The sequence below is a fragment of the Dryobates pubescens genome, chromosome 25 (assembly GCF_014839835.1).
Source record: "Dryobates pubescens isolate bDryPub1 chromosome 25, bDryPub1.pri, whole genome shotgun sequence".
NCBI lineage: Eukaryota > Metazoa > Chordata > Aves > Piciformes > Picidae > Dryobates > Dryobates pubescens.
Window position 1 is genome coordinate 5569741 of NC_071636.1, and position 60948 is coordinate 5630688.

Below are 60948 nucleotides of genomic sequence, written 5' to 3' on the forward strand. Positions count from 1 at the left end.
TCAGTGCAGGCTGAAGAGCTCAGCTGGGCACTCTGCTCTTCTCTCAGCTCAGCTCTGGAGCACCCTGGGCTGGGGAACACGGGCTGGAGGGCAGCAGGATGCCAACCTGCCTGCAGCCAGGGGAAGGATCGAGCGCCGAGTCGCAAGGCACAGCAGCTCCAGTCCCTGGTCCCACAGAGCAAAGAGCAGCAGGACACAGGCAGTCCCCAGCGTGCAGAGCCAGGGCAGGGGTGGGTTTCAGCTGCAGGGAGCTGCTGGGATGGGACATTCCTCTCCCCAAGGAGCCAGAGAAGATGACTGTATATGGACAAGCATTCCCCTGCCACGCTCCCTCCGCGGCAGCCAGGAGCCCTCAGGCTGCCCAGCCAGCAGAGACCAGGACAATGCTTTCCTCTTGGGGCAGCCTAGCAGAGGGGCAGAGGCAGAAGGCCTGTGGACAGCTGGAGAACTAAAACCTTCCCTTCCTTTTGAGTAGCTTTTAACCACTGGATGGATGCCGAGCCCCTCGCTCCTGGTGCTGCCTCGCTGCGGATCTCCACAGCCTGTGGGACCCTGCGGGGGTCAGCAAGCAGCTACCCACTGCCACTGCTGATGAGATGCCCCACACCAGGGTGGGACCCCACGTGGAAGGGCAGAGCTCATGGGCTATCACACACAGCCTGCTTCTGGCCTCCCAAGGCCAGGATCTTGCCTGCTCCCAGGCCAGCAGCGCAGCGAGGGGCCGGCAGGGTGGGCAGCTGGGGAACGGCGGCGAGCGCCGGTGCAGAGCCTGGAAACCCTGCGTGTTCTCTGCCTCATGGCTGCATGGGAACACGAGGCTGGACCTCCACCTTCAGCATCTGCAAGCAGATGCCTTTGCCTGGCTGCTGTGGAACAGAGCTAGTCCAGATGGGTGCTAGTTAGGAGCTGATCAGCTCCACAATGCACCTTCCACAGGTGATGCAACTCTCCCTCCTAACCCCACAGCAGGAGCAGCTTGCAGAAGGGAAGGACTTGGGTCCTAAATTCCATCACCCACCATATGCCTTGGACTACCCAATTCCTCTGCAACCCTCACCAAACCTCAGCTCTGCCAGCTGTCCTTACCCAAGGGCAGGCACCAAACCCTGCACCCCGAAGAGGTCTGCTCCTGGGGGCTCAGCTCTGCACCACAGCTGATAGAGCAGAGCAGAGCAGAAGAGAGCAGAGCAGAGCAGAAGAGAGTAGACCAGGTTGGAAAAGACCTCAGAGATCATCCAGTCCAACCTCTCACCCAACACCATCTGATCAACTAAACCATGGCACCAAGTGCCTCAGCCAGGCTCTTCCTAAACACCTCCAGGGATGGGGACTCCACCACCTCCCTGGGCAGCACATTCCAGTGGCCAATAACTCTTTCTATGAAGAATTTCTTCCTAACATCCAGCCTGAACCTCCCCTGGCACAGCTTGAGACTGTGTCCTCTTGTTCTGCTGCTGCTTGCCTGGGAGAAGAGACCAACCCCCAGCTGGCTACAACCTCCCTTCAGGGAGTTGCAGAGAGCAATGAGGTCTCCCCTGAGCCTCCTCTTCTCCATGCTAAGCAACCCCAGCTCCCTCAGCCTCTCCTCCCAGGGCTGTGCTCCAGACCCCTCCCCAGCTTTGTTGCCCTTCTCTGGACACCTTCCAGCACCTCAGCATCTTTCCTAAGCTGAGGAGCCCAGAACTGGACACAGGACTCCAGGTGTGGCCTGAGCAGTGCTGAGCAGAGGGCAGGATGAGCTCCCTGCTGCTGCTGGCCACACTGTGGAACAAAGCTTTTCTTTTTTATTAATATTACTTCCCCCCCTCCCCCCTTTTCTCTCTTGCCTTAAACTCTTTTGCAGTGTAAAGTCAGAGCATCTCTAACCTTGAGGTCAGTTGACTCTGCTCTGAGCTTCCTCTTGCTGTCCCAGCACCATTCCCACAGCACAGGAGACAGATTGGCACATCGTGGACAAGGTGCTACAGAAACCACACAGCTCTCAGAAGCAAAAGCTTAGCTTTTGGTTTGCTGTTTTCTCCCTCCCCCCCACCCCTCCCCTCCCCTCCCCCCCCCCCCCAAGAAATAATAACCCCCCACTTCATCCCCACAGTGTGTTTTTTCCCCCTCTCTAGCCTGTATACATCTTTATATAGAGACACAATTCTCTGGTAAACATTTACAAGCTACCATCAAGAGCACTGCAAAGAGACATCTCCAGGGGCAGCACCAGGCAGCACACTCACACACTCCAGCACACAAAGGACACACAGGCAATGTACAACCAATCAATAAATACTTGGGAGTCTTTCCCCTCCCTTCCCTCCCCCTCCCTCCCCAAACAGTTGTTCCAACCCCCCCCCTGCTATTCTCAGTTACCACAGACAGTGAATGTTGTGCAGCATTTCTTGCCTGGCTTTGTCTCACACCCAAAGGGGAAAGGCCAAAAAGAAGAAGAAAGAAACCCAACAAAGAGAAGCTTGAAAGAGAGGAAAGTGTCAACCATGTTGCTTGAGAAGGTTGTGTGGAAGCTGACCTGCTGGCTGCTCTCCCTCACAAAGAGGAGGGCAGAGCTATTCCCTTTTCCCCCTGGAGGAGGGGGATGCAGGCAGCTTGCCCCCCGTGCTGGGATCCAGAGGGAAGAGCATCAGGCTGGTGGGGACAGGGTGAGCTCTTTGCCCTCTGCCCAGTGGCAGGTTTCAATCTTGAAGCTCCACTGCCTTTGATTCTTGTGCTGCTTCCAAACCAAGCACTCAGTGACAGAGACCTGATGCAGAGGATTGCTTCAGAGCACTCCCTGGCACGGTGGGAACACATCAGGAGAAACAAGAGGCTTCCCCCCACTGCTCTGCCCACCCTGCTCACTCCTCTTCCCCCAAAGGGTTCTGAGCTCACTGGTTTCTTTCAGCTCCATGGCCTGCAGCAGGATCACTCTGATTCACCCAGGAACTGCAAACCACCCCTCCCCTCTTCTGCAACAGCATCTTCCAACAGCATCTTTGCTTGTTGGAAGCATCTTCCCCTGCAGGTTTACATCTGCCTTTCCTCTTTGTCCTCCAAGCAACACCTGACACACACCACAAGCAGGTACAAACCACAGCTGGGCACACACAGATGTTCCACAGGGGAAGGGAAGGGCTGCCCTTCAGGTGAGCAGCCCTCCAGCAGCAGCAAGAGAAGAGCAGGGGCTTGTCTGGCAGGGGGTAGGAGGAGAGGGCACACACACATACACACACACACACACACATCACCCCCCTACACACACACACACTGCATGGAAGGGGCAACACACCTTTTTGCAGCAAAACTTGAGAGGAGAAGTACCCCCATGGAGAGCTCCCAGCCAGCATCCTCTCTGCTGCTGAAAGCACACCCTCCTGGCAGCCTTCTGTGGCCATGGAGAAGCCCTCTTCCAGCTGAAGTGGACCTTAAACCACCTCCATCTCTCCTTTGCCTGGAGACTTTTGTGATGTGGTGGTGGTGGTGGTGTGTTTTCTATTTTGTCTTTATTTTGTGGGTTGGTTTTGTGTTTGCTTTGCTTTGTTTGTTTACCTGAGTTGAAACATGAATCCAAACCCTCTGCAGCAGGACACAGCAGCTCAGCTCTCAGGCTGGGAGTGCTGGAGAGGCACTTCATGCAGTGTGCTCCAGGGTGGGGGGGGTCTGGGAGCCACTGCAGGAGAAGTGGCCACAGAAGTGCATCTTTCAAAAAGCCAAGCCCACTCAGGGGCCTTGGGCCTGCCACAGGCATGTGGAAGAAGCCCCAGCAAGACTTCACTGGAGCTTCTCCGGGGACTCAGGGGGCTCTGCAGCCCTAGAAGTGCACAGAAAACCTGCAGGCACCAAGGGGATTGTTCCACTGTCTAGCTTGGAGTGTCTGGTCTTTAGGAGAAGAGGAGACCAGGCACTTTTCAGAGGGGAAGCCAGGACAGCCACCAGAGTCAGAGCTCTCTGACTCGCCTGCTGAGAAGCCCTCCCCTGGCAGGGGCTGGAAAAAGAACAAGAGGGAGAGCAGACTCCTACCACAAGCAGCTAGAGTAAGGCAGGTAAGAGAACCTCAAGCCTGGAGTTCCCAGAGGAGGTCAGGACCAGACCTTGCAGCGTTCAGAGAGCATTACAGAGGCTGGATTCTGACAGGGAAAAAACCCAGTGCTGAATCTGGAGCTCTCCTCAACATCCACCCAGAGCTGAAACTCTTGTGTGCTCAGATACTGTAGTGACAAACAAGGTTAAAATCCCAGGCAGAGAACACAGCCTTAAAAACCCCAATCCCACAGGGGCTGCAGTGCATGAAGGGACAAGATCAAAAGAGGAGGAATGTCAGTGATCAAAGTCCCTCTCTGCTACTGGCAGAACCTCCAAGCTCTGGCAGCAGCCCTGTGCTGCCCAGGCTGGCAGGGCTGGCCAGCATCCCCATGCCATGGGGGCAAGAGCTCTCCAAGGAAGCAGCTTTCTTTCCTTGCCCAAGTTTGCCCTCAGACCCTCAGCTCTGCCCTGGGATGCCAGCCACAGCCTCAGCAGTGGTGGTGAGCACATCCACTGCCCTTCTGCTGCAGCAAGGTGAGGAAGCAACTGCCCAGGTCCTGCTTCCAAAGCAAGCCCTCAGCAATAAAATGCAACTGTAGGGATCTTTGGTTAAGTCACTGAAGAAGGCTGTGAAGATCTGAGCCCAGGGCCCCTGGACCTAACACTGACCACAGCACTTGGAGGGCTAAGGGGACTTCCAGCTTAGACAGCAGCATGTGTACAACTACCTCACCCCCACAGGTGTGGCACATGGGGAAGGAGGAGAAGGGGAGGAAGCATTGAAGGGGGGGGGTCCTGGCTCTCTGTCTGGGTGCCTCTTCTTCCCCAGGTCCTTCACTTGTTCTCAATCAGAGTCTGGACTTTGTAGACCAGGTCCCGAGCCAGCTTCAGGATCTGTTTGGTGTTGTGTCTCTCGGCCATCTCTGCAACACACACAGAGGCAACCCACTGAGAGCCCAGGCCCCAGCAGTCCCCCAGCCTCACCACTCTCAGCCCAGCTCCAGGCAGGAGCTGAAGCTCTCCAAGATCCCCAGCACCATCCTTCACAAAGACACAGAGTCCCAGAATCACTCAGGTTGGAAAAGATAGAATCAGAGAATCACCAAGGTTGGAAAAGACCTCAGAGATCATCCAGTCCAACCTGGCACCCAGCACCTCATGGCTAACTGAACCATGGCTCCAAGTGCCACATCCAATCCCCTCTTGAACACCTCCCTGGGCAGCACATCCCAATGGCCAATCTCTCTTGCTGGGAAAAACTTCTTCCTAGTATCCAGCCTCAACCTCCCCTGGCACAGCTTGAGACTGTGTCCTCTTGTTCTGGTGCTGCTTGCCTGGGAGAAGAGACCAACCCCCAGCTGGCTACAACCTCCCTGCAGGGAGTTGGAGAGAGCAAGAAGGTCTCCCCTGAGCCTCCTCTTCTCCAGGCTAAGCAACCCCAGCTCCCTCAGCCTCTCCTCCCAGGGCTGTGCTCCAGACCCCTCCCCAGCTTTGTTGCCCTTCTCTGGACACCTTCCAGCACCTCAACATCTTCTCTAAACTGAAGAGCCCAGAACTGGACACAGGACTCAAGGTGTGGCCTGAGCAGTGCTGAGCACAGGGCAGAATGAGCTCCCTGCTCCTGCTGGCCACACTGTTCCTGCTGCAGGCCAGGATGCCATTGGCCCTCTTGGCTGCCTGGGCACACTGCAGGCTCATGTTCAGCCTACTCTCAACCAGCACCCCCAGGTCCCTCTCTGCCTGGCTGCTCTCAGCCACTCTGCCCCCAGCCTGTAGCACTGCCAGGGGTTGCTGTGGCCAAAGTGCCTCTTGAAGATCACGAAGTCCAACCATTAAGACACCTGACCCTGCAGAGCCCCCACTACCCAACCCATCTGGGATGGCTTCAAGCAAGCAGCAAGCACAACCTGCACTCACAGCTCCCTTCAGGTGCAGCAAGGTGGGCTGCTGCCAGACTCTAGACCACCACCAGAGCCTGACTGTTGAAGGGCAAGGGGTCCCTCTGCCCTCACGTCCCCAGTGTCGGCCTCACACAACCCTCCACTGCTCACTGGGCTTTAAACCTTTCCCAGTACGGCCCAGACACAACCACCTAGAGCCAGATGAGAAACAGGCCACCTGCAGCTGAGCAGCTGCCACCCATCCAGGCCCCACGAGCTCAGGCTGTACCATTGAAAAACTTGATGATGTCTGTGAAGTCCATGTTGTTCTCCAAGATGATGTCCCGGTACATCTCCACCAGAGCCAGGGCTATGAAGAGCACATAGTGAGCAGAAGAAACGTGGGCAGCTGCCCAGATGGTCTCCCAGACAGCAAACACATCATCATACACCAGCTCTGGGAAGAGAGGAGAAGAGCCAGCAGTGAATACCCCAGCCATGGGTGCCCAGTCCTGACTCCCAGAGCTCCCAGCAGCGCTGGGTGGACACACTGGGAGCTGCCTTCCCCACAGCAACCTCTCCCAGTTGGAAGCAGTCAGTCATCTGCAAAGGCAAAGGATCTGGCCTGCAGCTGGTGGCACAGGCTGGAGGGCACAAACCAGTGTCCTGGTTTGAGGCCAGGCAGATCCTCTCCTGCCCCCTGAGAGGGGCAAAAGAATGAGACTTGCACAAATGGACTGCAGAGGTGAAATGGAAAATGGACATGGATAAGGGGGGGGGAGGGGGGGAGGAGGAGAGGAGGAGAGGAGGAGAGGAGGAGAGGAGGAGAGGAGGAGAGGAGGAGAGGAGGAGAGGAGGAGAGGAGGAGAGGAGGAGAGGAGGAGAGGAGGAGAGGAGGAGAGGAGGAGAGGAGGAGAGGAGGAGAGGAGGAGAGGAGGAGAGGAGGAGAGGAGGAGAGGAGGAGAGGAGGAGAGGAGGGAGAGAACACAACAGGGAGAGGGTGGGAAGAGAACAGAATAGAATCAACCAAGTTGGAAAAGACCTCAGAGATCATCCAGTCCAAGCTCTCACCCAGCACCATCTGATCAACTAAACCATAGCACCAAGAGCCTCATCCAGGCTCTTCCTAAACACCTCCAGGAATGGGGACTCCACCACCTCCCTGGGCAGCACATCCCAATGGCCAATCTCTCTTGCTGGGAAGAACTTCTTCCTACCAGAGAGCTACAAGCATAGTGATAAAGGAAACTCAAAGCATACAGAGGCCCTTACAGCATACCCCAAAACTTCCCAACATTTCCCTTCCCCCACCTGAGGGTATATCCAAAACCCCCAGGGCTCCTTCTTCCTCCCCCCTGAGGAGAGGCTGAGGGAGCTGGGGTTGCTTAGCCTGGAGAAGAGGAGGCTCAGGGGAGACCTTCTTGCTCTCTACAGCTACCTGAAGGGAGGTTGTAGCCAGGTGGGGGTTGGTCTCTTCTCCCAGGCAAGCAGCACCAGAACAAGAGCACACAGCCTCAAGCAGTGCCGGGGAGGTTCAGGCTGGATGTTAGGGAGTTGTTCTCCCCAGCAAGAGAGATTGGCCATTGGGATGTGCTGCCCAGGGAGGTGGTGGAGTCACTATCCCTGGAGGTGTTTAGGAAGAGCCTGGCTGAGGCACTTGGTGCCATGGTTTAGTTGATCAGATGGTGTTGGGGGAGAGGTTGGACTGGATGATCTCAGAGGTCTTTTCCAGCCTGCTTAATTCTGTTCTATTCCAAAGTGCCACAGCCAGGGGGAGGGTCACCAGCAGCTCCTGAACAGCAGGTTCTGCATGGAGGCAGAAACATCAGCCACAGAGCTGGCAGAGCAGAGCAGGGACACGAGGTGAGAAGTTCAGGCAACTGCCTGTGGGAAGCCTGGAAGCAGGGCAGGCCTTGCCCTTCCCAGCCCACCTGGCTGGGCTCAGCTGCCTCCTCCCAGCACACACCTCTCTTGAAGTCCAGGAGAAACCATCTGTAGCAGAAGTAGAAGTGAGTGTAGTCACCATTCTGGTGCATCAGCTCGAAGAGCTCAGAGTCCAGGATCTGCCAAGAGAAGCCAGAGGAAGCTCAGCAGAGCTCAGCAGAGGCACCAGCAGCTCCTCCCTCTGCCTGCCTGCCTCCATTCCCACTGCCCTCCCAACACAGCACCTTCCACCCAGCTCCTCCATCCTGCCACACCTTACTCCAGGCTCTTTACAGCTCACTTCCCTGTTTCCCACCACTGAAAGCTCCTCTCAGCCCCTCTGAGACCCCCATCCCCAGAAGAGCTTTGAGAGGCTGCCAGGATCCTCCTACCTGAATCAGAGACCTCATGTTGGCAAAGTGGGTGTCCATGGCCCCTCCATGGGGGAAGTTCTGATTCATCCTCTTCATAAGCTCAGTGAAACAGCTGAAAGCCAGAGCCTCTGTGAAGGGAAGAGAGACACTGCTTGGCTGCATGGACACTGCTGCACCACCACAGCCCACCGCCTGCAGCAGCAACATCCCTCCCTGCTCCACACACACACAGGCAGGACCTCAGAAAGGCACCTCATGCTGCAGAAGTCCCCCTGGTCCCCAAGCCAGGCTCTTGAGAGCCAAAAAGCACCAAGAACAGGCAGGATCCTGCCATCAGCTGCTCCACATCTTCGAGCCTGAGACCCTCCCACCACCAAACCCCAGCAGCTCCTCTCAAGCAAGCTGGGGGCAGAGCAGAGCAAAGCCACCCACTCACCATCATCCAGGATGACCAGAAGAGGGGCTAGAAGGTCACACATGCCCTGCACATAGCCAATCTCGATGTGCTGCCAGATGTAGCTGTGGGGGAGGGAGCAGGGAAGGTGGTCCATGAACCCTTCCCACGTCACAACTTCCCACCTTGCTTCCCCATGCCCTGCAATGGAGCTTCCTGGGCTGCTGCTGTCTCCTACATGCTGTCACCTCTGCTGCTGGCTTGTCAATGATTCCATGAGGTTCCTGGGCTGCTGCTGTCTCCTACATTGGCCAAGAAGGCCAATGGCATCCTGGCCTGCAGCAGGAACAGTGTGGCCAGCAGGAGCAGGGAGCTCATTCTGCCCTGTGCTCAGCACTGCTCAGGCCACACCTTGAGTCCTGTGTCCAGCTCTGGGCTCCTCAGTTTAGGAAAGATGTTGAGGTGCTGGAAGGTGTCCAGAGAAGGGCAACAAAGCTGGGGAGGGGTCTGGGGCACAGCCCTGTGAGGAGAGGCTGAGGGAGCTGGGGTTGCTTAGCCTGCAGAAGAGGAGGCTCAGGGGAGACCTTCTTGCTCTCTCCAACTCCCTGCAGGGAGGTTGTAGCCAGGTGGGGGTTGGTCTCTTCTCCCAGGCAAGCAGCTCCAGAACAAGAGGACACAGTCTCAAGCTGTGCCAGGGGAGGTTTAGGCTGGATGTTAGGAAGAAATTCTTCCCAGCAAGAGAGATTGGCCATGGGAATGTGCTGCCCAGGGAGGTGATGGAGTCCCCATCCCTGGAGGTGTTTAGGAAGAGCCTGGCTGAGGCACTTGGTGCCATGGTTTGGTTGATTAGGTGGGGTTGGGTGATAGGTTGGACTGGATGATCTCTGAGGTCTTTTCCAACCTGGTTAATTCTATTCCACTCCATTCCATCCTATCCTATTCCACTCCATCCCATCCTAACCTAGCCTATCCCATCCCATCCCCATTCCACATGCTGTCACCTCTACAGCTGGCTTGAAAATGATTACATTGTGGGGACTTTCAGGTCAAACCACTCATGGCACAGCCCTGGATCAACACCCTGCCATGGCCATGGTCTCATGGCTGTGCCATGGCTCATCCTTCCCTCCTTGATTCATCCTCCTGGCTCTCCCTGCACGATACCATCAGCTTCTCCTCCCTGCGCCCAAGCCAGCAACCAAGCCTCCAAGAGATAGCTTCCCATATTTGGTAGCAAGTCCAAGTGTGCTCTTGAAAGGGCTCAGATCCACTGCTAGGCACAAGGGAATGATCTTTTCCACCCTGCTTGCTTAGCCATCCATGATCTGCTGCCTTGTGGGTCTTATCTCAGCAGAGATCTGCAGCTCCAGCTGTCAGCTCGAGTGACAGCTCGAGGGAAGCAGCAGCTTCTCCTCATATCTGGAAGATGAGTAATCATGTTTTAACCTTTGCTGCCTCCCCCCCACCAGAGCAGACACAGCTGTTGAGCTGGAGCTGGGGACTGTCACACCACTGCCCCTGAAGTCACAGGGACTGAGCAAAGAGAAGCAGAAATGCAGGCAGCCGTCCGCCGCTCCTGGCCGGGCAGGAACCGACTCGCTTCAGGCCCTCCCTCAGGAGCACCCCAGCTTGCAGGCTCATTAAAACATTTCTCAGGCACGTTGCAGAGAGAGCAGGTGGGATGTGAGGGGTTCAGGCCATGAGGCAGCGTGCCTGGGCAGCCCCAGGGAGCCCTCTGCTTTGGCCAAGGAAGCCAGCACGGGGCGGTCAGGAGGCTGGACGCCCCGGAGCCTCCAGGCTCCTCGCTCGGGAAGCTATGAGGGCACAGAATCACAGGATCCCAGCATGCTGTGAGCTGGAAGGGACCTCTGGAGATCATCCAGTCCAAACCCCCCCTGCTCAAGCAGGGGCACCCACAGCAGCTTGCCCAGGAGCACAAAGTCCAGGTGGGTTGGAAAGCTTTCCAGAGGAGGCTCCACCACCTCTCTGGGCAGCCTGCTCCAGGCCTCCAGCACCCTCACAACAAAGAAGTTTCTCCTCCTGTTCAGATGGAATCTCCTGGGTTCATTTGTGCCCACTGCCCCTTGTCCTGCCTGCCCCAGTCTGGCCCCAGCCTCTAGCCCCCCACAGGTCCTTTAGCTCTGGCTGAGCATTGAGCAGATCCCCCCTGGGGCTGCTCTTCTCCAGGCTCAACAGCCCCAGGGCTCTCAGCCTTTCCTCCTCACAGAGATGCTCCAGGCCCCTCAGCAGCTTTGTAGCCTCCATTGGACTCTCTCTGGTAGTTCCCTATTCTCTCTTGAACTGGGGAGCCCAGAACTGGACCCAGTACTCCAGCTGTGGCCTCACCAGGGCAGGGAAGAGGGGCAGGAGAACCCCCCTGGACCTGCCTGCCAGCTTACCACACCCTTCTCCATGCACCCCAGGGCACCATTGCCCTTCTTGGCCACAAGGGCACATTCCTGACTCGCAGGCAACTTGCTGCCCACCAGCACTCCCAGGTCCTTCTCTGCAGAGCTGCTTTCCAGCAGGTCACCCCCATACCTGTACTGGTGCAGGGGGCTCTTCCTCCCCAGCTGCAGTGCCCTGGCTGAATTTCATGAGGTCCTTAGAGCTGTGCCCCCAGCTCAGGGACGGTAAGGGGGACTTGGGGGTCGCAGGAAATGAAACCCAGCAGCCAGAACGAAAAGGCTGGGGTTCCAGTGAATTCAGGGAGAGCAGCCCCCAGTGGCAGGAGCCTGCCCTTAAGGGCAGGGAGGGCTGGCAGCCCCACACCCTGACCCCCCCAGAGCCCCCACCTGCACATGATGTTGCGGAGCTTCTCCAGGTTGGCAGGGGTGAAGTACCAGTAGTTGCGGTCGCAGCGCTGCACGTCCTTCTCGATGCGGTGCAGGTTCACTGTGTACATGTCCAGCAGCTCTGGCTGCCCACAGCAAAAGACAGGCCCAGAAGAGAGCTGTGAGGCCAGCAGAGCTTGGGTGGGAGGGGGAGAGCCCAGACAGGCCCAACTGTGGGGTTTGGGTGGGAGGTGGAGAGCCCCTGGACAGCCAAGTGCAGGAGCAGCACAGGGTAGAGCTGGGGTGGGAGGTGGAGAGCCCCTGGATCAGCACAGGGTAGAGCTGGGGTGGGAGGTGGAGAGCCCCTGGACAGCCAAGTGCAGGAGCAGCACAGGGTAGAGCTGGGGTGGGAGGTGGAGAGCCCCTGGATCAGCACAGGGTAGAGCTGGGGTGGGAGGTGGAGAGCCCCTGGACAGCCAAGTGCAGGATCAGCACAGGGTAGAGCTGGGGTGGGAGGTGGAGAGCCCCTGGACAGCCAAGTGCAGGAGCAGCACAGGGTAGAGCTGGGGTGGGAGGTGGAGAGCCCCTGGACAGCCAAGTGCAGAAGCAGCACAGGGTAGAGCTGGGGTGGGAGGTGGAGAGCCCCTGGACACCCAGCTGCAGGATCAGCACAGGGTAGAGCTGGGGTGGGAGGTGGAGAGCCCCTGGACAGCCAAGTGCAGGAGCAGCACAGGGTAGAGCTGGGGTGGGAGGTGGAGAGCCCCTGGATCAGCACAGGGTAGAGCTGGGGAGGGAGGTGGAGAGCCCCTGGATCAGCACAGGGTAGAGCTGGGGTGGGAGGTGGAGAGCCCCTGGATCAGCACAGGGTAGAGCTGGGGTGGGAGGTGGAGAGCCCCTGGATCAGCACAGGGTAGAGCTGGGGAGGGAGGTGGAGAGCCCCTGGATCAGCACAGCAGACTCCCCATGACCAAGTCCATACTTACAGAGTAGGTGACCCCGGTTGAGGAGACAGCAGATGTGTCACTGCTGGCCAGATCAGTTACAGCCAGAGAATCCAGCTGTGGGTACAAACTCTCCATCTCTGGCTCCTCAGAGAGGTTATCTTCACTCTCCACCAAGCTTTGCTTTTCAGCCTCACTGTCTGCCCAGCTTTCCACCACCGTCAGGGCCACGGCGTCACGGTCACGCAGGCCCCGCGACGAGCTGCCGTCCAGGGGGACAAAATCCACACTCCCACTGGTGGAAAATTCACCTTCCAGGCTGTCTTGGCCCTGCAGCTTCTCCTCTTGCTGGGCACCATCTTGGTCCTGTGGAGCTGGCAGCTCAGAGCCACCAGCTTTACCCTGAGAGCTCGCTGAGGATTTGTTGGTCTCCATGGCGCTGTCCTCGTTGCTGAAGCTTCGCTCTGAGAACCCTGAGGTGATGGAGAAGTTCTGGGAAGATGGGTGGCCAGAATCAGGAGAGCACGTGCCATTGGCAACTGTCCCATTGGGGATCTTGCTTTGCTTGCCATCTTCCAGCTGAGCATCTCCTTCAGCCTGTTCTACCTCATCAACAGATTCAAAGACCTGCAAAGGCCAAGCAGAGACCTGTGTGAGGGAGAGCAAACAGCCTGGACCCAGCGAGCTGTTGGGAACTCGGGCAGCATGTCCTCTCATGCAGCTCCTGGGGACATCCTGCCCATGTTCCCAGCAGCTGGAAGGGAGGAAGATCTGCTCTGCATGTGAAGGCTCCACAAAAGCAACCAGTGAAAGAAAGCTCAGAGGACTTGAGGGCATTTTAACTTGGTTGGAAGAGACCTTTAAGATCACCGAGTCCAACCATTAAGCAGGGCACCACTAAACCACGGACCCCAGCACCACACCTCCTTGGCTCTGAAACCCCTCCAGGGATGGGGACTCCACCACTGCCCTGGGCAGCCTGAGCCAGGCCTTGACAACCCTTTTGGGGGAAGAAATTGTTCCTTGTGTACAACCTAAACCTCCCCTGGGGCAATTTAAGGCCATTTCCTCTTGTTCCATTGCATGTTCCCTGGGGGAGAAGAGACCAACCCCCACCTGGCTCCAACCTCCTTTCAGGGAGGTGTTCAGAGCCAGGTGGTCTCCCCTCAGCCTTCTTTTCTCCAGGCTTCACTACCTCAGTTCCCTCAGCTGCTCCTCACCAGCCCTGCTCTCCAGACTCACTGCTGCTGTGCCTTCCCTAGAGTGACAGAGACCTTCAGCCCAAACATCTGGTGCCATGTCCCATTTGAACCAGACTCTTGGAGGAATTTCTGGGCATGGGCCTCAGCCTTTAGGTCCTCCTGCCTGGACCTGGCAGGTCAGTGCTTGGTGATTTGCACAACTCAGAGCCCACAGTCCCTGCTCCAAAGGACTGCACTTTACTCAGCATGTTAGATTTGGCAGAACCTCACTCAAGCAGGTTGGTTAAGCACATGGTCACTAACAGAAGGAGCAGCCAAGGGCCTTCAAGTGTGAAGGCCACATGGGGGCTGGTCCTTCAAGCCTGGGCTGGTGATCATTAAACCCTGCCCAGCAAGCTCTGACCTTAGTGCCTCCAGAAGCAGATCTGGGAGTCATTTACCTCCTCCAACCAACCACCCCTTGTGTTTGCCAGGCATCATTATGGGGACCAGGGAGCGACAAGCTGTTGGGTGGCTGCTGTCTGGATGAGCAGGAGGGGACCAAGCTCAGCTGCTCACCTGTGTGCTGGAGCTGGAGTCGCTCTGCAGCCGGGCGTGATTCTGCCGGCCAGAGCTGCAGCTCTGGGAGGACTGCAAGAGAGAGGAGCAAAAGCCAGTGAGGAGGCAAAAGAGCAGAAGGAAGGTCTGGGAGCATGGGGAGGCTCACACCATGCTGTCAGAGGTGATGCACATAAAGGGCAAGCAGCAAATCCACCCATGAAATCTGACCTTTACCCCATGAGAGATGTCATAGAATCAGAGAACTGTGCCGGTTGGAAGAGACCTCTAAGGTCACTGAGTCCAAGCTGGCACCACCATGGCCATCAAACCATGCCCCCAAGTGCCATGGCCACACATTTCCTGAACCCCCCCCCAGGGATGGGGACAACCCCTGGGCAGCCTGTGCCAATCCCTGACCACTCTTGCAATGAGATTTCCCCCCCCTCTCCAACCTAACCTTCCCCTGGCTCAATTTCAGGCCATTTCCTCTTGCCCTATTGCTTGATCCTTGAGAGAACAACCCCCCACCTGGTTCCAGCCTCCTTTCAGGTTGCTGCAGAGAGCCAGGAGGTCTCCCCTCAGCCTCCTTTCCTCCAGGCTGAACAACCCCAGCTCCCCCAGCTGGGCTACACAGCTCTGTCACACAGCACAGCTCCCTGCCCCAGCCTGCCACTGACATTTACTGCTGGAGAAGATGACAAAAAGCCCAAAGTCCTTGGCCAAGGCAGTTGTTCAAACACTGTGTGTTTGGGGCTGCAGGGAACTGCTTTCTTCTGACCTTCAGAGAGGTCACATTGTCTCCCTGGAGTGCAAATTTCTACCAATCTGTCCTAATTTGGCAGCAGTGCAGCTCTCCCCATCTTGGTTTACATAAAGGATGAAGTCAGAGGCTATAAAACAATCCCTCCCTGCACACTGAAGCTTTCCCCCTGTTCTTAAAGGACAAATATTGATGTTTGAAGCCAGACTCAGTGGAGGCAGCCCCTCCAAAAGTCAACAGCACCCTTCTCTGGATCCCAGCTGAAGCACAGAAGGAAGCATTGGGCTCTGCAGCCAACAGCTGCTGCTCTGCCTGGTGGATTCCTTCGGCAGCTTCACTCCAGAGCGAGTTCTCCCTGTCCTGAGGCTTACTGTAGCACAGGAGCTGCTGCTGCTCAGGACCTGTGGAGCACTGAGATCATAGAACCATGGAATCACAGAATGGTTTGGCTTGGAAGGGACCTTAAAGATCAGCTAGTTCCAACCCCCCTGCCATGGGCAGGGACACCTCCTACTAGACCAGGTTGCTTAAGGCCTCAGCCAATCTGGCCGTGAACACCCCTAGGGAGGGGGCATCCACTGCCTCCCTGGGCAACCTGTTCCAGTGTCTCCCCACCCTCACTGCAAAGAATTTCTTCCTCATCTCCAGTCTCAATCTCCCCTCTTCCAGCTCAAAGCCATCACCCCTCGCCCTACCACGACAAGCCCTTGCAACCAGTCCCTCCCCAGCTCTGCTGCAGCCCCTTCAGCTGCTCGAGGTGAGATCAGCAGCAGCTGTCCCCACCCTGGCACAGTGGGTGATGAGTGGCCAGGGCTCTGCTGAAGGGAGGAAGGGCCCCAGTTTTAACTCCACTGCCATGGGGGCGTTTCAGAACAGGAAATTTCAGGCCAAGGTGGGAAAAGGCTGAAGCCTGCAGGACCTCTGCCCAGCTCCCCTCCCAGCACGCCGAGTCGCTGCCTGCTCCGGCTGGGGAGGGACCCTTTAAGGTCACCTGGTCCGACCCTCCCGCAGCCCTCAAGCGCCCCCCTCACCTCGTTGCTGATGGTGGAGTCCCTGTGCATCATCCTCTGGATGTGGGAGTCCAGGCTGGCCCCGGAGGAGCACTTGGCCAAGGCTGCTGCGTGCGACTCCTTCTCCCGCTGCCGGACGATGGCCTCGCAGCCCAGCCACTCGGCCATGGTGTGCTCGTAGCAGGCGCGCACCTGCTCGTCAGCCTGAGGGGGTCAGACAGAGGGGCTGGGCGAGGATGCCCCCAAGCTCGGCACAGACACAGCCCCGCTCCTCCCCAACACCTGCTCTGCGCTGCTGCCACCTCCAGCCACAGCCCCGGGGACAGCTCTCCCACAGGAGCAGCTGCCCTGAGGTTGTGCTTTGAAGTGCACTCAGGCAGCTGCAGCCACTCCAGGCTCCAGCAGAGCTCCCACCTCCATGCGGCCTCTTGCAAGCCTGCAGAGCAGCTCCTCGGCGCTGCTGCTGCCCCACGCGGGGCTGCCCCGCAGGAGAATGCAATCCCACCGTGGTGGGGGGTGGAAGGGACCCCTGGGGATCATCCAGTCCAACCCCCCTGCTCAAGCAGGGTCAAACAGCTTGCCCAGGATCACAACATCCAGGTGAGTTTGGAATCACTCCAGAGAAGGAGACTCCACAGCCTCTCTGGGCAGCCTGCTCCAGGGCTCCAGCACCTTCACACCCAAGAGGTTTCTCCTCGTGTTCAGAAGGAACCTCCTGTCATCCAGTCCAACCATGACCCCAGCACTGCAAGGGCACCACCAAACCATGGCCCTCAGCACCACATCTCCATGGCTTTGGAAGCCCTCCAGGGATGGGGACTGCACCTCTGCCCTGGGCAGCCTGGGCCAGGCCTTGACAACCCTCAAGGGGAAGAATTTGCTCCTCATGTCCAACCTAAACCTCCCTGGGGCAACTTGAGGCTGTCTCCTCTTGTCCTTTGGAAGAAGACATCAATCCCCACCTGGCTCCAACCACTTTCAGGGGTTTTAGAGAGCCAGAAGGTTTCCCCTCAGCCTCCTTTTCTCCAGGCTGCACAACCCCAGCTCCCTCAGCTGCTCCTCCCCAGCCCTGTTCTCCAGACCCTTCCCCAGCTTTGCTGCCCTTCTCTGGACCTGCTCCAGCCTCTCATTGTCCTTCTCGACCTAAAACTGAACCCAGGATTCAAGGTGCAGCCTCACCAGCTCCTAGTACAGGGGAACAATCCCTGCCCTGGTCCTGCTGGCCACACAATTCCTGATCCAAGCCAGGCTGCTGGTGGCCTTCTTTCTCCCACCCCCTGCCTGCAGCTTCAGTAGCAAGGGGCCCCAACACCCAGAGGGTTCCCAGGGTGGACTCTGACACCTGGACCCTTCAAGCTGTGAAGAACCCAGGACACACCAGCAGCTGCTGAGCTGGCAGCACAGCCACACCAACCTCTTTCCTTTCTGCCTCTGTCATCCCAAACTGGTAGTGGCCCAGCAGGAAGGGCCAGACAGCCTTCCTGATCTCGTGCTGGATCCCACCGTAGTAGATCAGCCGCAGCAGCTCCTGGTCCTCATAACTCTGCGGGAAGAGCTCTGAGTCAGGGCACAGACACAGCCAGGACCACAACCCAGCAGCAACCCCAGCGTGCCCACACCGCTCTTCAGCACCCAGAGTGCTGCCCAGATGCTGCCCAGCCCCAGAATTGCTGCCCATCCATCCCTCACGCTCCCTCAGATCCCTGCTGGGGCTTCAGCACAACCAGAGACCCCTGGGGATGGCCAGGTTGGGAAACACTGGCTCAGCACAGCCAGAAAAGGACCCACCACAGCCACCTGAGGTCACTGCTGTGCCCCTGAGGGCTAGCAGCACGGCAGGAGTGCAGCACTGGTCACAGAACACACAGAGACCTCCCTCAGGATCACAGTACTCAGGGTGACAGGGACATCTGCAACCAGAGCAGGTTGCTCACAGCCTTGAACCACCTGACCTGCAATGGTGCCAGGCATGGGATGTCTCCCACCTGTCTGGGCAACCTGGGCCAAGCTCTCACCACCCTCAGTGTCAAACATTTCTCTCCAGTCTGAATCTCCCTCTTAGTTTCAAACCATCCCCCCCTTGCCCTGTCACACCAGGCCCTGCTCAAAAGTCTGTCCCCAGCTTTCTGCTCAGCCCCTTTAAACCCTGACAGGCCACCAGAAGGTCTCCCTGGAGCCTTCTGTTCTGCAGGCTGAACAACCCCAGCTCTCTCAGCCTGGCCTCACAGCAGAGGGTTTCCAGCCTTCCCACCATTGTTGTGGCCTCCTCTGGCCCCATTCCAAGAGGTCTCTCTTGCGCTGAGGACTCCAGAGCTGGCCCCAGCCCTTCTTGTTGAGGACCAGAAGGCCCAGGCAGGCTCTCTGAGAAGTTCCCCAATGCGCTTTACCCTACCACGCCGCAACCGCTTAACTGCCCCTGCCCCGGAGATCCCCAGGCCACCACAAGTGGCAGACCCCAAGAGTGGTTGGCCCTACCGTGGTGTCCTGCAGGTATCTCTGCCATATGTCCACAGTCAGCCCTGAGCTGGCACTGCAGGGCACATCAGGGGACACGATGCTGTGGTTGACCAGCGCGGACAGGTGGGTTCGCACCGTGGACAGGTGGCGGCAATAGGCCAACCCTGCAGCAGGCAGAGGACAGGACAGGAGTGGAACAGAACACAACAGAACAGAATTAACCAGCTTGGAAGAGACCTTTGAGATCATCCAGTCCAACCTATCACCCAACACCATCTAATCAACTAAACCATAGCACCAAGCATCCCATCCAGGCTCTTCCTAAACACCTCCAGGGATGGGGACTCCACCACCTCCCTGGGCAGCACATTCCCATGACCAATCTCTCTTGCTGGGAAGAACTTCTTCCTAACAGCCAGCCTGAACCTCCCCTGGCACAGCTTGAGACTGTGTCCTCTTGTTCTGGTGCTGCTTGTCTGGGAGAAGAGACCAACCCCCACCTGGCTACAGCCTCCCTTCAGGGAGTTGGAGAGAGCAAGAAGGTCTCCCCTGAGCCTCCTCTTCTCCAGGCTAAGCAACCCCAGCTCCCTCAGCCTCTCCTCCCAGGGCTGTGCTCCAGACCCCTCCCCAGCTTTGTTGCCCTTCTCTGGACACCTTCCAGCACCTCAACATCTTTCCTAAGCTGAGGAGCCCAGAACTGAACACAGGACTCAAGGTGTGGCCTGAGCAGTGCTGAGCACAGGGCAGAATGAGCTCCCTGCTCCTGCTGGCCACACTGTTCCTGCTGCAGGCCAGGATGCCATTGGCTTTCTTGGCCACTGGGGCAAGTTCAGCCAGGGAACTGAGAGAAGAGCAGGAGAAAGCTCTGATGAACCTGGTCCCTGAAGGAGACCCTCTGAAGCTACACCCAGGCTAAGCCAGCAAAGCAGGGAGCTACTACTGGGACAGGCAAGCATCTCATGCTCTTGGGCCACCAGCACGGCTGCTCGCTGGGCTGAAGTCTGAGGAGGAGAGTTCAGATGTTTGCTGCAGTCCTGAGAACAGCCCTGAATGCACCAGACAGGTCCCAGTACCCTTGGCTACTGCCCTGCTGCCTCAGCACCACTATGAGCCCAGAGTCCAGGACTCCATCCCTTGCCCATCACACATCTCAAGGCACCATGGATGGGAGCAGTACTCACAGCCGTAGAAGGCCCGGGAGAGGATCTGGTACTTCATGTTGTCACACAGCAGCTTCAGTGGAGCTCTGCCAAGAAACACATGGGATGTGAGAAGAAGTGTTCCATGGATGTCCTCAGCCCCTGCTTTGGTTCTGACTGCTCCAGCTTCGCCTTCAGAGGTGCACTGTGGCACCTCTTGCTGCCAGGACATGGCCACAGAGCAGCTGAGAAGTTTCAGATGAAGGGCCAAACCTCACTGCAGCCTGGAGAGGAGGTTGTAGTGAGGAGGCTGTTGGTCTCTTCTCTCAAGTAACCAGCAATAGGACAAGAGGAAATGGCCTCCAATTGTACCAGGGTAGGTTTAGGTTGGGCATGAGGAAGAATTTCTTTGCTGCAAGAGTGGTCTGGGATTGGTCCAGGCTGCCCAGGGAGGTGGTGGAGTCCCCACCCCTGGAGGTGTTCAAAAAACATAGAGGTATGGCATGTTGGGACATGGTTCAGTGGCCATGGTAGTGTTGGGCTGATGGTTGAACCTGATCTTAGAGGGCTTTTCCAGCTGTAATCATTCTATGACATGTCCCACTGGGCCCTGCAGACGGTTCTTGGACAACCAAGCTGAGGCTGGAGACACCACTTGCACCACAACTGCTCTAGTTCAGCCAGCCAGCTGGGCTTTCCCCTCCAACCATCTTTTACCTCTCCAAGAAAGCAGCAGAGCCACCATACCTCTCATGGCTGCAGCCATTGGATGGTCCACCATCAGAGGAGCCACTCTGAGAGCAGGAGGAGCAGGAGGACTTGCGGGTGCTGGGTTGCCACATGGGAGGCAGGCCAGCACCTGGTGTGTCCATCAGGTCCTGGGGCACTGTAAGAGGGCAGAGAGAGCACCATCAGCTGCTGGCACTGCCCCAGAGGCAGGGGAGCCACAGGAGGTCAACAGAGAGAAGAGGTTTGATTTGATGCAGCATCCCAAATTCTTCCCCAGGAGACCTCAGCAACCAGGGAGGACCCACACCAGGTAATCACAGCACCAGCACTGGTGAGCTCAGGAGAAAGGAAAGGAAGCAAAGAGCATGGATGAGGGAGTGAGAGAAAAACACCTGCTGATTAACTGCAGTGCCTTCAACAAGCTGATCTTCAGCTGCTGAAAACAAACACCCAACCCAGAGAGAGAGGGGGAGAAGAGGGGGAGAAGAGGGGGAGAAGAGGGGGGAGAAGAGCGGGAGAAGAGGGGGAGAAGAGGGGGAGAAGAGGGGGAGAAGAGGGGGAGAAGAGAAGAGGGGGAGAAGAGGGGGAGAAGAGGGGGAGAAGAGGGGGAGAAGAGGGGGAGAAGAGGGGGAGAAGAGGGGGAGAAGAGAAGAGGGGGAGAAGAGAAGAGGGGGAGAAGAGAAGAGGGGGAGAAGAGAAGAGGGGGAGAAGAGGGGGAGAAGAGGGGGAGAAGAGGGGGGAGAAGAGGGGGGAGAAGAGGGGGAGAAGAGGGGGAGAAGAGGGGGAGAAGAGGGGGAGAAGAGGGGGAGAAGAGGGGGAGAAGAGGGGGAAGAAACCAGGATGGGAATCAACCACTGCTGCAGGAAGGGTGGATCACTGGAAGGAAAAAGCCCCCATCTCTCCAACATCAGAATCCCACCCAAGATCCAGGGAAAGAAAGAAGCATCCAAATCACAAGGCAGGAGATCATCTCTTTGATGGAGAGGTCGTGAAGGGACAGCAGAAGGAAGTAGCTCTTCATGTTGTCACTTGTTAAATCCCTGTTTAAGCTCCAAAGTGCTACTGGAGTGGCCTTGGATCCTGCATGGATGGGGCCATGCAGGAGGGCTGGTGGCCTGGCCTGGACCTGCCTCTGCCCCTGGAAAAGGTCATTGTGGTAAGGGGGAACTTCTGGGATGCAGAAAGAAGATCTACTGAGGAATAATCCTCTTTGCTCCACCTTGGAAACCAAATCATGGTAGAAATTCCAGCTTCCAGCTGCAAACAGACTCACAGAGTCATAGAATTGTCAGGGTTGGAAGGGACCTCAAGGATCAGCCAGTTCCAGGGACCTCTCACACCAGATCAGGTTGCTCAGAGCCACATCCAGCCTGGCCTTAAAAGCCTCCAGGGATGAGGCTTCCATCATCTCATTCATCTTGGTCTCACTGACTCTGTGATGCTGGCCTATATCAGGAACAGTGTGGCCAGCAGGAGCAGGGAGCTCATTCTGCCCTGTGCTCAGCACTGCTCAGGCCACACCTGGAGTCCTGTGTCCAGTTCTGGGCCCCTTGGTTTAGGAAAGATGTTGAGGTGCTGGAAGGTGTCCAGAGAAGGGCAACAAAGCTGGGGAGGGGTCTGGAGCACAGCCCTGGGAGGAGAGGCTGAGGGAGCTGGGGTTGCTCAGCCTGGAGAAGAGGAGGCTCAGGGGAGACCTTCTTGCTCTCTCCAACTCCCTGCAGGGAGGTTGTAGCCAGGTGGGGGTTGGTCTCTTCTCCCAGGTAACCAGCACCAGAACAAGAGGACACAGTCTCAAGTTGTGCCAGGGGAGGTTCAGGCTGGCTGTTAGGAAGAAGTTCTTCCCAGCAAGAGAGATTGGCCATTGGAATGTGCTGCCCAGGGAGGTGGTGGAGTCCCCATCCCTGGAGGTGTTTAGGAAGAGCCTGGATGGGGTGCTTGGTGCCATGGTTTAGTTGATCAGATGGTGCTGGGTGAGAGGTTGGACTGGATGATCTCAAAGGTCTCTTCCAAGCTGGTTAATTCCATTCTGTTCTAACTGACAGCAAGCAGAATGCTGAAACCTGCTTACTGCCCTCTCAGTGAGCAGGTGCTGAGAGGTCAGGGCCAGGGGACACCTCTGCAGGAAGGGCCAAGTGACAACATGGGCAGGCAGTGGAACCAGACACATTACACAGATGCTCAGTGGCCCTCAGAGCAGCAAGGAGGGGTCGAGCCGTGATGGGAAGACTCAGAAACCATTTAGGGGTCACCACGGTCTTGCTTGCAGCTGGAGTCCTCTCCATTGTCCCCCTCGCAGCGGCGGCGATCACAGAGGCAAGGAATGGGTGAGAACTGCCATTAATGGTGACTGAGGGAAACACGGAGAGAGGAGAAGGGCACAACTGAAAGGGGAGACAGGATGGAGCTGCAGGGAGGAGCGAGCTGATGCGGTTCCAGCCCCCTCTGGGGAGGCCCACGGGCACTGCACAGGCTCTGCTGACACCGGCTGAGGAGATGGCAGCGATTCATCGCACGGCAAATGTGGCCCCCAGCAGGGTACCTTAAGGGGTAGATGATCAAAAGGAAGCTCCAGAGCCGAACATCTCCCTCTGCTATTTTAGCCTCACTCAGGTTTTTGTCTGACTCACTGAATTGCATTAGTCAGCTAAAGGCAGGGAGAAGGAAGTGTAATCTGAGCTGGTCTGATGGAGGAGTCACAGCAGAGGTGATTGCACCCTTCCAGCCTCAGAGATCAAGGAACAAGGTTCTGATCCAATTTCACTTCTCAAAAGCACTCCATGACTTTTCTGTGCCACTTTTGGCTCTCCCCCCTTTATAAAAGTCAGCTCTGGTGTTCCTGGTAGCCCACAGGAGAGTGAGGACTAAGCTGTGGTCCCTTCAGCCAAGCACAGTGTTCAGATCATTCACCACTGAAGAGAGAGAGGATCACAGAAATGTCAGGGTTGGAAGGGACCACAAGCATCAGCCAGTTCCAACCCCCCCTGCCATGGGCAGGGACCCCTCACACTACAGCAGGTTGCCCAGAGCTACATCCAGCCTGCTCTTAAAAACCTCCAGGGATGAGGCTTCCACCACCTCCCTGGGCAGCCTGTGCCAGTCTCTCACCACCCTCCTGGGGAAGAACTTCTTCCTCACATCCAATCTGAATCTCCCCATTTCTAGTTCTGCTCCATTCCCCCCAGTCCTATCCCTCCCTGACACCCTCTAAAGTCCCTCCCCAGCTTTCTTGTAGCCCCCTTCAGATACTGGAAGGCCACAATAAGGTTTCCTCAGAGCCTTCTCCTCTCCAGACTGAACAGCCCCAACTCCCTCAGCCTGTCCTCATAGGAGAGGAGCTCCAGCCCTCTGCTCATCCTCATGGCCCTTCTCTGGACACACTCCAGCACCTCCAGATCCTTCCTGTAATGGGGGCTCCAGAACTGGACTCGGAACTTCAGGTGGGGTCTCACCAGATTTCTGGTTTGGTGGATCCAGCAGCATCCTCTACCTAGCAGCACCATCCTATCTAGCAGCACCACTACCCTGTGAGCCAGGGAGGGAAGATACATGGGTCCAGCATGGCAGCAGCCAGAGAAGGGTGCTGTAGCCTCTCCTTTGTGCTGCAGAAGCAACAGAGCTGGACTTCATGCAGCACTTGCCAAGCTGGCCTGAGGACAGCAAGAGAAGAATCAGCCCTGGAGGCTTGTGATGCTGAAAACTGACCAGAGTGAACCCCACTGCTGAAACCACGTGCAAGGTGCTTTTCCCAAGCACTAGGGCAGTGGTGGCCCTGTTGTGCAGCTGCAGAAGGATTTGGTAGCAAGGGAAAGGTTAAACCAACCAAACCTAACCCCCCCCCAGCCCATCCGTGGTGCCAAACGAAGCTGTAACACGCAGAGCCCACTGCCCTGGGACCATCCCCCAGGGCAGGGGTGTGCCCCCCAGCTCACCCCCCCCATAATAACCCCCTCTGAGAGGCTCTCTGCCAGCCCACTCACCAAACTCAGACTGTGTCCCTGGGTAGATGATCCTGAACACATAATCCGTGGCTTCGTCGTCTTCCTTGTCGGACGCGGACTCGGAGGAGCCCTGGGGACTTCGCTTCCTCAGCTTGGGGAAGACCTTTCCCTGGGTGAACAAAAGCTGCTCTTCACAAGCCACCCCCTGCAGGCCAGAGGGGGCACTGCCTGATGGGCCAAAACTGCCCAACAAAGGCATGGCCTTCACCAGACCAGAGGATGTTTGTACCTGCCCTGGGCTGGAGCCTTTGGATTAAGCTTTCAGCTCCATGGTGAATGCAATCCTGGATGGGTTGGAAGGGACCTTAAGGATCATCTAGTTCCACCCACCCTGCCATGGGCAGGGACTCCTTCCACTACACCAGGTTGTTTGAGGCCTCATCCAACCTGGACTTGAACATCCACAGCCTCCCTGGACAACCTGTTCCAGTGTCTGCCCACCCTCACTCTTCCTCATCTCCAGTCTAAACCTGCCCTCAAGGGCTCAAAACCATTGTCCCTCATTCTATCACTATCAAGCCCTTGAGAAAAGTTCCTCCCCAGCTTTTTTGTAGGCCCCTTCAGTTGCTGGAAGGCCTCCCTAATGTCAGGCAGAGGGTGCTGCCCATCAGCTCTGCTCTCAGGCACTCCACAAGGGAGCATTAGCAAGAGCCTGCAGTGCCCTGGGCTCCAAAGAATCATCATAAAATCAACAAGGTTGGGAAAGACCTCAAAGATCATCAAGTCCAACCTGGCACCCAACACCTCATGACTAACTAAACCATGGCACCAAGTGCCACGTCCAATTCCTTCTTGAACACCTCCAGGGATGGGAACTCCACCACCTCCCTGGGCAGCACATTCCAATGGCTAACAACTCTCCCTGGGAAGAACTTTCTCTTCACCTCCAGCCTCAACTTCCCCTGGTGCAGCTTGAGACTGTGTCCTCTTGTTCTGCCACTGCTTGCCTGGGAGAAGAGACCACCCCCACCTGGCTACAACCTCCCTTCAGGTAGCTGCAGACAGCATGTAAGGTCTCCCCTGAGCCTCCTCTTCTCCAGGCTAAGCAACCCCAGCTCACTCAGGCTCTCCTCACAGGGCTTGTGCTCAAGGCCTCTGCCCAGCCTCATTGCCCTTCTCTGGACACTACAGGCTGGGGTCAGAGTGGATGGAGAGCAGACAGACAGAAAGGGACCTGGGGTTACTGATTGACAGCCAGCTGAACATGAGCCAGCAGTGTGCCCAGGGGGCCAAGAAGGCCAATGGCATCCTGACCAGCATCAGGAAGTGTGGCCAGCAGGAGCAGGGAGCTCATTCTGCCCTGTGCTCAGCACTGCTCAGGCCACACCTTGAGTCCTGTGTCCAGCTCTGGGCTCCTCAGTTTAAGAAGGACATTGAGACTCCTGAAGTCCACTTTGGGGTGCCTACCTTGCCTCGTTGTGACCAGAGGGGTGGATCCAGCTGCCCATGGGGCAGGAGGCCATTCTCCAGGCAGGACAGGAACTGCAGCAAGTGTCCTCCTCTGGGGAACCTCAGTGGGGGCCTCTGAATGCCATCCTGGCTCACCAAGACGACCGTCCCACCGCTGTCTACTGTTGGCGACAGCGGAGAGGAGACAGAGTCACGAACGGGGCAAACACTGGCAGTTAAAAATGCAGAGGGCAAGAAGGCTTTGTCTTGCTGGTATGGAAAAGAAAGAATTTCTTCTTCATTTGGATTCTTCTGGGGCTCTGGAGAAGGCTTGCCTAGGAGCTCACAGCCTGGAGAACCACAGAGCATTGCTCTGCAGGGAGCACTCCCCAGCCCAGCACCGCAGCCAGGAGCATGTCTGAAGCACTTACACAGCAGTGACCAACCACCCCAAGCTCTGGACACCCTGGGGCTGAATCTCCATATGGGCACTCCACAAAGACCTAATGGAGCAGATGTCAGGGTGAGAAGAGCCTCCAGGAGCCCCCCACTGTGGCATTACCTTGCTGGTGGCAGTGCAAGTAGACGATCTCCTCCAGGCGGATAGTCATGGCGTAGTCCCAGTACACGCTGGAGCAGAGAAAGAGAGCAAGCTCTGAGCTTCAGGGACAGCTAGGACAGGAAGGATGAGGTCCTAGCAGCAGTGTGACTGCCACAAGGCCAGCCTGAGTAAGTGACAACATCCCTCCAGAATCAGTAACTCTCCCTGTCACTACAGCTCAGTTAGAATAGAATCAACCAGGTTGGAAGAGACCTCGGAGATCATCAAGTCCAACCTATCACCCAGCACCATCTGATCAGCTCAACCATGGCACCAAGCACCTCATCCAGGCTCTTCCTAAACACCTCCAGGGATGGAGACTCCACCACCTCCCTGGGCAGCACATTCCAATGGCCAATCTCTCTTGCTGGGAAGAACTTCTTCCTAATATCCAGCCTGAACCTGCCCTGGCACAGCCTGAGACTGTGTCCTCTTGTTCTGGGAGAAGAGACCAACCCCCACCTGGCTGCAACTTCCCTTCAGGGAGTTGTAGACAGCTAGGACAAGCCCAGTCCCACCTGCCCCAGGCTGCTTCTCCTTGTCTCTAGACACAAAGAAGGGGCCCATGGACCCTGCTAACTGCAGGGAGGGCTGTGGAACCCTGCAGAGCTGAGGACCTCCTCTAAGCACCCCAGAAAAGATTCCCTCTCCACTTTGCTGTGGTGCTGTGAGAACCCCACAAACCTGGGAGGAGCAGCTCCTAGGGAAGATGCAGGCTGGGCCTGGGCTGCTGCTCTGCTGAGCTCCTGTCCCCAGGGGAGGGGGAAATAAAACCTCACAATCTGTGGGGTTTATTTAGAGCTGAATATAGATTTGGTGCCAGTTGCTCCTGTTTAAGAGCTGCACTCACTCAACAGAGGCACCTCAGGGGGATTGAGCAAATCTAGAGAACACTGGAGAGCTGCTGATCACCAGGCAGAGGGACAGAGGCACCAGGAGGAAGCTGGAGATGACTCCAGGAGACACATGGCCTCACACAGGGTTTGTTTTGCTCCTCAGGCAAAATGAGTCCTGGCATGATTCTGCAGCTAAAGGGCAGAGGGACAGAGACAGCAGGAGGAAGCTGGAGGTGTCTCCAGAAGACACATGGCCTCAGGCAGGGTTTGATTGCTGAGGAGAGCCCTGCATGAGCCCTGCTCTGTGAGGGTGGCAGCCTTTAACAGCATCCCACCAGGCTGCCAGGTTTTGAGCAGCATTATCTGCCAAGTCACCACAACAGTGCTGCAAATGAAGGGGGTTTCAAATGGCTTCAGCAAGTCAGTGAAGGAGAGGAAGGGTGCAGAAGAGTCACTCCTCCTAGGGCCATACTCACTTTGCCAGCTGGCTCCTCTCTTCCTTGGTCACAGCATGACACTGGGAAATTTCAGAGCTCAGGCTGATGCCCAAGTCAAGAACTCAGGAAAACAGGGTGGAGATGAAAATAGGGGTTTAGGGGGAAGGTGCCAGGCAGAACAGAATGGCCCAGGGGCCAAGAAGACAGAGGAGATGAAAAGAACACAGGTAAACAAAACCCCCAAAACACTCCAGCTGAGAACAAACAAAACTGAGAACAAGTTTTGCTGAAGAAGATCTTTACCCTGGGTCAAGGAACCAGTGGTCCTACACACTCCAGCTTTCCTGGAGTGCTTGCTGGTGGGAAGGGATTGTGTTTGCTTTGCTCCTCAGGTCAAATAGGACCTGGCATGGCTCTGTAGCTAAAAGGATGGCAGCTATCAGGGGAAATGCCAGCAGCCCATGAGGTGAGCTCAGGGCATGGCAACACACCCTGCTGAGCAAACTAAGCAGACTTCAGCCCCCCTGGAGGAATGAGCTTCATGGACTCCAACAGACCCAAGGGATTTTGAGGACCTGCATGCAGGATCAGCTGCAGGCTGCAGCAGAACAGAGCTACAGGATGGCACAGCCTCTGTCACCAAGGTGGGATCATCTGGGAAGTGCTGAAGTTCCCTCTCACTCTGCAGAAGCTCTGCCCTTGTTGATGAGTTCCCCACACTAAACTAAGCACCATAAACCTAAAGGCACTGGGCAGTGTGCAGAGAAGATCCAGAACAAGCACCTCACAGCTCACTGAGAGCCTTGCCCAGCAACAGCACAGCACCTCCCACCACCTCCCACCACCTCAGGCCTCCTTGCCCTGACTCCAGGATGACTTTTGTGCCTTTTTGCTCAACGACTTGGACATCAGATCCCAGCTCTGAACCCGAGGACCTGTGCACTGGGAGCCAGTCACCTCTTCTCATAGTCCAGATCCCCCACAGAGCCATTCATCAGCTGGTTGGGAGTCCACTTCAGGGCCATGATGTCAGCAGTCTGGTGAAGGGACAGATACCCTGGGATGGCCTCCATGTCATCTCGCTTGAGAAGAGAAACACAGGGAGAAAAGGAGCTGCTGAGAGCAGGCTGGAAGATGCCACAAGCATGAAGTACCAGCAGTGAGGCTGAGCCATGCCCTGGAGAACAGCCCTGGGCCCTACACAGCCCTGGGCCAGACACAGCCCTGTCTGCTGCCCCTGAGCACAGCCACTGGGGGAACCCACAGTGGCCCTGCAAAACCTCCCAGCAGAGACAAGAGGACACTTCCCCAGCTTGGGAAAGGGCTGGGAGCTGCTGTTCAGTTGAGGCAAACTTAAACTAAGTAGTTTAAACTTAAACTAAGTAATTTAAGTTAAACTGAGTTGTTTGCCCTTTGTTTATTTGACTACAGGAAGGGACAGGAGCAGGATTCTGTGGCTTCTGGTCAAGGGCAGGCAGGGAGAGCAGCCAGTTTCTCCTTGGTAACAAGCAGAGCTCTTCTGTTCCACTGAGAGGATCCACATGACAAGGACTTCAGCAAGCACAGTCCTGTCACTGTCTGCCCAGATCAAAAATCACAGAGGCCTAGACTGGCTTAGGTTGGAAGGGACCTTAGAGATCATCTACTCCAACCTTCCTGTCATGGGCAGGGACATCTCTCAACTAGACCAGGCTCCTCAAGGCCTTATCCAACCTGGCCTTCAACACCTCCAGGGGAAAGGCACCCACATCCCCCCTGGGCAGCCTATTCCAGAGTCTCACCACCCTCATACTGAAGAACTTCCTCCTAAGCTCCAGCCTAACCCTGCTCTCCCTCAGCTTCAAACCATTCCCCCTTGTCCTGTCTCTAGACACCCTTGTGAAAAGCCCCTCTGCTGCCTTCCTGCAGGATCCCTTCAGGTATTGGCAGGCAGCTCTAAGGGTCCCCCCAGAAGTCTTCTTCAGGCTGAACAACCCCAGCTCCCTCAGCCTCCCCTCACAGCAGAGCTGCTCCAGCCCATGGAACGTCTCTGTGGCCTGGGCTTCCCTCCACTGAGGAGCAAGGTGGGACAGAACTGCCCAGCAGCACTTTGTGCCCCAGCAGGTACTTACTGGCTGCACCAGGACATTGTTCTTGCCATAGAGGAGGGTGGCTCTGGAGTTCTGGTGCAGGGACTCCACGTAGTCCCTGGCAGAGAGCGAGGGCCTGTCGTCCATACTGCCACTCGAGTGCCTCTTCTGGATCTGGAAGAGATCCACCCACAGAGGTGAGGTGAGGTGAGCACAGACACCTCCTGCTCTCAGAAAGCTTCTCCTGGAGCTCCTTCCCTCCTCACTTGCACCCTTCAGAAAGCTCACTGCTAGAAAGAGAGCCACAGAATCGTTGTGGTTGGAAAAGCCCCTTCCAGCTCATCGAGTCTGACCATTATCTAACACTAGCAAGGCTGCTGCTAACCCATCCACACATCCTCTAAACCCCTCCAGGGAGGATGAGTCAACCACTTCCCCAGGCAGCCCGTTTCAGTGCCTGACAACATGAAACCTGTCCCTTTGTGTCCTCTAAGAGGATGCCTGGCTCTGGCCAAGTGTACTCAGAGAAGCCCCAGGAGTGTGCTTTGTGTGCAACAAGCAGAGCAGAGAAGCACTGCTTCAGCTGCTTTTGCTTTCCATTCACAGCTGATGCTCCCCAAGGGCAGAGGCCCCACCACGCAGCACCACGGTGGGCCAGCACCCCTGCCGTCTCCATGGCCCCCGTGCCCAGCACTTTGGGCTGGAAGACTTCAAATAGCTGCACTTTTCTACCTTCTCCCATCAGAGGGCTGGTGTCACAGAACTGCAAACAGACAGAGGCTCAAGCCCTGGCTGCCTGTGCAGCCCAGGAGGGGCAGAGTGAGGGCCTGTCCCTGCCACACTCACGCAGAGCGCCGGGCGCTTGGTGGGAGAGTCCTGGCGGCAGTGGGAGCTGTGGATCCGGTGCCTCTGAACCAGCTCATCAGCTGAGGGGTCTGTCCAGAAGTGGTCAGCAGTCTTCATCTTGGTGTACTCCAGGGCACAGGGGCCCACTGCACAGAGAGGGGGAGGTGGAAATCACAGGCATGAGGAGGGTGGTGGAGGTGTTCCTCTGGCGGAGGTCAGCTCACAGATCGCATCGGGTTGGAAGGGACCCTCAAAGGGCATCTTGTCCAAGCCCCCTGCACTCAGCTGGGACATCTCCAGCCCACATTAAGTTTGACCTTGAATGTCTCCAGGGTTTGGACCTCCACTACACCTCTGGGAAGCCTGTTCCAGTATTTCACCATTCCCACTGTGAGGAATTTCCTCCTAATGTCCAACCTGAATCTCCCCTGCTCCCGTTTCAAACCCCTGCCACTCATCCTATCCCCACAGGTCCTTCTGAACAGGCCCTCCCCAGCCTTCCAGATACTGAAATGCAGTTGTAAGGTCTCCCTGGAGCCTTCTCTTCTCCAGGCTGAACAGCCCCAATTCTTTCAGCCAGTCTTCATAGGAGAGGTGCTTCAGCTCTCTGATCATCTTTGTGTCCTCCTCTGGACCCACATCCCTCTTGTGTTGGGGGTCCCAGAGCTGGACACAGCACTGCAGGTGAGGTCTCACCAGAGCAGCAGGGCAGAATCCCCTCTCTGGATCTGCTGGCCATGCTTCTTCTGATGCAGCCCAGGATGTCATTGGCTTCCTGGGCTGCAAGTGCACATTGCTGACTCATGTCCATTCTGAGCCCTGTCTGTGCTGCAGCCCCACACTCCCAGACCCCAGCCTCAGCCCTGGTTTGTGCCCCTCACTACTTCTGAAGCCTCTGCAAGGCAAGGAAGCTCCCAAGCTCAGCCTAACCCTAACCCTCTGCACATCATGTTGTCTTCACAGGGGCTCCACCTGCCCAGGGCTACTAAGTTTTCTGAAGTTCTTACTAGAAAACAACTGTGCTGCCCACCCCAGATTACAGAACTGGGAACATGGGTTTGGAAAGCAAGCTGTCAGAGTGGGGTAAGAGGGGAGAGTTACCTAACAAAGATGCAAGGATTGGCCCATCCACAGGATCCATCAGGAGAGCTTCTTTCTCATAGTACTTACTAGAAGAGAAAGCAGAGAGCAGCATGTTGTAGCATCCCCCACTCCAACAGAGGCACTGGTTTGAAATCCCTGCAGTGCCCTTCTCTTCCTGTACCAACCCTCCATGCTGAGAAGCCCCTCACAGGCTGTTCCTGCCAGCCATGGCACCCTCCTGCAGCACATTGCAAGCACCACCACCTCAGGGGAATAGAATAGAATAGAATAGACCAGACCAGGTTGGAAAAGACCTTTGAGATCATCCAGCCCAACCTCTCACCCAACACCATCTCATCAACTAAACCATGGCACCAAGCACCCCATCCAGGCCCTTCCTAAACACCTCCAGGGATGGGGACTCCACCACCTCCCTGGGCAGCACATTCCAATGGCCAATCTCTCTTGATGGGAAGAACTTCTTCCTAACATCCAGCCTGAACCTCCCCTGGTGCAGCTTGAAAACTGTGTCCTCGTGTTGCTGGTGCTGGTTGCCTGTTAGAAGAGACCAACCCCCACCTGGCTACAACCTCCCTTCAGGGAGTTGTAGACAGCAGTAAGGTCTCCAGGACACCTCAGCATGCAGTTGCCAGAATCCCAGAATGCATCAGCTTGGAGGGGATCTTCAAAGGTTATCCTGTCCTGACAAGGACAGTGTGGTCCCCAACAACTCAGCTATCAGCAGGGCAGGCATGGCCTGTCTTCATTTTAGGTGGCCACCAGCCAGCAGGGAGTCAGTCAGAACCCCCACGATGGGCACAGAGAGTGGATGGGGTGCTTGGTGCCGTGGCTTAGTTGATGAGATGGTGTTGGGTGAGAGGTTGGACTGGATGATCTCTGAGGTCTCTTCCAACCTGGTTAATTCTATTCTATTCTATTCAGAGGGACTCAAACAGCCTGGCCCAGCCACGGGGACCTCCTGGCCCAGCCACGGGGACCTCCTGGCCCACTTGGCAACACCACCTTCAGCACCAGTGGAAGAGGCAGATGTTGGGAGGCAGTTGGGATGGCTTGTGGCAGCACTCACCTGCTGTTCTCGACCAGGTAGTGCACGATTTTGTCCAAGACCTTCTCAAAGAGGGCTGTGCGGATCCAGAGGTGTTTGATGGCTTGGGGAGAGAGGTTGGGCAGCTTTGGCACCTTCCGCGCGTTCTCTGGGATGCCCTGGGCTTGGTTTCGTCTGGAGAGGCACAAGGGAGAAGGCAACAACATCACTGCCTCACCACTGGGCACTGCAGGAGCCCAGGGCACCCGTGGCACCTGGTGGTGGGGCACAAGGCTGGGCTCTCGCTGGCGCCGACTGCGGTGGCCGCCCAGGGAGCCACCCGGGGATGAAGCTCTGGAGGCTGCTCCTTCACCCATTCCACCCTGTGCTCCAGGAGGCCCACATCTGCATTGGAGAAGTGGCATCACTGGATCAGCTCCCCACTGTAAGGGCACCCCAGGACGAGCCTCTGCCTCAGCAGAGTCCTCCAAGCCACACCTTTCCCCTCTCAAGCGAAGCAGCTTATCTCAGGACAGCATCCAAATGCCTGCCCCAGGGAGCTGCTCCATCCATCTCCCTGGTTCCTGTCCAAGGATGAGTAAGCCACTCTTCCCCCACAGAGGCTGAATTACTACAGGTTCAAGCCCTGCACACTGAGGCAGACCAAAAGTGGTTCCAGCTGGCTGAGTGCACTGGTCCATAAAGTGTGACAGCTCAGGAGCAGACGACACTTTGGCTGCCCCTGAGGCAGGAGACAAGGGGCAGAGGAAGTAGAATCATAGAATCACAGAATTGTTTCAGTTGGAAAGTCCTCTAAGATCATCAAGTCTCAACCCCCAGCCTAAGACTGCCATGGCCATTAAACCATGTCCCAAGGTGCCATGCCCAGAGATTTCTGGAACACCTCCAGGGATGGGGACTCCCCCACTTCCCTTGGCAGCCTGTTCCAAGGCCTAACTTGTTCATCCCAGCTTAAACCACAACATGACCCAAATTCATAGAACACTTCAGGTTGGAAGGGACCTCAAGGATCAGCCAGTTCCAACCCTCTGCCATGGGCAGGGACACCTCCTATCAGACCAGGTTGCTTAAGGCCTCAGCCAACCTGGCCATGAACACCCCTAGGGAGGGGGCATCCACAAGCTCCCTGGGCAACCTGTTCCAGTGTCTCACCACTCCCACTGCAAAGAATTTCTTCCTGATCTCCAGTCCCAAATCTGCCCTCTTCCTGCTCAAAGCCACTGTCCCTTGTCCTATCACTACAAGCCCTTGCAAAAAGTCCTTTCCCAGCTCTCTTGGAGGCCCCTTAAGGAACTGGACTCACGCTCTGAGAAGAGCAAGCAGTTTGGTCAAGACATCAACAGCTCAGGACAAGCCTCTGCTGCACTGGCAGAGCAATTCCTCCTGGAGAGGCTGAAGCTGATCAGAGGGCTGCAGCACCTCTCCTATGAGGACAGACTGAGGGAGTTGGGGCTGCTCAGTCTGGAGAAGAGAAGGCTCTGAGGGGACCTAATTGTGGCCTTCCAGTGTCTGAAGGGGGCTCCAAGAAAGCTGGGGAGGGACTTTTGAGGGTGTCAGGGAGGGATAGGACTGGGGGGGATGGAGCAAAATAAAAATGGGTAGATTCAGATTGGATGTTAGGAAGAAGTTGTTCCCCAGGAGGGTGGTGAGAGCCTGGCACAGGCTGCCCAGGGAGGTGGTGGAAGCCTCATGCCTGGAGGTGTTTGCAGCCAGGCTGGATGTGGCTGTGAGCAACCTGCTGTAGTGTGAGGTGTCCCTGCCCATGGCAGGGGGGTTGGGACTGGCTGAGCCTTGAGGTCCCTTCCAACCCTGACAATTCTGTGATCCTCTCTCTCTTTTAATGGTGAATGATCTGAACACTGTGCTTGGCTGAAGGGACCACAGCTTAGTCCTCCCTCTCCTGTGGGCTGGAGGCTGCGATCCACAGCCAGGCCCCAAGGGGAGGCCCCCGCGGGACGGATGCCAGCAGCGCTGGCGCCTTACGCGTTCTCGATGAGCTGCTCCAGGTCTTGCACCTTCTTGCAGAGCTCCTCTGCCTGAGGGAAGCTCTTCCCCACCTTCATGAAGAGAGCTGCTATCTTGTTGCTGCGCAGGAACCCGGCCGCCCTCCTCTTCAAGCCGTGCAGGACGCAGGCTTCCACGGCAGCTGCAACACAGCGAAGCCCTGGCTGCAGCAGCAGGAGAGCCTGCAGCTCCCCTCACAACAGCCCCTCTCCTGCTGCAGCCATAGAATCAATGAGGTTGGAGAAGACCTCAAGGATCATCAAGCCCAACCTGTCACCCAACACCTCAGGACTACTAAACCATAGCACCAAGTGCCACATCCAATCCCCTCTTGAACACCTCCAGGGATGGGGACTCCACCACCTCCCTGGGCAGCACATCCCAATGGCTAACAACTCTCTCTGGGAAGAACTTTCTCCTCACCTCCAGCCTAAACTTCCCCTGGCACAGCTTGAGACTGTATCCTCTTGTTCTGGTGCTGCTTGCCTGGGAGAAGAGACCAACCCCCACCTGGCTACAACCTCCCTTCAGGGAGCTGCAGAGAGCAAGAAGGTCTCCCCTGAGCCTCCTCTTCTGCAGGCTAAGCAACCCCAGCTCCCTCAGCCTCTCCTCCCAGGGCTGTGCTCCAGACCGCTCCCCAGCCTTGCTGCCCTTCTCTGGACACCTTCAAGTTTCTCAATGTCCTTCTTAAATGGTAGAATCCCTTATGTGAGAGTTTTAGGCTATGCCTTTAAAAATTCTCCACAGCTCTTGACCAGCAAGTAGTAAAATGTAAATAAATCACTGCTGGGTGTAAAAGAAGGAAAAGAAGGATAATTCTAAACAATCCCATGGGATGAGATAAGGGACTAAAACTAGCTGTCCCAAAACCCCTCCTCTCCCCTCTCCTCCCTCCCCACTCTCCCCTCTCCTCCCTCCCCTCTCTCCCCTCTCCTCCCTCCCCTCTCCTCCCTCCCCTCTCTCCCCTCTCCTCCCTCCCCTCTCTCCCCTCTCCTCCCTCCCCTCTCTCCCCTCTCCTCCCTCCCCTCTCTCCCCTCTCCTCCCTCCCCTCTCTCCCCTCTCCTCCCTCCCCTCTCCTCCCTCCCCTCTCTCCCCTCTCCTCCCTCCCCCCTCTCCCCCCTCTCCTCCCTCCCCCCTCTCCCCTCTCCTCCCTCCCCCCTCTCCCCTCTCTCCCCTCCCCTCTCTCCCCTCTCTCCCCTCCCCTCTCTCCCCTCTCCTCCCCAAGAGAGACATCAACTTGCTTCTCTTTGCCCTTGGCTGCATTGTTTTGCTATTAACTTCTCTACTTCTGTCTCTTCTCCCTTTTGTGCAGGAGGGTAAGGGGGAGGCAGAGAGGGAGAAGCCAGTAGCTTCCCCTGGTCTTTGGCCAGGGGGAGTTCTTGTGCTGCTCATCAACTGCAAATACCTGTAGATATTGTAGCTCCTGTGTATTTGGTACACACTCATTGCACCCCACTGGAGATTGGAGTTTTGCTTGTAAATGCAGCTTGCATTTGCTTCCAACTGAGCTGGGCTGGCAAATTTAATGTTGGGGGAGGGGGGAAGAAATTTCAACCCACCACACCCTAGCATTAGAGTCTCAGATTCCCACTTGCAGAAGTAGTCCTGGAAGCCCTCAACAGACTTTGAAAGCCTCCAGAGCCAGAGGCTCCACCACCTCTCCGGGCTGACTCCAGAGCAAGGCACGTACACACAGGGCTCCACCAGCAAGCTGTCTGCTGGAGTCCCCTGGGAGGGCTCAGGATGGATGCCTGGTGTCAAACACAGGCTCATTAACCAGGCTGGTCAAAGCTCTGGGAAATTACACAGCTCTGCAGGCTGTGGATCTGGGCCTGACAAGGAGCTTTCTGCCTCACCAGCACCCATCCCTTCGCCAGGAACCCACCAAGCCCTCCCTGCAGCCACCCAGCAGATGCTTTCCTACAGCTGAACAACTCCATGGAGACACTGAGAGAGACATTTCATGGAGGGCCACCAGCATCAGCTGCCAGGGCTGCCAAGATGCTCTCCTTATCTCTGCCCTGCCCAGTGCCATGCCTGAGCTCAGCAGCAGGCAGGCAGCATCTGAGCTCCTGTGGCTCCTGCAGAAAAGCCACATCTGGGCCAGCCAAGTCCTGCTCACCCAGTGCCAGCCACTAAGGACCCACTGGATGGACACCTCATTTTGAAGCATGGCAGGGCCCGTGCATGGATGGGTCTGCCTACCTCTCCCAGGGGATCATATAGAATCATGGAGTTGTTTTAGTTGGGAGAGACCTTTAAGGCTACCCAAGAGTCCAAAACTGTTAACCCAGCACAGCCAGGTCACCACTAGATCATGACCCTTAGTATCACAGCTCCATGGCTCTGAAGCCCCTCCAGGGATGGGGACTCCACCACTGTCCTGGGCAGCCTGAGCCAGGCCTTGCCAAACCTTTTAGGGGAAGAAGTTGTTTCTCAGGTCCAACCTAAACCTCCCCTGGGGCAACATGAAACCATTTCCTCTTGTCTTGTTGCTTGCTCCTTGGGAGAAGTGACCAACCCCTACCTGGCTCCAACCTTCTCTCAGAGAGATGCAGAGAGCCAGAAGCCCTCACCCCCCCTCTTTCCCAGGCTGAACAACCCCAGTTCCCTCAGCTGCTCCTCACAAGACCTGTGCTCTGTGCTGACTGCTGCTGTGCCTGGCTGTGGCTCCACATCCTCACCAGAGTGCCAGACAACTTCAGCCTGAGCACCCAGTGCTCTGTCCCACTTCATGTCAGGGCCATCACACCTCCCTGTGAGGTAAGGAGCAGCACATGGGAGAAAACCCAGACTGCTGAAGAGCCTCCCAGCATGCCCAGAAGGCATCAAGTATCTGTCCCTAATGCCATAGCATAGCCTTAAGCTTTCCAAAGTACTACTCCTGCAGGCCAAACCGCATGCAGATGTGCTGCGTCCACAGAGGAAAAACCCTCTTCCTGTGCTCTCCCAAGGGCTCAGAGGCTGGAGCACACACACACTGAGAGCACCTTGGCCACACTAAATCCAAGGGCAGGGATGGTTTCTTCTTCAACCTGGTGAATTTTGGAGCCCAGCTCATAACTTCAGGTCCCCGCCGTGAAGAGAAAGCCTCTCCCCACCCCTGCAGCAGGGACACAGGGTGCAGAGGGAGCTCCAGTGGGAGTTTCCATGGCTGGCAAAAGACTGAAGTTGTCTCTGAGACCAAGAGTGCTCTGGCCTGGCAGGGCTTGAGCATCCAGCCAGTCTCAGCACTGATGTGGAGAGCAAAGCCCTCGTCTCACACAGCCCCCAGCCCTGCCAGCGGCTCTCCATCAGCCTCCCAGGCCGGCGTGAACGTGACAGATGCCAGCTCGTGTTTGCTTCAGACCTTCCCCTGGTGGGCACCACAGGGCAGCTGCCTTTCCCTGCCAGCCCACTGCTTCCAGCAGGAAGGCTTTGCAGTCCACTGGCTGCACAGAGGATGAGGAGGGCTCGGTGAGGAAGGCAGCTCGGCTCTCCCCCGGGGGGAAGAGGGCAGCTCTGCAGAGCCAGGCTGGCAGCACGCTCTGCTTGGCAGGGAAAAGAGCTCATGGAGGAGCTCAGCCAGCTCCTGGAGAGCCACAACAGCGAGGAGGGGGCAGCTCCCAATCAAAAGAGCCAGCACCAGCGGACAGGGCAGGTGGAGACAAGCAGAAGCCACTCCAAGAGCAGCAGCAGCAAGAAGGCAGAAGGAAGCAAGGAGCCCTTCGTGCCTGGATGCCTCTGCTCCTTGCTGCAGCAGGCTATAAATAATGCCAGGCTGCCAAGCCTCGTGCTGCAGAGCAGAGAATGAGTCACACCTCCAGCTCTGCTCTTTCGATGCCATTCAGGCACCAGCACACCCAGCATGGGGGCCTGAAGCAAGCACCTGCAGGGCTTTCCTGGGAGGGCCCAGGAGCAAAGGAAGAAGGTGGTGGCCTCCTCAAGTCTCCAAAGCAGAGAGGAGGATCACAGAATCACCAAGGTTGGAAGAGACCTCAGAGATCATCCAGTCCAACCTGTCACCACAGACCCCATGACTAAACCATGGCACCAAGTGCCACATCCAATCCCTTCTTGAACACCTCCAGGGATGGGGACTCCACCACCTCCCTGGGCAGCACATTCCAATGGCCAATCTCTCTTGCTGGGAAGAACTTTCTCCTCACCTCCAGCCTAAACCTCCCCTGGCACAGCTTGAGACTGTGTCCTCTTGTTCTGGTGCTGGTTGCCTGGGAGAAGAGACCAACCCCCACCTGGCTACAACCTCCCTTCAGGGAGTTGGAGAGAGCAAGAAGGTCTCCCTTGAGCCTCCTCCTCTCCAGGCTAAGCAACCCCAGCTCCCTCAGCCTCTCCTCCCAGGGCTGTGCTCCAGACCCCTCCCCAGCCTTGTTGCCCTTCTCTGGACACCTTCCAGCACCTCAACCTCTTTCCTAAACTGAGGAGCCCAGAACTGGACACAGGACTCAAGGTGTGGCCTGAGCAGTGCTGAGCACAGGGCAGAATGAGCTCCCTGCTGCTGCTGGCCACACTGTTCCTGCTGCAGGCCAGGATGCCATTGGCCTCCTTGGCCACCTGGGCACTCTGCTGGCTCATGTTTAGGCTCTCTTCCCCTTCTCTTCTCATAGAATGGTTTGGATTGGAAGGGACCTTAAAGATCTCTTCTCCCAGGCAAGCAGCACCAGAACAAGAGGACACAGTCTCAAGCTGTGCCAGGGGAGGTTTAGGCTCAAGGTGAGGAGAAAGCTCTTCACAAAGACAGTTGTTAGCCATTGGAATGTGCTGCCCAGGGAGGTGGTGGAGTCCCCATCCCTGGAGGTGTTCAAGAAATGTATGGACAAAGCACTTTGGGACAGGGTTTAATGGCCATGGTGGTGGCTGGGCTGCTGGTTGGACTGGGTGATCTTAGAGGCCTTTTCCAGTCCACAAATTCCCTGGGCACCCATTCCAGTGCCTCCCCACCCTCACAGTAAAGAGCTTCTTCCTAATGTCCAACCTAAATCTACCCTGCTTTAGTTTCAAAGCATTGCCCCTTGTCCTGTCACCACAGGCCCTTCTAAACAGACCCTCTCCAGCTCTCCTGTAGCCCCCTTCAGGTCCTGGAAGGCTGCTGTAAGCCTGTTGTGCTTACTGCTGTGGATGCTCCTGCCTTACTCAGTGCTGCATGAGCCTTCTCAGAGCAACATCAAGTGCTAGTTGTCATCACTTCAGTCATGTTTTTCCCCAGCCTCCAGCTGCCCTTCAGCTATTCATAAACTGAGGAGCACCACTCACCCTCCCCACGCAGCAGCTGCATGGTTCCAGCCTGGCTGTGCAGCTGACTTGGAGCTCAGCAAAACATCTCTGCCCAGAGCTACAGGCTCAAAAGGATGTGTCTGCTACCAGCATCCTGGCTTGGGTCAGCAAGAGTGTGGCCAGCAGGACCAGAGCAGTGATCACATCTATGCACTGGGCACTGGTGAGGTCACCCCTCCAATGCTGAGTTCAGTTTTGGGCCACTCACTCCACGAAGGGCATTGAGGTGCTGGAGCAGGTCCAGTGAAGGGCAACAAAGCTGGTGAGGGGTCTGGAGAACAGGGCTGGGGAGGAGCAGCAGAGTGCAGGCTGTTTCTGCCTGCTTTGCACAGACAACTGGTGGCCTGGGAAGGGCCCTGGTCTCTGAGGTTCACCACTGCATGGCAGCAAGGATAAGGAGGTGCCTGAGACCTGCTCCAGGAGCAGCCAAGCTTGTTGCAGAGGCCAGGCTCTGCCCAGCAATGCCCCCAACGATTCACCACAGATCTCCAGGACCACAAGCAGCAGGAAAGCTGTGACTGCCCAGAAGGCTCAGGCCAAGGGAGCCCACACCATCTCCCCCAAGACATGGCAGAGCCCTGGTGCTGCATGCTGCCTGCTGAGCCACCAGCCCGCGTGTTGCCATAGACACAACCACGGCAGAGCACGGGCACCAGGGCTGCAGAACTGGTTGGTGAGTGGGCAGGGATGGAGCACAGCTTCCTCCTGCAGAGCTACACTGGTGCCTCCCTCTGTGGGTGAAAAAAAAGAGAGGGCAGGAAGCAAGCACAAGCTCCTCAGGAGATCATCACAGCCTGCTCAACAGCAGAGGAGGTCTCCTCAGCACAGCGTGGCCACCTTGCAGGTAGAACCTCTACCCATGCCAGGACACAGGAACAGGCACCACACTCACCAGAAACCCATTCCAAGCAAGGACAGGTGCTGTGCTCCAGGGCAATGCCCTCCCAGTGGGCAGAGGGAACTCTAACCACTTCCACCAAGAGCCCCAGGCAGGAATTGTGGCTTGCAACACTGGAGGGAGCATCCCAAAGAGGGCAGCTCCAGCAATTAAGAGTGATGGAGCTTCAGCTCATACTTGCAAGAGGGGAAAGCACAACAGGGTAAGACACTCAGTGGAATTGCTAGCCCTCAGCAAGCCACCTTCACCTCCACAACCTGCCCTGTGGACAGCCTGAGCAGCACTGGAGGGAGAACCTCTCTGTGTGGCACAAAACTGCTTAACGCTGCCAAGGGGAAAAGGGCTCCAGAGAGGCCCAAGCCAAAAGCATCTGGGCAAAACACCATTGTGCAAGTCTGCTACCAAGCCAGGAGACAGCAAAGGACTTGCTCTTCCTCCACACTGGTCACTGGTGCCTCCCAAAGCAGTACCCACCTCTCCAAGAGCTGCTAGGCAGGTGACAGAGGCAGATGGAGGGCAGCAGGCACCTTGCCAAAGCACGCTCTTGAGCCCTGGGTGAGTGGGTAAACACTTGACACTGACAGGGCACAGAAATCACAGCCCATGTGGCTGGCTGCTGCTGTCCCTGTGCCTCCTTGGAGCTCTCCATCTGGCTGCAGCTCCATCCCACCTGCATCCCCAAGGAGCTGAGGGGTACTTTTTATCCATGGAACACCCAGCACGAAGGGCCCAGGGCTACAACCACCTCACTCATCCCACAGCCTGAAGCACTTGCCCTGCTGTCAACAGACTAACTGGTCTCTGCCCAGGTTTGACAGTCATCAAACAGCTCCCAGCCCACCAGCCAGGTCTCTTTGGGCACCCCACCAGCCAGGTCTCTTTGGGCACCCCCCCAGCCCACCAGCCAGGTCTCTTTGGGCACCACCCCAGCCCACCAGCCAGGTCTCTTTGGGCACTTCTGCAAACACTTGGCACAGGACAGCTGAAGCTGCTGGAAAAGCAGCTGGGCACCAGCTGTGCCCCAGGCAGATCTTCATTCTCCACTTTGCACAGCCAAAGTTGCACAGAAAGACCAAAAGGAGAGAAGCAACCTCATTTGCACCACCCTGGCTGCAAAGCCTCCCCTGATCATCAGCACTGATCTTACTGAAGGGCACAATTCTGTTCCCACCTGTCAGAGGAGACACAGGGAGCTGACTCATAGGGCCATTAGCATCAGCCTGGGCTGGTCCAGCCCCCAGAAAGCTTCTCCAGTGCAGAGCAGCTGCTGAGAGGAGCCTGGACACCACTGCCCAGGTGGTGCCAGCCATGCCACACCAGAGTTTTGGCTACCAAAACCCAGGAGCTGGTAGGTTGCTTCTCCTGGGCCTACTGAGCCTCACACTCATGCCATGTGCCATCAGGACCAAGGCTGAGCCTCTCCTGCTCCACTCTGCTTGCAAGTTACAGACACTTCTCCTCTCCCTGGGACCTCCACAGTCCTCACCCACAGCGCCCCCAGCACATCTCACAGCCAGCATCCAGCAGCTCCTCCTCCCCACTCAACTTGCCAAGGTTTTGATGGCTCCACTCTGAAACACTTCCACAGTTACAAAACTGTCACAGCACAGGTGGGGAAAAAAAACCCCAACAAACCCCCCCAAGAGGGGAAGTGAAGAGCACAGCTGCCAGAAAGCAGAGCCCAGAGCAGCACACCAGCAGAGCAGCTCTTCCTTCCTCCCAAATGCCACTGCAAAGCCTCATCACAGCCTCCAGACTCTGCTCTGCCCTCAGCCACATCTGAAGCCTCCTCTCCATAAACTCCCAGCACAGCAAAGAAATATTTGGACTTGACAGACTTTGTTGAATCTGTTCTCAAGGGAACTGAAACTCAGAGATCCTTCCCAGCCTCTCTGAAGTGCCTGTGCAGGCTGCCAGCATCCTTCCCTCTCCTGAACACCTCTCCTTGTATTTTAAGCGTGGAGCAAAGACCTCAGGGACTCAGACTGCTGCCAGCAGGACTCATCCTCTGGCACCAACCACCCCTCCAGCCCCAGCACAACGCCCCAGAGCTGGAGAGTGTCCCCACAAACATGTGAGCTCCAAGCCTGAGTGCTGGGCAGGGAAAGCCCAGGGTGAAGAGGGTGCTGCAGCCCCTCATGGGCTCATGGAATGGTTTAGGTTGGAAGGGACCTTGAAGACCACCTAGTTCCAGCCCCCTTCCATGGGCAGGGACAGCTCCCACTAGCCCAGGTTGCTCAAGGCCTCATCCAGCCTGGCCTTGAGCACCTCCAGGGAGGGGACTCACCACAGAAGGAGATGATGTGGCTGCTGTCCTCGTGCACAAACTTCCTCGTCACTGCCTCCTCCATGATCTGCTTCACCTGTTGAAGAGAGGCTCAGTTAGAACAAGCTTGAATTTCAGCACTGGGCCAGAAGGAGGAGAGCTGGGGGGGAGTGTTGGGATAGCCCCAGCCAGGCTGCTCCCCCACCCCCATGCCCACCACAGCCTCACCAGCTAAGCTCTGCCAGCTCAGATCAGCAGACCACAGGATCTGCCTTCCCTCTGCTTTCCCCTCGTCACCCCACAGCCCTGGCATGAGCACCAGGTAGAGTCCAGCTGTGCTGCCCCTGGGCCAGGCCTCTGCCAGCCAGTCCCTCCCACCCTGCTAGGAGCTGTGGTGGCTTCCATGTCCAGCTGTCACCCTCCCTGACTTCAGCTAAAGCCCAGCTGAATGTTTCATCCTTAAACTTTCAGCTCTTAACCCTTTTGCCTTTTAAGCACAGAGCTGCCAGCAAGCCTGGATCTCATCTTCTAGTGCCTCTAGAACATCCTGCTTTCAACCTTTGGTGTCAGAAAATGCAGGGGAAAGGGCTCAGAGAGCAGGGGTGTGGGCATGAGAGGGGCTCTGCAGCATAGACTCATGGAATGGGTTGGGTTGGAAGGGACCTTCAAGATCATCTTGTTCCAACTCCCCTGCCATGGGCAGAGACACCTTCCACTGGAGCAGGTTGCTCAAGGCCTTAAGATATATCATAGAATCAATAAGGTTGGAAAAGACCTCAGAGATCATCAAGTCCAACCTGGCACCCAACACCTCATGGCTACTAAACCATGGCACCAAGTGCCACATCCAGTCCCCTCTTGAACACCTCCAGGGATGGGGACTCCACCACCTCCCAATGGCTAACAACTCTCTCTGGGAAGAACTTTCTCCTCCCCTCCAGCCCAAACCTCCCCTGGCACAGCTTGAGACTGTGTCCTCTTGTTCTGGTGCTGCTTGCCTGGGAGAAGAGACCAACCCCCACCTGGCTACAACCTCCCTTCAGGGAGTTGCAGAGAGCAAGAAGGTCTCCCCTGAGCCTCCTCTTCTGCAGGCTAAGCAACCCCAGCTCCCTCAGCCTCTCCTCACAGGGCTGTGCTCCAGACCTCACCTCAGCCTCATTGCCCTTCTCTGGACACCTTCAAGAGTCTCAATGCCCTTCTTACATGGAGGGGCCAGAACTGGACCCAGGACTCCAGGTGTGGCCTAACCAGTGCTGAGTCCAGGGGCACAATGACTTCCCTGCTCCTGCTGGCCACACTATATCAAGATGTTCTCTCTGAAGTCACAAGGAAGAGGGAAAAAGATCAAGTCAAGGCATGGCCAAGCAATCCTTGAATGTAGGAGAGACCTTTAATGGCATCATTTGGAGAATGAAGCTGCTTTGCAAGACAGACTCAAGGTCAGCTATGCACAGAGCCAGCCTGAGAAAGGAAATCCCTTTACCAGTATGCATTAAGGGGAGGGGGAAATCACATCTAAAGCCAACAGCTTCTCTCAGCAAGTCAAAGCAATCAGGTCAGCCCCCACTGCCACTCAGCTGGGTGACTAACAAGCCTGCTCCTGACCCCAGGTGGGGGCAGGACTCTCACAGTGACTTCACCTGCATCCCACAGCTCAGATGAGCTGACAGTGAGTCAGGGAACATCCCTGGCAGGAGCGCCGGGGGACTGGAGGTGGCTCAGAGCACTGGGACATTCCCCTTGGCACAGCAGGGAATAGGCTGCCCAGGGAGGTGGTGGAGGAGTCACCATCCCTGGAGGTGTTCGAGTGCACATGGCACTTCAGGGCACAGTTTAATGGCCATGGGGGCCTGAGGTGGAGGGTTGGACTTGAGGATCTCAGAGGGCTTGGTCAAGCCAAACGATTCTCAGAGCAGAATACAGAACACATAGAATGAAGCAGGCTGGAAGAGACCTGCAAGAAAACCTTCCTCTATCCCCGTGCTCTGGTGTGGCAAGTGGCCACAAGCTGTGTAGCTCTCCCTTCTCAGGGGACCAGGGGGCATTAGCAAGCCCTTAATTTCATCAAACTCAAGAGGCAGTTGCCACGTGCTGAGCACCATGGAAGGAGGGAAGCTGTGCTCCAGACCCCTCCCCAGCTTGGTTGCCCTTCTCTGGACACCTTCCAGCACCTCAACATCTTCCCTAAACTGAGGAGCCCAGAACTGGACACAGGACTCAAGGTGTGGCCTGAGCAGTGCTGAGCACAGGGCAGAATGAGCTCCCTGCTCCTGCTGGCCACACTCTTCCTGATGCAGACCAGGATGCCCTTGGCCTTCTTGGCTGCCTGGGCACACTGCTGGCTCATGTTCAGCCTACCATCGACCAGCAGTTGGAAGTGACCCTCAGAGGTCATCTTGTCCAACCCCCTCCCCCCTCTGCAGTCAGCAGGGACAGCTCCAGCTGGCTCAGGGTGCTCAGGGCCCCATCACAGATCCAAGCAATCGCCCACGAAAACAAGGAGCACAGAGCCAGGGGGGAAAAAAGCCCCCTTGTGGCAACCCCGGGCCTGCTGGCATCTCAACCCCCCCCAAAACACCCTGCAGAATCAGTGCCCACAGCTCCCAGCTCCTGCTGAATGAGGCACACAGCCTGACTGAAGCAGGAGCTCCGCACTTCGGCGGCCACGCTCCCGACCCTTTGGCAGCCCCCCTCCTGCACCAGCCCTGCTGCACCACCTGTGATCACACCCACCACAGGACTGCCTCTCTGTGGGGGCATGGACCATCTGGTCACTCAGTGCCAGTGGAGCCACCAGCACAGCGGGATCCCAGCTCTGAAGTGGGTATCCTGGCACCAAAGCAGCACCAGCAACCTGCCCTCTCAAGGCACACACACACACACAGAAAGCCCTTCCAAGAGACACAGTTCAGTGGAAAATTACTCACTACAAAGGGGGGAAAAAACCCCAACCAACCCACTGTGTTGTCTGAGGTTATCCCAGCAAACAACAGAAATCAAAGCTGTGGGAGGAAATGGGAGTGGAAAAGAGCCTGGCACAAGGGCAGTCGCCTGGTGGGGAGGGATGAAGTAGACCAGGAGCAGCTCTGCAGACAAAGTCTCAGCAGGTCAGACAGCTTGAGATGGCCTCTGCCAAACCCAAATGGTCCACCCAGAGTGTCTTCAAACAAAGCAAGCTGGGGTTGAAATGGGCATGGCTGGCATCTGCAGGGCAGCTGCTGGCCAGAGAAGGGAATCCCAGCGTGGGGGAGGTCAGAAGGGAGCTCTGGACATCATCCAGTCCAATCCCCCCTGCTCAGAGAAGGGAATCCCAGCATGGGGGAGGTCAGAAGGGAGCTCTGGACATCATCCAGTCCAATCCCCCCTGCTCAGAGAAGGGAATCCCAGCGTGGGGGAGGTCAGAAGGGAGCTCTGGACATCATCCAGTCCAATCCCCCCTGCTCAGAGAAGGGAATCCCAGCGTGGGGGAGGTCAGAAGGGAGCTCTGGAGATCATCCAGTCCAATCCCCCCTGCTTAGAGAAGGGAATCCCAGCGTGGGGGAGGTCAGAAGGGAGCTCTGGAGACAGAATAAAGAATAGAATAAAATTAACCAGGTTGGAAAAGACCTTTGAGATCAGCCAGTCCAACTCCCCTGCTCAGGCAGGGGCACCCACAGCAGCTTGCCCAGGAGCACAATGCCAAGGGGGATTTGGAAGCTCTCCAGAGAAGGAGACTCCACAACCTCTCTGGGCAGCCTGCTCCAGGCCTCCAGCACCCTCACAACAAAGAAGTTTCTCCTCAGTGTCAGATGGAACCTCCTGGGGTCCAGTTTGTGCCCATTGCCCCTTGTCCTCTCAGTGAGCACCATTGAGAAGGGTCTGGCCCCATCCTCTTGCCCCCCACAGCTCCTTTAGCTCTTGCTGAGCACTGATCACATCCCCACTCAGGCTGCTCCTCTCCAGGCTCAACAGTCCCAGGGCTCTCAGCCTTTCCTCCTCACAGAGATGCTCCAGGCCCCTCAGCATCTTTGTAGCCTCTACTTGACTTTCCCCAGTGGTTCCCTGTCCTTCTTCAACTAGGGAGCCCAGAGCTGGACCCAGTACTCCAGCTGTGGCCTCACCAGAGCAGAGGGGCAGGAGAACCTCCCTTGACCTGCAGGCCACACTCTTCCTCATGCCCCCCAGCAAACCATCAGCCTTCTTTGCCACGAGGGCACACTGCTGGCTCAGGGTGCACTTGCTGGCCAACAGCCCTCCCAGAAACTCTTGACAGGTCTCCTCTGCTGTTACCTGCACATTGCAAAGGACCCAGCCCACAGGCAGGGGGGGGTCACAAACACCCCAGCAGCAGGAGCAGCCACCACCTGCCACGGGGCTCCCAGACCTCCTCCTGGAAGCGCAGGGCTCCTTGTGGCGCTGGAAGGATGGAGAGGAGCAGCAGCTAACCCACTCTTGGCTGCCTCCACAGAGCAGCCTTGCTCAGCCTCCAAACATGCAGCATCCCAGCCATTTGGATGCTAATTCTCACATTGTAGCCAGAACAATCTCCACAAATGAGGCTGCCCACTCCCTATCTACAGCCAGTCTAAGGCAAATGAGATGTTTGCTCCTCTTCTGGGAGACAGGAAATGAAACCAGCAACTAATCATTTAGCTGGAGGTAAACTCCAGAGGAACAGCACCAAGCACTCCACAATGAAAACCACTCCTCCTGGCTGCAGCTGGGAGCACAGGCCAAGTGGTCCCTGCCGTGGGAGAGGGGGTCACCAGGCTGCCCCACAACAAGGTGGCCACACAAGCTTGCTGAATTCCCTGCAGCTCCAAAATACAACAGAGGACAAGAGCTGAATCAGTGACTCATGAGCAGGGAGCTAGCCCTGCTCTGCTCCATGGGCATGCCTGAACACATCCAAGTGCCAGGTGCTGCACATTGGCCACAGCAACCCCAGGCAGCGCTACAGGCTGGGGGCAGAGTGGCTGAGAGCAGCCAAGCAGAGAGGGACCTGGGGGTGCTGATGGACAGTAGGCTGAACATGAGCCTGCAGTGTGCCCTGGGGACCAAGAAGGGAAATGGCTCTCATCAGCCTCTCCCCTGCTTGCTGGACAGCGCAGGGAGCTCTCAGCCTCTCCCCTGCTTGCTGGACACAGCAGGGAGCTCTCAGCCTCTCCCCTGCTTGCTGGACAGCACAGAGAGCTCTCAGCCTCTCCCCTGCTTGCTGGACAGCGCAGGGAGCTCTCAGCCTCTCCCCTGCTTGCTGGACAGCGCAGGGAGCTCTCAGCCTCTCCCCTGCTTGCTGGACAGCACAGGGAGCTCTCAGCCTCTCCCCTGCTTGCTGGGCAGAGCAGGGAGCTCTCAGCCTCTCCCCTGCTTGCTGGGCAGAGCAGGGAGCTCTCAGCCTCTCCCCTGCTTGCTGGACAGCGCAGGGAGCTCTCAGCCTCTCCCCTGCTTGCTGGGCAGAGCAGGGAGCTCTCAGCCTCTCCCCTGCTTGCTGGACAGAGCAGGGAGCTCTCAGCCTCTCCCCTGCTTGCTGGACAGCGCAGGGAGCTCTCAGCCTCTCCCTCGGATGCTGGACAGAGCAGGGAGCTCTCAGCCCTTCTCCCCCTTGCTGGACAAAGCAGGGAGCTCTCAGCCTCTCCCTCGGATGCTGGACAGAGCAGGGAGCTCTCAGCCTCTCCCTCGGATGCTGGACAGAGCAGGGAGCTCTCAGCCCTTCTCTCCCTTGCTGGACAGAGCAGGGAGCTCTCAGCCCTTCTCCTCCTTGCTGGACAGAGCAGGGAGCTCTCAGCCTTTCCCCATCCCAGATCCCAACTTTCCTTTGACTATCTTTTTCTCCTCTCCAAAAGTAAACCCACAACCTCAGCTACCCAACCACCCCCAGCTCCCTAGGCCCCGGTGGGGAATGAGATCCCTGCTAGAAAATTCCCAGGCTCACTCAAAGTCCATTTTGCCCACAGCTGAGGTTCATAACCATCTCCAGCCCCAGCTGCCACTTACAGTGGTGGAACAAGCCAAATATCACAGCAATTACAACAACCACTGAGGTGCAGAGCTCAGGGGCAAATCAATACCTCTGGCTTTAATGAGTCTGAGGCAATATTGACTCACAAGCCTGCTTTACCTGGCTGCCTTTTCCCAGGGAAGTCACCCTCCAACCTGTTGTGGATTACTCAGGGATGTTTGCAGTCTCCATTTCCCAGGCTGTGCTTCTGGCAAAGCCTTCCTCTGGTTATTAATGGGTTCCTTGTGAAGCACAACCCCTCCAGTGTGCTTGGCCATGCATCTCTGTGAGGGGGAAAGGCTGAGAGCCCTGGGGCTGTTGAGCTTAGAGAAGAGCAGCCTCAGAGGGGATCTGCTCAGTGCTCAGCAAGAGCTAAAGGAGCTGTGGGGAGCAAGAGGATGAGGTCAGTGGTGCCCAGCAACAGGACGAGGAGCAATGGGCACAAACTGGAACCCAGGAGGTTCCATCTGAACAGGAGGAGAAAATTCCTTGGTGTGAGGCTGCTGGAGCCCTGGAGCAGGCTGCCCAGAGAGGTTATGGAGACTCCTCCTCTGGGGAGCTTGCAAACCCCTCTGGCCATTGTGCTCCTGGGCAAGCTGCTGTGGGTGCCCCTGCTTGAGCTGGGGGGTTGGACTGGATGATGTCCAGAGATCCCTCCCAACCCCACCATGGAAGGATTCTGGGATTCTGTGAAGTGGAAGAGCTTGGCTGCAACTTGTGATGGTGCTGGAAATGTCTGTCTGGCACCTGCCTGTGGTTGCTGGGAAGAGAAGAAGCTGTATCTTGCAAGGCAGGGTTTGATAACAGGGAATTTTGTAAACAAGCCTGCTAACAAATGGGTGTTGCAGCAACCAGACAGGCAACTGGCAGGCATTTCATTTTCAAATGAGAAGATAACTCTGGTTTGGGAGAGATAGCAGACTGAGAAGTTCTGCCTGAGCTGGGGGAGGGAGGGGGAAATGGCTTTCAGCTGCAGTGCAGGCAGTGTGCTGGAATGTCCTGGCTTTTCCATCCTCCATCCCCAGCATGCTGTGCCCCACAGGCACCCAGAAGTAGGTGTTTGGGTTAATCTTTGTGCCCCAGAGCTGAGCAGAGAGCCTGTGCGTGCTTTGCTTTGGACACTGAACCACCACAAGGCAAGCTGAGAGAATAGAATAAACCAGGTTGGAAGAGACCTTTGAGATCATCAAGTCCAACCTACCATCCAACCCCACCTAATCAACTAACCCATGGCACCAAGCACCCTATCAAGTCTCCTCCTGAACACCTCCAGGGATGGGGACTCCACCACCTCCCTGGGCAGCACATCCCAATGGCCAATCACTCTTTCTGTGTAGAACTTTCTCCTAACCTCCAGCCTAAACCTCCCCTGGCACAGCTTGAGACTGTGTCCTCTTGTTCTGGTGCTGCTTGCCTGGGAGAAGAGACCAACCCCCTCCTGGCTACAGCCTCCCTTCAGGGAGTTGCAGAGAGCAAGAAGGTCTCCCCTGAGCCTCCTCTTCTCCAGGCTAAGCAACCCCAGCTCCCTCAGCCTCTCCTCCCAGGGCTGTGCTCCAGACCCCTCCCCAGCTTTGTTGCCCTTCTCTGGACACCTTCCAGCACCTCAACATCTTTCCTAGACTGAGGAGCCCTGAACTGGACACAGTACTCAAGGTGTGGCCTAACCAGTGCAGTGTACAGGGGCACAATGACCTCCCTGCTCCTGCTGGCCACACTGTTCCTGCTGCAGGCCAGGATGCCATTGGCCTTCTTGGCCACCTGGGCACACTGCAGGCTCATGTTCAGCCTACCATCGACCAGCACCCCCAGGTCCCTCTCTGCCTGGCTGCTCTCAGCCACTCTGCCCCCAGCCTGTAGCACTGCCTGGGGGTTGCTGGGGCCAATGTGCAGAGCCTGGCACTTAGATGTGTTCAATCTCCTGCCCTTGGCCTCTGCCCATCTGCCTGAGACTGCATGCAGACAAAAACCAGCCCAGGGCTGCTGCTGGGAAACGTCAGCTGGGTGAGCTGGTGGCAAAGCTCTGTGCTGACTGGAAGGCAATGGAGTTGGTCCTTACAAATACAGCCCTGCCTCAGATTGTCCCTAATGTCCCCTCACTTCCCTGAGTGACCTTTCAGCACTTTGCAGCACCTGAGAAGTGCTAATGTGGTGGCACTGCCAAAGGCTTGCAGAGGGAAGGGGAAGCTGTTTCCTGTGGAGCTGAACCAGAGCTTGCTCCTGGAAAGAGACCTTGATTCAGAGAGGCAATTAAAGAACTGCTCAGATGACATCAGAGAGTGCCCACGTGGACTTGCTGCCCCAAAACTGACAGATCCAAATGGGGAAGGGGAATGTGGAGTGTGTGTTAAGTGCTGGGATGAACTTCTGAACACCTCAAAGCAGCACTTAAAGACTGCAGTGAGAAGGGGAAAAAACCCCCAGCTCCTGAGTGAATTAAAAAAGCCAAGCATGTTTAAAGCCTCTGTCAGCAGTGTGGGGAAGGCTTCTGGTTAGGTTTGGAAGGGCTTTTGGGTTTGTTGGGGTTGGTTTGTTTAGTTTTGGGGGGAGGGGGGGGTGATTCAGCACCTAGAAGAGCAGATTAAAGTTCATGGTGAAGGAATGATTGAGATTTCAATGGAGAGGATGGAAAAGGATGGAATTAACCAGGTTGGAAAAGACCTCAGAGATCATTCAGCCCAACCTATCACCCAGCACCATCTAATCAACTAAACCATGGCACCAAGTGCCTCATCCAGGCTCCTCCAGGGATGGGGACTCCACCACCTCCCTGGGCAGCACATCCCAATGGCCAAGCTCTCTTGCTGGGAAGAACTTCTTCCTAACACCCAGCCTCAAACCTCCCCTGGTGCAGCTTGAGACTGTGTCCTCTTACCCACCAGCAGTTGTAGCTTCTCAACACAGTCCTGGTTTGTGCTGGGTGGTTATTGGGATTCTCCCTGCATATTTCCTTGGGATGGGAATCACCTTCCTGCAGCCTATTAAGAACTAGGCAAGAGGAGAAGATGCCTAAGGCTCCTCCAGTGCCTGCTAGGGTTTTTCAGAGCTGTTGCTTTTGCTGCTGGTGAGCAGACCACTTTTGTCTGGCACTGTGATGGTCAGGGTCTGGTTGTCCTCTAGGCAAAGTGGATTCTGAGAGGATGTGGGCAGTGCAACTGCCTGCCTCAGGCTTTGCATCAGCTCATCCCACCTAAACCCTTCCCTGGATGGATGTCCAGACACAGCAGAAGACCTCTTAACTTCTCACTGTCAGTCTTTGGGGTTTAGGATGTTGCTTACATGACCATTCAGCAGAAGGCCTTATTGGCTCTGGCCAAACCAGTTCCTAACACCACACTTCTGCAAAGACCAACTCAGTCCACTAAGCCACCAGCTCACCCCAGAAGACATTCCCCAGCAGAAGCCCCAGGCTGGTTTTCATCTCCAGCTCTCAGCTTGGCTTGTGGTGGTTCAGTGTCCACAGTGCCAGCTCTGGGACACAAAGATCAACCCCAACCCCAAGCCCTCTCACTTCTGGCCTGCCCCTGTAAGGGCACAGCACACTGGGGGTGGATGAAGGCATCACAGCACATAAACTCTGAGCATTAGGAGAGTGTGCTGGAAGAGACATCAAGAAGGCATGAAAGGAGGGTCCCAAATGCAACCTGTGGCCCCTGGGGCCAAGAGGAACGCTCCCAGTGATGTCTGTTTGCTGACAATATTTTGCCTCAGCCTTTCCTCACAGGGCATCAGCTCATCCATACGTGCACCACTGAGCTGGGATCACTTAAGATCATGTTATAGCTGCTTCTATTCCTGTTGGGCTTGTGAAACACAAATCTCCCTGCCATCTGTTGGCACTGCTGCTACCACGAGCTGCAAGACGCTCAGGAAAGACACTGCAACACTTCAGGGAAAGCTTTAGTCATTTCTCTGCTTCCAAAGCCTCATCTTGAAGCTTCCACAGAATCACAGAGTGGTAGAGGTTGGAAGGGGCCTCTGGAGATCATCCAACCCCGCTGTCAAGGCAGGGGCACGTAGAGAGGTCACACAGGAACTCATCCAGGCTGGTTTTGAAGACCTCCAGAGATGGAGGCTCCACCACTGGAGCAGCTCTCCTGTGAGGACAGACTGAAGGAGTTGGGGCTGTTCAGTCTGGAGAAGAGAAGGCTCTGAGGTGACCTCATGGTGGCCTTCCAGTGTCTGAAGGGGGCTACAAGAAGGCTGGGGAGGGACTGCTCAGGGAGTGATAGGACTAGGGGGAATGGAATGAAGCTGGAGGTGGGGAGATTCAGGCTGGAGGTGAGGAGGAAGTTCTTCCCCATGAGAGTGGTGAAGCCCTGGAATGGGTTGTCCAGGGAGGTGGCTGAGGCCCCATGCCTGGAGGTGTTTAAGCCCAGGCTGGATGAGGCTCTGGGCAGCCTGATCTAGTGTGAGGTGTCCCTGCCCATGGCAGGGGGCTTGGAACTAGATGATCCTTGTGGTCCCTTCCAACCCTGACTGATACTATGATACCTCTCTGGGCAGCCTGCTCCAGGGCTCCCTCACCCTTAAATTCAAGAAGTTCCTCCTCATCTTTGGATTGAGCTTCTGATGTTCCAGTTGGTGCCCACTACCCCTTGTCCTGCCACTGGGGACCACTGAAAAAAGCCTGGTGCTATCCTCTTGACACCCACCCTTGATCAGATCCCCCTCAGGCTGCTCTTTTCCAGCCTAGAAAGCCCCAATTCCCTCAGCCTTTCCTCCTCAGAGAGCTGTTCCAGTCCCCTCAGCATCTTTGCAGCCCTTTGCTGTTCCCTCTCCAGCAGTTCCCTGTCCTCCTTGAACTGGGGAGCCCAGAACTGGCCCCAGGTCTGCAGATGTGGCCTCACCAGAGCCCAGCAGGGCTGTTTTGTTCTGCACCCATCACACCAGAAAGCTGCTAACCATCACTGGAAGTGTTTAAGGAGAGACTGGATAGGGCACTATGGTGCCATGGTTTAGTTGATTAGATGGTGTTGGGTGGTAGGTTGGACTGGATGATCTCAAAGGTCTTTTCCCACCTGGCTAATTCTATTCTATCCTATCCTAAATGATAGAATCAGAGAATTGTTTAGGCTGAAAGAGTCCTTCAGGGTCATGGAGTCCAACAATTACTGTACCTCTGAGAAGTTCTGGGCTCCTCAGTTTAAGGAGGGCATTGAGACACTTGAAGGTGTCCAGAGAAGGGCAACAAGGCTGGGGAGGGGTTTGGAGCACAGCCCTGGGAGGAGAGGCTGAGGGAGCTGGGGTTGCTTAGCCTGGAGAAGAGGAGGCTCAGGGGAGACCTCATTGCCCTCTACAACTACCTGAAAGGTGGTTGTAGCCAGGAAGGGGTTGGTCTCTTCTCCCAGGCAACCAGCACCAGAACAAGAGGACACAGTCTCAAGCTGTGCCAGGTTTAGGCTGGAGGTGAGGAGAAAGTTCTTCACCGAGCGAGTCGTTCGCCGTTGGAATGTGCTGCCCAGGGAGGTGGTGGAGTCCCCATCCCTGGAGGTGTTCAAGAGGAGACTGGATGTGGCACTTGGAGCCATGGTCTACTCATGAGGTCTGTGGTGACAGGTTGGACTCGATGATCCTCGAGGTCTCTTCCAACCTTGGTGATACTGTGAAGAGTTTTGGGTTCATGCAGCAAAGACTGACACTACCTGCTCTGCAAGCTGACACGATCTGCTCCGCAACCAGGTGCAAAACCCAGCTCTGGATTGCTTTGAAGTCCCCAATCAGTGCAGAACCAGGTCCTGCCATGGCAACAGCCAGAGAGCCACAAGGAGAGGCTGACATTTTGGCAGCAGAGAGAAGAGGGCTGGGTGGGGAGGAAGGAGGCTCCCCCCTGGCAGCCAGATCTCCTCTGCCCTGAAGGCTGAGGAGAGCTGCGAGAGACGGAGGAAAGCAGCACAAACCCTGCGCTGGGTCTGAAGGAGCAAGGCAGGGGTTTGGGCAGTGTGAGAGCACTTGTGCACACCCCTGCTTTCATCTTCAAGAGGAGGGAAAATGGTCCCTGGTGATTAGCAATCCTCTCTTCGGGAGGGGAATCGATGCAGGCATCCAAGAAAGGCTGCGTTAAAGCCCTCTGTTTGCTTTTGATCGAGGAACATCTGAAGGAGGCTGACCCAGCTGCTTGAGAGGCAGCAGAAGGCCCTTCTGCAAACAGCAGCTTCCCTTACAAACCTGCAGCTTATCATCCTCATCTTCATGATTGCCTGAGGAGCTTCTGACAGCTGCACAGAGGCCCTTTTTTCCCCCCTCCCTCTCGAACTGGCCTTGAGCGCCTTTAAAGCGATCCCCATTAAATTTTAAACTCCTAAGAACAGCAAATTAATTCCCAATTTTCTACCACTCCAGAATGGAGTCGCTGGCATTGACACCTGCAAGCTGATCCTCTGCAGCTAAGCTCCAGGAACACAAAGCCAAGCTGCAAACAGGTCACTCCCAGCAGTAACTGCATCTTACTGAGCCATGGAGACGACGCGGCCGAGGAGTGGGGACACGGCATCGCCAGGGTGGGAGGGAGAGACACTGCCTGCTCTCCCTGCAGAGCCATGGAATTGATTTGCTTGGAAGAGACCTTTCAGCTCATCCAGTCCAACCATAAACCCAGCAGGGCCAGGGCACCACTAAGCCGTGGCCCTCAGCACCGCATCGCCATAGCTTTGGGAGCCCTCCAGGGATGGGGGCTCCACCACTGCCCTGGGCAGCCTGGGCCAGGCCTTGACAACCCTCAAGGGGAAGGAATTGTTCTTCACATCCAACCTAAAACTCCCCTGGGGCAACTTGAGGCCCCTTCCTCTTGTCCTACCACTTGTTCCTTGGGAGAAGAGAGCAGCCCCCACCTGGCTCCTTTCAGGGAGCTGCAGAGAGTGAGGAGGTCTCCTCTCAGTTCCCCCAGCTGCTCCTCACCAGCCCTCTTCTCCAGGCCCTTCACCAGCTTTGTTGCCCTTTTCTGAACATGCTCCAGCACCTCGAGGTCCTTCTTGGAGTAAGGGGCCCCAAAACTGAACCCAGTATTTGAGGTGTGGCCTCACCAGTGCAGATACAGGAGGGCAATCACTCCCCTAATCCTGCTGTCACACACTTCCTGATGCAGAAACACATGCGATGAAACTGTGCCAGGGGAGGTTGAGGTTGGAAAGGAGGTAAAAATTCCCTCCTGCAGAAGTGCTCAGGCATTGGAACAGGCTGCCCAAGGAGGTGGTGGAGTCCCCATCCCTGGAGGTGCTCAAGAAATGTGTGGCCATGGCACTGTGGGACAGGGTTTGATGGCCCTGGTGGTGTTGGGTTGATGCTTGGACTGGATGATCTCAGAGGGCTTCTCCACCCCAAGCAGTTCTATGATACTATCACAGAATGAGCCAACAGCTGCCCAGTGACAACCACTCAAGTTACTGAAAGACAACCAATAGAGGCAGTGGGAGGCCAGGGCCCAGCAGCCACCAGGCTGTGGTCAGTCAACAACCAGATCCGAGAAGAGGCAGCAAAATGTCCAGCGCAGGCAGAGCGGCTATGGAGAGGCAGGAGGACTTAAAGCCTCCTGCTGAGTGGCAAGCTAAATATAAATGAAGGGTGGTGGGTTTTTTTTTTTTTGGCCAAAGAACAAACAAGACAACTGTTTACCTTCATGTTCCATTCAGCTTTCCAAGCAGCTCACTTTCCAGCAGGCTGCAGCACAAGGCTGTGTTCCACGGGGAACACCTGCTTCTTCCCACCTATTCCTGTCTGCACTGCAATTACCTGGAGCTCATCAAACACACACCACAGGATTCTCCTCTGGTGTCAAAAAAAGAAACTCAGCAAAGACATGGGTTGCATGAATATTTTTAGCTGGGAAAAAAAAAAATGATCCATTAAAGCTGGGTTAAGTCAGGGCCTGGGGGTTTAAAGAGTCATAGAATTGTTTGGGTGGGAAAAGACCTCCAAGATCAGGGAGTCCAACCTTCAGCTTACACCATAGTGGCCATTAAACCGTGTCCCAGAGTGCCATGACCATGTCCTAAAGTGCCATGGAGCCTTATGAGGAGAGGCTGAGGGAGCTGGGGGTGCTCAGCCTGGAGAAGAGGAGGCTCAGGGGAGACCTTCTTGACCTCTACAACTGCCTGAAGGGAGGTTGTAGCCAGGAAGGGGTTGGTCTCTTCTCCCAGGCAGTCCCCCCCATGGCAAGGGTTTGGAATGAGATGATCTTTAAGGTCCCTTCCAACCTAAACCATTCTTTGATTCTTATCCTGCAGGAGAGGAAGCAGGGCTCAGAAAATCATACTGTCACTCCTCCCCTTGCAGCCTGCTGAAAACTAGTCAAATTTCAATAGAATAGAATAGACCAGGCCAGGTTGGAAGAGACCTTTGAGATTATTGCATCCAACCTATCACCCAACACCATCTAATCAACTAAACCATGGCACCAAGCAACCCATCCAGTCTCCTCCTAAACACCTCCAATGATGGCGACTCCACCACCTCCCTGGGCAGCACATTCTAAGGGGCAATATTTCTCTCTATGAAGAATTTCTTCCTAACCTCCAGCCTAAACCTCCCCTGGTGCAGCTTGAGACTGTGTCCTCTTGTTCTGGGTGCCTGGGAGAAGACACCAACCCCCTCCTGGCTACAACCTCCCTTCAGGCAGTTGGAGAGAGCAAGGTGGTCTCCCCTGAGCCTCCTCTTCTCGAGGCTAAGCAACTCCAGCTCCCTCAGCCTCTCCTCATAGGGTTTGTGCTCCAAACCCCTCCCCAGCTTTGTTGCCCTTCTCTGGACATACTGAATCATAGAATCAACAAGGTTGGAAAAGACCTCAAAGATCATCCAGTCCAACCTGGCACCCAACACATCATGGCTAACTAAACCATGGCACCAAGTGCCACATCCAATCCCCTCTTGAACACCTCCAGGGATGGAGACTCCACCACCCCCCTGGGCAGCACATCCCAATGGCTAAACAACTCTCTCTGGGAAGAACTTCCTCCTCACCTCCAGCCTAATTTGCTGCTTGCAGGATGAGTTTGATTTATCAGCAGCATATGGGGGGGAGGGGGGAGCAAATAACCCCCCCCATCTGATAGCACCACTGATTTCAACCTGCAAACCTACTGCAGATCAGGGCTTCTCCAAAATACAAACATATTAACCATGGCAACAACCAAATCTCGAGGTCCCTTTGCTCACTGCAGAGCATTGGGTAATTTGGATTCACTGCAGCTTATCTGTTTGCCCTCCTCAGACCTTGTCTGCACAGTATTTTATTCATCCACTTATCACACCAGGATGACAGAGGTGGTGTGGCCTCCCCAAGCCTGATCCCTGGCTGTCCCCAAGCTAAAGGGAGCTCACCTGCTCCCAGCAGGTCAAGCAGAGTCCACAGCTGAAGCCAAACCTCATTAGCTATGGTCTCATGAAGTGAAAACATGCAGCTGGGTGAAAGGTAAAAGTTCCAAGAGTTGGAATAAAAGAAAAATAGTATAAGATTTCTTCAGCTGGACCTTCCTACTACTCCTGGGAGTCTGCACAAGCTCCTGACTTAACCTGGAGTCAGTCTAGAAGAGGAAGAAAAAAACCTAAGTGCGTGAGCAAAACAGGCCCTAGTGAGCAGGGAGCTCCAGGGACGCTGCTAAACAACTGCATCACTGTGGGATCACGGTTCCCCAGGACTTCTGAATCCCAACAGAGCAAAGCCCAGGTGGAGGAAGCACACAGCAGGGGTCTGGCATGGAATTCCCCCACCTCACTGGGGCTTCCAGCAGGCACCAAGCTGGGAGGAACCTGAAGGTAAGGCCAACCACTTGGTGCTGGCAAAGCACCCACCTCTGCACCGATGCCCCAAGGCTGAGACCACCAGGAAAAGTCTTCTGCCCCTTGCTAAAGGGCTGCTGGAGAGCCACCAGCGTGCAGCACACACCCAGGTCACAGCACCACGACATGCTGGCTGGTGGCATTGCCACAGGGCAGAAGGGCTTTCCCCCTACACCACCTCTCTCCTTCCACTCACCAAGCTCCTGTACCATGTGTTTATTTTGCCAAAGGGCAGCAGAAGGGCACGACACAACCCTCAGCTCTCCTCCCCTAGGCACAAGCATCACCACTTCAAGCACTGAGGCCCTGGAGGAAGAGCAAAGGGAGAGAAGCTCAACACTGAGCAGAAGAGGCTCAGGTGCCTGCAGAGGCCACAGCAGTCTCTGGGAGGAAGCTCCTGCCCACTGGCCAAGTGGTGCAGGCCATGGACAATCCTCAGCCCCCATCCTGCCGCGGCAGTCGACGTGCAGTCTGCTGTTTTGCCTCTCTGTGCTCAGGAGCAGTAGCAGACAGACAGCAATAATGAGATGTCAGCTTTATCCACCACACTAAATAAATGTCAGACCCTTTGCCTGCTTTAATAGCCGTTGCCACGGCAACCAGGAGTATTCCTTTACCACCACACCCGGCACAGGATTAGAGGTGGGAAGTGGTCTGGATGCACAGCCCAACATGCTGGCACTGCCCCCCCACCCCAGACCTGCCACCCACGGGTCCTCTTGCTCTACTCTCAGCAGGGATGTTCCACGTTCTGGAGCCCATAAGCTGGGTATCAAGATGTTCCCAAGACCAGAGACAGAACGTCACACAGCACACCCTCCAAAATCCCAGGGAAGCCGACCTACGGGGACAGACCACAGGCAGGAGATGACAACAGCTCCCGGCAATCCAACGTTCTGCCACGGGGCAGAGCAAGCCCAGGCTCTCCTGCAGCAAGCCCCACCATATCCAGCCCCTTCAGACTCCGCAGCAACGCGCAGGTGGCTCAGACGGCCCCTCGCAGCCCACCTCCGTGCACCAGCGACACTCAAACTACGTGGCAGAGCCACGGGACTCTCAGCTCCATGTTTCCACCTCCCCTTAGCTCACTGTGTCAATGCCACACACACGATAAACGCTGAGCTCTGTGCAGGCAGAAGGACCTTGAGGCAGCTCAGCAGCAAACACAGCATAAACTAACAGAGTTAAAGGTGCCCGAGAGAGAGCGAGAGCAGAGCAAGCAGATGGAAAACGCATTTTGCACTGGACACGTGAGCAGAGAGAGAATCCTTTAGGTTGGAAGAGACCTTTAAGACCATCGAGTCGTGTGCGTGGTCCCCATCTTCTCGGCTGGGCTGGGCTCCCCAACACCCACCCTGCCAGGGAGCTGCGGCGAGCGAGGTCCAGCCCAGCCGCCAAGGTGAGGAGCACCGGGAGCCATCCATCCCCCTTTACCCTGCGGAAAATCACAACTTGTGCGAGCGGCTCATGCCACCGGCAAAGGCGATTTGGGGGAGATACAGGACATGGCGATGCCAAAATTCACCGGTGCCGCAGGGATGCTCCTCCACCTCCCCGGGAGCCGAGCAGCCGCGGGGTGGGCTCACGCCCCGACCGTAGCCCTGCCTGGGGTTAAGGGGTTTGGGGGAGGACTTAAATTCCCTGCTGCAGTAGCAGCAGCACCGGAGCTGCGGGCAGACGAACCCGGGGGGCCGGGGTTCCGCTGCGAGGAGGGTCCCGCCGCAGCCGCCCGCCACCGAGCCGTGCCACAAGGGACCGGGGAAGGCGGGGGGTGGCCACGGAGCCGCTGCCGCCGGGTCCGCCGCCGTCCCGCACCCACCTCCTTCTTCACGGTGCGCAGCAGCCGCTGCCGGGTCTCCGCCTCTGTGGGGAGAAGCGGGGAGAGGCCCGTTAGTGCGGCCCCGCTCCCGGCCCCGCCACCCGCACCCCCGGCCCCGCCGCCCTTACCCGCCGGGGCCGCCGCCATGGCCGCGCTCCTCCGCTCCGCAGCGCCGGCAGGCTGTGGCGACGGAGCCCACCGCTGCGCTCCGAGCCGCGGGGCCGGGCCGGGCTGACCGGGCCGCGCCCGCCGGGGTGGGGCCGACCGCTGCCGCCGCCAATCCGCGTCGGCTACCGGGCGCCGGGCGGCCGGCACCCCCGGCGCCGGGCGAGCCTCGCGGGGCGAGCGGCCGGACGCGGACCCTCGGGCGGGGCACCGCCGTCGGGTCCGGGCACCCCGGAGCCTCAGAGGGAGCGACCCCAAGCAGGTCCTGACCCTCGGGTGGGACCCCAGCCGGAGCCGGGCTCTAACGGAGAGGACCTCAAC

General features: G+C 56.6%; 1 protein-coding gene across 1 annotated transcript; it reads right to left on the bottom strand.

The window, feature by feature from the left end:
* Positions 1–4343: 4343 nt before the first annotated feature.
* SGSM1 (small G protein signaling modulator 1) lies at positions 4344–60680 on the bottom strand. Its single transcript, XM_054173030.1, has 25 exons — positions 60591–60680; positions 60463–60506; positions 42917–42992; positions 34437–34599; positions 32475–32627; positions 31406–31473; positions 30305–30450; positions 29501–29632; positions 28347–28471; positions 26078–26145; positions 25534–25697; positions 24106–24235; positions 20147–20285; positions 19442–19506; positions 18279–18424; positions 17218–17346; positions 15825–16007; positions 14052–14123; positions 12334–12918; positions 11372–11496; positions 8619–8701; positions 8201–8310; positions 7852–7948; positions 6175–6342; positions 4344–4928 (listed from the first exon to the last, which is right to left on the bottom strand). Exons 1-25 carry the CDS (start codon positions 60607–60609, stop codon positions 4840–4842), a joined length of 3279 nt encoding a protein of 1092 aa, XP_054029005.1. The 5' UTR covers positions 60610–60680; the 3' UTR covers positions 4344–4839.
* Between the last annotated feature and the right edge of the window lie 268 nt (positions 60681–60948).

Bases quoted from the DNA above. Each gene is read 5' to 3' on its own strand.
- SGSM1 (XM_054173030.1), bottom strand. The intron at 31,474-32,474 runs GTGAGTGCTGCC...TTTCTCTTCTAG, and splicing joins TACCTGGTCGAGAACAGCAG to TAAGTACTATGAGAAAGAAG. The intron at 4,929-6,174 runs GTACAGCCTGAG...TGTGTGTTGCAG, and splicing joins CATCATCAAGTTTTTCAATG to AGATGGCCGAGAGACACAAC.